This window comes from Xenopus laevis, chromosome 4L (assembly GCF_017654675.1).
Source record: "Xenopus laevis strain J_2021 chromosome 4L, Xenopus_laevis_v10.1, whole genome shotgun sequence".
NCBI classification, from domain to species: domain Eukaryota; kingdom Metazoa; phylum Chordata; class Amphibia; order Anura; family Pipidae; genus Xenopus; species Xenopus laevis.
In genome coordinates, this window is record NC_054377.1 from 118,953,250 (window position 1) to 119,025,338 (window position 72,089).

A 72,089-nucleotide genomic window follows, 5' to 3' on the forward strand; every position below is an offset into this window, starting at 1 on the left:
TGCCTTTCATTGTAGTTGTACACAGGTTTGTTCTTGATATCTATTTTACATTTAACCATAACAATATTTCCACCCACCATTTGCGTTCTATTTCAAGAACATTTATTACAAAACATCCTTTAATTTAAATTAAACTGTTACGCAAAATGCAATAACTGCTGCATTCCCAAGTTCTGGTTTCACCAAGAGTTACTTCTTTGTCTTCTTTATTAGTATTTTTCAGACTTTTCATGTTTGAGACCCTGTTTATCATGCAACATGTGTTCAGGGCCCATTATGTTACATAGAAAACACTGTTTTATCTGTCATCCTTCTGCAGTTCAGAATATGTCTAGAACATTTAAAAGGCACTAACCCCCATTCTTACCCTAAATGCCATTCACACTATACTCCTTTAAACACAAGAAGGTTAAGAATACAAAGAATTGTTGCTTTAATGGTGACTGCTATGGATTTATGGGGAATCCAAATGTTGTTAATAAGCCAGGGCAATTATTGATAATCAATCCTAAACCTCCCTATAACAGGCCATCGGGCTCAACCCTCCAGCCACTGTTTTGGGTCCCCTAATGGCTCAGACCCACAGTTTGGGAACCGCCGTTCTTCATCATTAAAGGGGCGTTATACCTCCTTTTTCAATATTAGTTTAATAAATACAGTAGAGTGTATAAACTTTTTACCTATTTTTTAAATTAGGAGATATGTATGGCCTATGTTATTTCTTGAACCAAACAGCAAAATCTGAAATTGACACAGTCTCACTTTGGTTTGCACAAGCACAATAAAAAGAAATCAGCGGTCTGTATAAACAAAGCACCCCCTTCCCCTACCTATAGCCTGTAAGGCTTTCAGGTAACTAGAAGCTCACTATTCAGAAGGCTTAGTAGAGTGCTAGGGGGAACTGTTTGTGTCAGGTGCCCTTTAAGGCATAGTGTTCCACACTATAGAAAGACACCTTGTCCAGAAAACCCCAGGTCTTATGCATTCCAGATTCCATACCTAAATAGAATTCTAAAATGTATATGTGTTTGTAAGTGATGTCGGGCTGGCCCAAAACCCTCTGCTCAGGTGTGTTTGTGTCGACCTCCACACATCCTTAATGGGCAGGTGTGAAATGTACTTCACCATGAGCCCACTAGTGGTTTGTGGGCTGGCCCGACACTCTCTGGAACCTTGGTCGGGTGAGTTCGAGCCAACATCCACACAACTGCTGCGGACCATAGGTGGAACTTTTCCTTGCCCCATCCTGCCGCCTCCAGCTTTTGCCCTTTAAAGATGTGTGCCCACCCACATAGGCACGGGCCTATATATAGGGACACTCACCGGGTTTGGGTCAGGTGCGAGTAGCAAATGGGTGGGTAAGGGTCAGGTGGGGGTCAACATTTTGTAGACCTGCACATCACTAGTGCCCACCCCACCCGCGACCTTAGAATACTCTGCCTCCATTTCGAAGTATTTTATAGACTGATGCCTGTGTGCCCTGCCCCCTTCCGTGGCATCAAAGAGGGGCTGGTTGGGGTGCGGGTCTATAAATATGAAGGCACGCTAGGTTAGGGTCGGTGTGGTAAGTGAATGAATGGGTTAAGGTTCACGTGTAGGTTGACTTTTTGACAACACGCACATCACTAGTTTGAATGTTAGAATCATCAAATATTAGATGCACATGCCTATGTAACAATATGGCGGTCTTCTCTTGGAAACCTTTACTATCAGTAGCTGTAAACCCTTTTCATCCCTTGAGATTGGCACCATAGTTGTGTTGTAGTTCTGCCTCATTAAATTGTGTTTTTATTTTTATAGCTAGTTTTCTAAATAAAGTCTACATAAAACAATAAATGTTACCTTCGTTTACTTGTTCATTCTAATATGTGAATAAACTGTGTATGTGGCAGATAAATGTATTACTTTCTATCCTGGTGCGAAAAAGGGTTAAACCACACAGGCGGCGGCAAGGTCGGTTTTATTGGCAAGCTGAACCAAGCGAAGCCTAGGGGGTAATAACCGTATATTCTCAGTTTCAGTGTGCTACATTCCTTCTCTACCACTCCCTTGTTTGGCGTCCTTGTATGTGTCAGTAGCCTAGGCCTTTACCGGGCAACTGATTTAACCACCTACTACGCTATGGATCCAACACACAAGCTATTGTTTGCAAAATCAGTCACAACAGATGTTGCTAAAACAAACTTAGAAAATCGTTGAAGCAAGTATGTGACATATATACAGTATTTACATAAATACACAGAAACCAGCAAAACACGTTAAACACCTTTTCCCCAACAGTCACAGATATCAGTTTTACCCCTCGGGAACCTTTCCATTGTAACTCTTTCTGAACTCCTCCTCACTAATATTAAGGAATGGAATGGTGTTTCAAAGCGCTGTGCAATTCTATAAATCTGTATATCTCTAAAAATGATATTGTAAAATTCCGTAGGAAACATTTATGTGATAATCTGTAGTCTGTGTTTAGCGGGGTTGTTCCCAAACTGTGGGTCTGGCCCTTTGGGGAAGGGGGGAAGACTTGCAGCACTGGCAAATGGGCTTAGCCTGAAGACGTCAAGGTGGGAATTGAGGTAGAAAACCTATTGGCTGACCTAAAAGCCCAGCTTGAAGTTTAGTTTAGGGTAAGATTTAGGGTGTTTATGAATTTGCCATCCCAGATATTCTTGGAATTACACCAATATTTTCCTATATCTGTGCCTATTTCATTAGCTAAAGCTTGGGTTGCCAGTTATTCGCTTAGCCTGGGGGTCCCCAAACTTTTTTACCCATGAGTAGGGTTGCCACTTACCCAGTATTGATCCGGCAGCCTGTTTTTTTGAACGGCTACCCTGGTCAAAACTGCCTGCCGATTTTTCAACTTAAGAAAACCGGGCAGGATTTTCTATGATTGATCCTGCCCATTTTTTATAGCCCCGTCCCTGAAGTCACGGCCCCACCATGTCACTGCCCTGCCCTCTGCACGGATTCCACTCGGTGAAAAGGTGGAAACCCTACCCGTGAGCAACATTCAGATGTAAAAAGACTCGGGGAGCAACGTGGGATTCAAATATGTTCCTAGGTGGCACAAAATAAGCACTGTGACTGGCCATTTGTTAGCCCCTATGTGGACTGGCAGCCTACAGGTGACTCTGTTTGGCAGTATACCTGGGTTCTTCTGCAATCAAAACTTGGCTCCAAGTCAGGAATTCAAAAATAAGCACCTGCTTCGAGGCCACTGGTCGCTCACCAATGGGGAGTTGGTGAGTGGCATGTTGCTCATGAGCCACTGGTTGGGGATTAATGTTTGACACCATTGTTAGCAATAGGGAACAAGGTTAAAAATATTGGAAGGACAGTATTTTTTTTTTTTTAAAAATGGCAACTCTGGGCAAGGTGGACCCTAACCAAAAGGTATGCCTACAAGAGGGTTTGAACAAAAATAATATAACAAGCACTGGTTCAGTGGCGTAACTACATCACAACAGACACTGCAGTCATGGAGGGTCGGGATCAAGGGGTCTGCCATATAGTAGTAGTCCCAAATCCTCAGTCCCTCTCCTACATTAAATTTCACTGCCCGTCACAAACTAGCAGCAGCAGGCAGACACGAGCAGGCCAGGGAGAGGAGGTGTAGAGGTTACTTTCTGCAAGCACTGTGTGTACCATTTTATTGCAGGAGAAGCCCAGCACTTTGAAATTATGCGCCTCTACTGGAGTGTAAAGGCTTGGGACGGGCCCCAGTTTCCTCACTGGCTAAAGTTATGTTGTCCTTGAGAGAAAAAAGCAACAATTCATAAAATATAGTAATATAAACACACATTTTGACTTTATATTAGCAGATGTGTGGCTCAGGAGAAAATGGGAACCTTAGATTCCAAGAAAACTTTGATAAATTTTTATATATTGGATAGTATTTTCTTCTGCTTCTTTTCTGTTTGAGCAAGCTAACTACTTTCTGTACTTTGGCTTGCAGCCAGTGCATGAGCTGTAACTTATGAGGAAGAGATGACTCATGCATATGAAATTCCGGTTATCTCTACACCCACACCCATTGCATACAAGAAAAGAGGAACAGCTGTAGGGAGATACTGTAATGCTCACCCCCACCCCTGCTTATTTTACTCGCAGTATTTCTGTTCTGGAGAAGGGCTACCAAGTGACAATTTGTAGTTCCGTTTTTCCATTTGCCCAGTGTATATAGTAACAATCCTCCAAACCTAATAACACAAGAGGGCCTCAATATTATGTACAGCATTGCCCTGCCCCTTGTGGTACTCAGTAATGATATTCTATAAGCAAACTTGTGGCTGACGTAGATTATCCACCTATCATTTTATCACTTTGTGGCAAGATAAAAATCAGAAAGCATTGTGGATCAGGCCTATCTTGCATTGGCATTACAATTTATTCTAAAGTGTCTAAATACGTTCTCTCACTCCCATCTCTGCAAACCAGTTCTGTAAGGACTTCCCCAAAGTTGGTAACACGAAGTAAAAAGCACTGAAAGGGGGTGGCTGAAATAGACTATTCCGATAATAAGAGGGGGTTTCCAGATCCTTCTAGCCATACAGTGTACAACAACAAAACAGTTGTACCATTTGCTCAAACACACCAGTGATTGTTACACTCTTTAACTGAAGACTGATCTTAGAAGTTAATAGTTTCGAGAATATTTAGAACATCCAATGAGTTTTCATTTTGTAAGCCTGTGCTTTTGTACTCTTGGTTACATAGAAATGATCCAGGGCATGTGTTAGTTATAAGACTTTTTGTGGTAGACCCAACTATAGTGAGGATACCCCTTATTCTAAAACAAATACCGGTCTTTGAATCAACTCTTCTTCCCTATTAATAACATTGGCATCAAAGCATTATTGTTTACTGGTCAGGCTGCTAAACTGTCGACCAGAAGGCTACAAGGCCAGAAGGCCATGTCAAATGAGCTCTTTAATCTGCCAACGTTATCTACACTGGGGAGAAAATTCTGATTCTCTTCCTTCCTTCCCAGCATCACTGTGCACTGGCAGCAGGGTCGGACTGGGCTGGTGGGACACCCAGACTCGCTTCCCGTCTGACACCTTGTGTGCTGCCCCCTGACTCCCCCCAGCTCCAATTGCCGCTGTGGGAAAAGGAAACAAGGTACCGTCAGGAAGGGGAAAAAGAGGGATCGGGGAGACCGGGGGTGTGTGTGGGGCCCCCCAGTCTGATACTGACTGGCAGACAAAGCATTGGCCTGAATTTTGGCGTGAAAATGCATACTTTTGTGCTTGGGTGCTGAAATCTGCCTCATCTGTGCACTGGCAGAGAAAACACCTTGGGATATATGTATCAAAAAGTGAAGTTAGAGATCGCCACAGTCCTCTAGCGTGAAATTCCACCACTCTCCATTCATTTCTATGGGATTTTGAAAGGCGTATTTATCAAAGGATGAACTTTCACTTTCACCAATAGATAAATATTCTTTTAAAAAAATCCCAAAGAAATGGAGAATGGTGGAATTTCACTCTGTGAAACTTCACTTTTTGATAAATATACCCCCTTGTGTGACATGGCCCTAAGGGAGTACAGCTTTGCAGTGACCTTTTGTTTAACCCTTGCATTCCTTACTCTTGTTCTTATAAAAGCTACCAAAAGCCACTATTAACGTTATCTCCCACGGGTACACTGCCATTCACTTGATCTGCTAAATGTAATGTACAATGTATTATCACAAACAGCTCAATGTTATACTGGCCTGACAAAATGACACTAGCTGCCAGTTAGTGATAGGGAAAACTTTTTACCACAACTGTGTACACTGCTGGACTGGTTGTAATGATTTACAGAATAAAAACTTTTTGGAAATGTATTGATGCCCCAGTGCTTCCCCCTTTTAACTGCTGCTTTTTGCTAGTGATAATGTGACCCTGCAAATGTTCCCCAAACCATAATATTGAAAGTAACAGTCAGTTTCATGGGCAAAACCCTTTAATGTGACATAAACTGTGTTGCAGACTGCCATCACATACTTTATAAAAGGATTCATCCACAGTAAAAAAACAAACTATCTGGCTCATGTTTCAGTGTTACAGAGACTGTTTTTACACATAATGTGTGGATTCTGCATGGCTCCACCAGATGCACATTAGACTTCTATACACATAACATTGGGGAGGCTCTAAAACAAGCAGGAAAAGACAAATATGGCAGCAAGAGCACATGCTCCTACTTCCCATCATCTATTCTCCTCACATTCCAGCGCCTCCCCCATCCGCCCCAAAAGCTTTGCGTGCACAGCGCGTGATTCCGCTTTCACCCTATAGGAAGGGGCGTAGATACCGGGCGCTGCCTTCGTCAACCAATCAACGACAGCTGTCCACGCGCTGGCTTCGTGCTGTGAAAGCGTCAAGGGCAAAGCTCACCAGTTCGCGCCAGCCTGTGGTCTGGGGTGTAATAATGTGGGTATGAGTCGGGACGTGGGTTTTGTTGCCATAACAATAGGGAGGGACTATACCAGTAACTCGCGTGTCAATGCTTGAATAATACCAGCGCGCCTTTTTTATTCAATTAATAATGTGTCTAAAACCGACGCCGCTAAGGATAAAGTGGTTTCGGGTGTTTTATTTCTTAGTGCTTCGATGAGACGTTTCTAAAAATGAGATGTACCCCTATGTGTATAAATGTGTTGGTAGTTACCTCTTGGTTCTTACAAAGAATGCGGTAAAGCAGAGATTGTGAATAAAAGGTATTATACGTAAAACATAGATACGACGTCATTCATACAGGGATTATTGGAAAAGGCCTTTCATTGGCAATATTGTCTCCCTTCGTGACACTGACACGTTGTTCTGTTGCCCCCGGCCCATGGTATGTAGAAATTCGTACAACGATAATACAATATATGATAATATAGCGAATGGACAACTAGTGCGTGTCATGAATTCTCCCGCACACATTTATATCGCGAAGAGTCTCATTCGGACGGAGCCCAATTAACCCATAAATAAACGTAATGTTATTGTTTGACAGTATAGTCCCTCGAGCGGAGGCATACACAGGCATCAAAAGCGATGAAGGGCTTCGACGCGGACGGATACACGGGGGGCGGAACCACGATTCTATATAAAGGGGCGGTAAATCGCGCGCCACGTCAGTCTGCAGCTTGGGATGAAGGAAGGAACGTAACGTGTGGTCCGAATATAACTAGCGGCTTTTATTTTATTTTAACACGTACTAAAGGTTTGCGAACGCAAGGATTTCTTCACTCCGGCGCCGCAATAACAAGCGGACAGCCATGGCGCTATAGCGGCAGCAGAGGCCTGCGGCTCCCCTCAACACCGGCCAGCGCGAGGCAGCAGCACCCAGCGGCGCTCGCAACACCAGGCTCAGCCATGGCGTAAGTATCTCTATAAGTCTCATGTCGTGATTTACTTAGTGTGTCTCCTGAGATTGCTCTGGCGGCCTGCTTGGAATGCTGGGATATTTATGGTATTCTGTAAAACGGGGCAGGGATGCCTGTGCCAATGTACTGGCTGTGACTCTTCTTATGTGGCTCTTGTCCTTGGCAGGCTCCTGTTTGGCGCCCCCTTGTGTTAACAATGTTTAGTTCATGTTCAATCAGCCTCATCATGTAGCCTCTGCAGTGACAACCTTATATTGGGCCCCACAGCAAGTTCATTTGGGTTACATCCCCCTAAAGCCTATATGTTATATTTTTATGAACCTGTACATTTCTCTTTATTTAGATCCACACAGGGTCCTCTGGATCCCTAAAGCCACAGGCTATGTTTCTCAAACACCCTCTAAGCCAGTTAATATAATTGCAGCAGCAGGCTATGGTCAGCTGCTTTGTAATCTGGGGTGGTGGTTATAGGGTTAAACAGATTTGACCTTTATATACGAGGAACTGCAATGTCAATGTCGGCAGTGGATGGATCAACTTGTTAAATGGGAAATCCTCAAATGTCAACAGCCGGTTTAATTCCTTTCAGAAATTGTTCTGTCTCCTGTTATGGCTTGGGAATTGTTAATGGGGCTGCTATGAAATACGACTCTCCCCAGGCAGATAGACTTGCTCTCTTGACAGCTGTTTTCCTTTGTATGCTCAAGGGAAAATCATCTCCCTTTATTACAATGCACCAGATGGGATTTAAACAGGAATATTTTCTGTATTGCCAGTTAGAGTAACCCCATCTGAGGAAGGTGATTTATTTTGTTCAGGGCATGGTTCGGATGGCTTAGTAGCATCTGCTTAGAGGCGGATAATGCTAAAATGGCATCCTTACCAGGGTGGAGAACAAACCAGATGGTTAACTTGTGAAATGGCTGCTGAGCAGCTTTGTGAATCACTGGGTGTGGGAGGGGCTGAAGGGAAGGTGTCCATATTTGGTCATGAGGAAAGAGCAGGCTTTCTTTCTAAAAGATCATAACCGTACTCAAGTGGAGGAGCACTACACACAACACAACAAGCATACTTTCTTTATAATGTTCATAATGCTTTATAATTTTTTTATCATGCAGGCTTCTCAAGGCATCCCACAGCAGCACTGCTGTTTACGAGAAAGAAAGCTCAGAATCATCATCACCAGTCAAATTTGTAACCCTACAGGAAGATGAGTTTGTTAAGCGAAGAGATGCTGTTGGGGGACTTTCTGTCCCCCTTCAACCAGCCGTTTTTGGCGGCTGAAAAAAGTTTGGGTCTCTTGGAGGATGATGTTGAGGTGCCCGGGTACCTCCTATCGCAAGGGTTCTCCAGTGACAAGGCTAAGGATGGCGTCTCTGACTTGCTGCCTTATGTTGAATCCTTAGGCAGTTTTCATGGTAAGTAAATTGCCTTTAAAATAGTTCAGCGTCCCCACTGTAGATTATAAGTCATGAATGTTTTGAGGCACACCTCATTTTCAGCTACGTCTGGAATAGATTTATTAAAATATTTGTTCAGTGGTTCATGTGCATATTAAGTGTAAAAATTGGCTGTTGGCTGGTCAGAAGTTAGATCATTTGTTGCTTTGTATTCTTAGTCTTCTTTTTTTTCTTTTAATAGGGGACGCCTTCTCCGGCATGGATTGGATGGTGGAAAAGATGGATCTGAAAGAATTTGATTTAGACTCCCTGTTTGGGTTGGAAGATCTGGAATCCACTCTCTCACCAGATGAGCTAACATCCACATTGGAAGACTCGTGTGATTTCCTGGAGGACCCACCTCATACAGCAGTGATTGGTCACTTTGTGCCATCACCAGAACCTGTCTCTCTTCCAGAGTCCCCACTGGATGCTGATCAGGTTGCCCCAGTTAGCCCAGACTTATCAGAGTCTCTCTCCTCAAGCCCAGACCATTCCTTTATCTTGGATTTAGGTAGTGAGGTAGATGTTGCAGAGGACGAGAAAAAGTCCTCTGCAACATATACTCTTAAAATGCTTAAGTGTGAGAAGGAAGATTCCTCTGATAATGATAGTGGAATCAGCATGAGCCCCTCTTACTTGGAATCCCCTCAGCAGAGTCCATCTGTTGCAGAGTGCTATAGTAGTCCTCAATCCTCCCTAGCATCCCCAGTCTCCGAGAGACCCAAACCTTATGATCTTCCCTGTAAGGATAGAGATGTGATGGCAAAGGTGAAAGTAGCTGGAGGGCAGCCCAGAGTAGACAAGAAAAAAAAGAAAATGGAGCAGAACAAAACAGCAGCCACTCGCTACAGACAGAAGAAAAGAGCAGAGCAAGAGGCAATATCTGGAGAGTGCCGAGAACTAGAGGGAAAAAATGATTCCCTTAAAGAAAAGGTAGATTCATTAACAAAAGAGATCCAGTATTTGAAAGATCTAATAGCAGAAGTTCGACAGGCCAAAAGCAAACGAGGAAAAAGTTCTTGAATAGGGAACAAAGCTGGAGCGTGTGTATGTTGTATATAGTTCACTTAACGAATGTTGTGGAATGTGTCTACTTAATAAATTATTTTCTAGTTATTTTTTTGTCATTTGTCTTTATTCATGTAAATTCATTGGGGAGTTTTCTGTGTTTAAAAGAATAGTTCAGCGTGAAAATAAAAAACTGGGTAAATAGGCTGAGCAAAATAAAATGTTTCTAATATAGTTAGGCAAAAATGTAATATATAAAGTCTGGAGTGACTGGATGTCTAACATAATAGCCAGAACACTACTTCCTGCTTTTTAAGTTCTTTAACTCTTGAGTTAGTCAGCGACTTGAAGGGGGGCCACATGGGACATAACTTAGGTGAGTTTGCAATTGATCCTCACCATTCAGCTCAGATTCAAAAGCAACAGCTATGATGCATGTGCCCCCCCCTTAAGTCTCTAGTTACTGCCTGGTAACCAGTCAGTGGAAACCAAGCGTTGAAAAGCAGGAAGTAGTGTTCTGGCTATTATGTTACACATCTAGTCACTCCAGCCTTTATTATACATTACATTTTTGGCTAACTAACGATTAGAAACATTTTTTATTTTGCATAGCCTATCTATTTACACAGTTTTCATTTTTACACTGAATGATTCCTTTAATTGAGCATAGCCAAACCTCGATTTTAACCCTCCACCAAATGCAGCTCTGGTGCCTGCATGAAAAGATTATAGTGCTGGTGCCATAGATGCTTCTGGTTTTTGATGTATGCTGTGTTGTTTCAAGGCATGTGCAGCATAGATCAGATCTTACCACCAGCTTGCAAAGGGTTAAATTGCCAGCCAGTTTAATGCTATGTTGCAATGCCGACGATATCAAGAACATTATCCATTTATACTGAACTGCAGTTTGAGTAGCAATCAATATAGGCAAAGGAAATCATTCTGTATGCATGTATGATATATAGAAGCACTCGGTGAACGCCACCTTCTCACACAAACCAAATACCTGTGTACAAGTATATAACCCCCAAAAAAGTTAAAACGCACTGCACTTGACAGGTCAAGTTCAAAAAGATTTACTACTTTTGGGCTGCAAACTTTTGTGGAATAAAACTTGAACTTGATCGGAGTCTAGTGCTGGTTATTTATGTAATTACTTTCTACAACCAAACATTAATCCAACTGCAGTATTTCTTTGTCCTAACCAAAAGCATTGAGTTCATACCTTCCTGATTGTACTAAACACAATCCCTGCATGTAGCTGCCAAGTCCAATGCCTAAATTGGCAAAAAGCTTGATTAAATGACTGGTATGTTGTAACTCAGCTGATGTAGTTTAGAAGATTTTCATATGGTCTATAGATTGGAAGGTTTGCTTGTATTGTTGAGGGTCTTTAACAAATGGGAAATGATCAGTGTTCTCAAGCTGGTGACATCTACTAACTTCTACTTCAGACCTAGTCAATAGCTTGGTATGGGGCCAAAACAATGGCCTGTGCCAGATGTCTGTCTGGGGTTCAACATGGAGTGCAAAAAGTGCAGACACACGTTAAGGAAGTCTGAGCGCACCTGCTCTGACTGTGAGCCGGCAGACCCCTACATTGTCACCCCAGGGTCCCACTACATCAGAGATCAATTTTCTTCTCAGAGAGAATGCACAACACCATAGCAATGCCAACTCGCCAGTGATCCCCAGCCATCCACATCCCAGTTTCCCCTGCAATTTGGGGATATTTTACAATGGATACAGTCCACTTTCCAAACTGCTCCTCAGTATGCACCTACTAATAGAAAACGCAGGGCACAAGAGACACTTTCAGACTCCTCAGAGCCTGAGGATCTTTTTCCAGGGGAGGAGGCTGGCCCAGCAAGCATATCTGAACTACAGACATCAGACAATCATGATTCAGAATCGGACAATGATTCTGACACAGCAGGCAAATGCATTTGCCAGGCCAGAGATTGCGGACAAGCTTCTAAAAGCAATGATGGAGACCCTAGGAATTAAAGACGAGTCAGTAGCAATTTCTAAGGTGGACAACGTACTAGGAGTCCACCAGAAAAAGACCAGATCTTTTCCAATATTCAAGGCTATTTGTCTAACTATTGAGGCTGAATGGTCACAACCAAGACTGCCGTTCGACTGTAAACAAGCGCTTTTATAATACTTATCCAGTTCCAGAAGAGCAACGCAAAGTATGGGATAAACCCCCAAGGGTGGATTCAGTAGTTGCACGCCTGTCTAAGCAAACTACCCTTCCTACTGAAGAGGCAGCTTTTAAAGACTCGGATAAAAAACTAGAGTCTGCTCTAAAAAGTGCATATACACAATCCACAGCAATTCTGTGCCCAATGGCAGCAGGCCTAGCGGGCACAGCAAAACATTGGGCTCAGGAACTGGTGTATCAACCACCTACATCAGCACATCAATTGACTGCAGAAGTAGAGAAGCTATATACTACCGTTGCTTTCTTAGCAGACTCAGCCTTAGAGATTGTACGTCTAGCAGCAAGATCCACTGCTAGTACTGCAGTCGCCAGAAGGGCTCTGTGGTTACGTCACTGATCTGGCGACACAGCATCCAAGAGCAAACTACTTAATCTCAAATACTCAGGAGATTCCCTGTTTGGACCAGAATTAAAGCAGATAATTACAGATGTTACAGGAGGCAAGAGCACCTTCCTCCCGATGGGAAAGAAAGGACGACTGGAACACGCACATAGGTTCTCCAACAAGAGACCGTGGCAAAGCCAGAATAAGAATTATCGTTCCTTTCGATCTTCCTCATTCAGAAATTCCAACTCAGACCAGGGCTCACGGAAGGCCAGACTGCAATGGCAGCATCCAGCTAGGCAATCTAGAAAGCCAGCTCCCCAAAAGCCCTTGTCCTCATGACAACATTCCACAAGACCCAAAATCTCGAGTAGGAGGACAACTCAGCCACTTTCTCACCTGCTGGGAGACACTTGTCACAGACCAATGGGTCCTCCAAATCATCCAGACTTTCTACAAAATCCCCTTCTCATATCTTCCGCCAAATTGATTTTTTTCCGTCAGTGGTCCCTCCACGAAAATGGGAGGCACTAGACCAGGCAATATCCTACGGGCGGGGGTCATTACCCCAGTTCCAGACTCACAAAAATTCAGAGGCTTTTACTCAAACCTCTTTCTAGTGCCAAAGAAAGAGGGTTCGTTCAGACCAGTCCTCAATTTAAAGAAATTAAACAAACTTGTTTACAACTACAAGTTCAAAATGGAATCAGTACGATCCACCATAGCCTTCATGGAAGCGAACAATTATATGGTCTCAATCGAACTACAAGACGCTTACTTGCATGTGCCAATCCATCCAAACTTGCAACCATTCTTGCGGTTTGAAGTAAAAGATCAACATTTTCAATTCACAGCCCTACCTTTCGGCCTCTGCACAGCACCGAGGGTATTAACAAAGGTCCTAGCACCTATAATTGCATACCTGCATCGTGGAGGAATTCATATTCTGCCTTACCTAGACGATCTGCTCCTCAAAGCTCAGTCAGAAGCACAGACGGCAGCAGATACAAAGGTTTGCATACAGGTATTAGAGCAGCATGGCTGGCTAATAAACCAGAGCAAAAGTCATCTCATACCAACACAGCGAATTCAGTTCCTAGGGCTGCTATAGGATAGGACCACTAATCCATCTGATAGAATAGTTGTGATACTAGGGTGAGATATTTGTTGCAAGGGTCAGTTCCAGCACATAGGGTGTATAATATTGCTGCAGATTATATGGTAATGGACTCTTAAAATATCTGTTAAAAACCTTGGGTTTGGAAATTAGGGAAGATTGTAACATACTTACCATAATCTTCCTTTCCTATACGAACTCCATGTCAGTACTTACTGGGTTAGCCCCCCCCATGCTCCCATCAGAAGGACCCTCCCCAAGTCTTTAAAGACCGGCCACACCCACCTACCGGTGTCTTTGTAACAAGCTTCTAAAATCACTTGAAAAAGGGCGGGCCGTACTGACATGGAGTTCGTACAGGAAAGGAAGATTACGGTAAGTATGTTACAATCTTCCCTATTCCCTTTACGAACTCCATGTCAGTACTTACTGGGATGTAGCAAGCTAGTATTTTCCCAGTGGGAGGGTAAATAGGCTCTTAAGAATCTGTAGCTATAAATGGCAAGACTTTGAAGAGCCCAATCATGCAACTTCTATTAGTGAATGTTAAGATTCCCGGTGAAAACTCCAGAATAAGTTACAGGGATAAGAATAGTCTTATATCATAGACTCTATACCCCAGAGAAAGCGAAGTTAGCCCAGCGTCAGTGTGAGGAAAAGGTGAATTCCATAATAGCTTGACTCTTCCAGAAGAAAAAGAGAGAGGGATGAAGACCTCCCTTCACCTGGCAAACTCATCAGTTTATAATACTTACTCTCCTACTCACCAGAAAGCATCCATCACATGTATGCTTAGTTTCAGTGCAGATTTGTAAGGCACCTGTAAAAAACACTTGGTAGGAGTTAGAATCCCAAACCCTGTTTAGAATATAAACAAAAGTGCCGGGCATAAAATGCACAATGAGGTATACTTGAGGCATGTACTATAATGCCTAAATATCTGATTGGCTAGCAATTATATCTGCTCTAACAGGAAAGCAAACACAGAGAACAGGGACAAGGGAACCTGAAACTTATCTGGGGTGAGAATTACTTACTCCGTGTATGATCCTTACAATGGAAACACTGGTACCAACCTCCTGATCTAGAAGATAATGCCAGTTGGAGACAAGGCAATTACCTAAAGAATAAAACCCTGGTTGGATGGCAGAGCATAGCCTTGTGAGACATAGAACTGGTAACCCCTAGAGGATTTTGGAATCAGAATAAAATAACCCAAGCAATACTATGATAGCCACAAGAGTCACAGAGGCAGGCTGTAGAGTAACCTGGAGAGATGCTCAGCGTCTCATGAGACCAATCAGATTTCCTCCTTCCAGTAAAGGAACATATGTACATGGAGGAAATTCAACCATCCTATATTATACGAACTTCTTCAATGTTCTGCATTATTAAAATGGCAGGGGTTAGCCCTGCGGCCATATATCTTTTGTGTCAGTGTGTTCCTCACATTAACTATATTCGAGGTTGCTGAATCCTCTTACATTGAGTACCAGGCTGCCCACCATTGGGCATGCAAAGGATGTGCATAGGCATCAATTGCTCAAGTATTTAGGACTGGACTGATCATAAGGATGTTTGAGTAGAATCAGAAGGCTTAAAATCCACCAGACTAGACCTACTGTGTTAGATGAATGAATGAACCTCCTGGTCAGATGACCGAGACCTGCCTGGTCAGATACTAGGTCCAGTAAACTAGACCTAATGGGATAGGTGAACCAGACCTACAAGGAAAGGTGAACCATCCTACCGAGAAAGGTGAACCATCCTACCGGGAAAGGTGAACCATCCTACTGGGAAAAGGTGAACCATGCAGAAGTGCACACACCTCAAGAAATGCAAGACTGAGATAATCTTTAAGACTGTCTTTAAGACGTTATGTTGTGAGGCAATAAAATGGGTAGAACCCATAGGTATGTAACCGTGAGGATGCAGATTCCATACTGGTGGTTCAGGAGGACACAGATATAAGGAGAGGGAAGAATCAACACTCACTAGATGCTTCCATCATTTGCAGTCTAAATCAGTACCCATATGGTATGCAGAACAGCTAGCCTCAAAACATGGATACTCCATTTTTTTTTTAACTAGGAGACTGGACAAACAAATGGACTTGACAACTGTCTCTAAGTCTGTCTTCTAGACACAGAGCAGAAACCTGGCTTTTGGGCCACAGAGATGTTCTGCTTTGCTGGTAGTATGACTAAAACCGCAACAGCAATGTTCAGCCTGTACCCATCATATTTTATACCATGGCAATCTAACTGCCAGGAGAGCTTACATAGGTAAGATTTAATAACAATTAAACTTAGTTATGCAACCCTAGTGACTGAACAAAGGTCATCTCCGAGGGGTGTGATGTGTGTGTTATGACAGTAGGTTTATTAGTAGTATGTGCCAATGCATAATTCTGTGTGGCAGTCACCACCTACGGCCCATAGGAAGACTAAGGAGCTATCCAGCTAAGGGCACAATCGCGTCTGGACTTCCAAGAGAACAGAATATGAACATGTTCCTTACCTGTAGCTCCTAATGCCAGGCTGTAAGTAGGTCTCTAATGCCACATATTGCAGGACACCAGGTTCATTGTTAACAGGCCTCACAAGTTTACTGATAGCACTACTTACCAGAGGCTGCTGGACAGAGGTTCCAGTCTGCAGAGTTAGAGAGTGGGCGGGGCCATCTCCACTTGCTATAGCTGGCAGTTGCACAGGTATCACCTGATTATACTCAGCTGGTGTCTGCACATACAGAGGAATCCCATAATTGTGCTCAATGGGGGGACCCAAAAACCCCTGTCCCTAGGACGCTTTATGGGCAGGTCTATGCTTTCCCAAGGTTAAAAGAAAACCATTTTTGCTTCCGATGAGAGCAAAATGAGAAGGAAAAAAAGATGCCGGTAGGTGGGTGTGGCCGGTCTTTAAAGACTTGGGGAGGGTCCTTCTGATGGGAGCATGGGGGAGGGGCTAACCCAGTAAGTACTGACATGGAGTTTGTAAATGGGAAATATATGATGCTTTGCATGCACGTGAATACATGGGCTGCTTTGATAATTTTGCCAGGGCTGCTTTTTCCTCCCAGTCCGACCCTAAGTTCAGTTGAAAAATTAAAATATACAGACATTGATCACCGGCACTCAATCGTTCCTACACAAGAGGACAGTGTCTGCATGGGACTGTCTTCAACTACTAGGCTACATGGTGGCAGCATTGGAGGCCATACTGTATGCCAGATTCCACATGAGGGACCTGCAATGCAACTTTCTCCAACATTGGAACAAGAACCATCAGGACCTATAACAGGTGATTCCAATATCAGGAATAACCAGGACAGGTCTAAGTTGGTGGACAGTCTGTAAAATCTGGCGTCAGGCCGAAGCTGGGCTCAGCCAGCAAGTTTGGGTGGGGTGCAGTACACTTACCCTTCAGAGTATATGGACACAACAAGAATCGCAGCTACCAATAAACATTTTAGAACTGAGGGCAATTGTTCTAGCATTGCATGGCTGGTCAGACCAGCTCAGATCACAACCAGTCCGGGTGCAATCAGACAATGCAACAGCGGTTGCTTATGTCAACAAGCAGGTAGGGACACGGAGCAGCCTAGCGATGCAGGAGGCAGCAAAAGTGTTGATGTGGGCAGAAAAGACAGTCCCAGTCATCTCTGCAATATTCATCCCGGGGGTCCTGAACTGGAAAGCGGATTTCCTCCGCAGACAGACTATAGACCAGGGAGAATGGGCATTGCATGACGAAGTATTCGCACAGTTGATGGAAAGGTGGGGAGAGGCAGACATAGACATGCTAGCATCCAGACCGAATTTCAAACTTTCATGCTATTGCTCCAGGACCATGGACCCAGGAGCAGCATTTACGGATGCACTAGTAATTCCATGGAACTTCAGCAAGGTTTATGCCTTCCCTCCACTAGCGATTCTTCCCAGAATAATTGCCAAAATAAAACAGGAACAGACCACAACCATTCTCATTGCACCAGATTGGCCAAACAGACTGTGGTACTCAGACCTGGTCAATATGTCAGTAGCCAGACCATGGCGACTACCTCTACAGCCGGATCTCCTAACACAGGGTCCAGCAACATACTTCAACTTAGACATGCTCAGTTTAACGGCCTGGCTCTTAAGACCCAGTTCTGGGCACAGAAAGGATTCACACCAGCGACCATAAAGATAATGCTTCAGGCCAGAAAGCCCTCTACAACAAAAGCTTACCACAAGGTATGGAGTACTTTCCTTAGATGGTGCTCAGTCGCTCAGTTAATTTGGACTGACTTTACCACACAAGTAATCACAGAATTTCTCACTGACGGATTTACTAAGGGTCTGGCACTCAACACACTAAGGTTACAAATTTCGGCCTTGTCTGCGTTATCCCACGTCAGATGGGCAGAGGATTCTACCATTCAGAGATTTCTCCAGGGAGTCTTACATGCTAGACCCCCACTAAATGACCCTACTCCATCTTGGGACCTACCTTTAGTACTTTCAGTGCTACAGAGACCCTCGTTCGAACCTATTGCTTCATGTGAGCTTAAGTGTTATTTCTGAAGGTAGCATTCCTTATTGCAATAACATCCACAAAAAGAGTGTCAGAAATGGCAGCATTATCTTGCAAAGAACCATGGTTAATTCTCCATCAAGATAAAGTGGTTCTCAGAACAGTACCAGGTTTCCTGCCAAAGGTAGTTTCAGACTTCCAAATTAATCAAGAACTGATTTTACCATCATTTTGTCCTAACCCAGCTAATGAAAAGGAGTCAGAGCTGCACAAGTTGGATGTCGTGAGAGCAATTAAAACTTATTTACACAGAACTGCAACCTTTCGGAAATCCGACTCTCTGTTAATTTCTTATTCCACAGCAGGGGTTTCGGAGTTTCCAAACGTACCATTGCCAGATGGCTAGCAGAAACAATCAACAAGGCCTATGAACTCAAACAGCAACCAAAACCGTTCCAAGTCAAGGCACGCTCTACTAGGTCACAGTACTTCTTGGGCTCGTCAGAATTTGGCTACATCTGAGCAGATTTGCAAGGCAGCCACTTGGGCGTCTCCAAATACTTTCATCAACTTTTATAACCTGCATATTTTTGCTTCAAGTTCGGCAGCTTTTGGCCGCAAAGTTTTACAAGCAGCAGTGGCACAGTAAAGATATGAGACTCGTAGACAAACTTTCTGAGTTTTACAGTTAATAATGACACAGTGAATGTTTTTCATCGTTTTATTGATACATAGTTAATAATGATACAATAGATGTTTTCATGGTTTTATTCATGCAACATAAATGATGATTCAGTAAATGTTTTCATTATTTAGTAATACAAGTTCAACATATCACAACGCATAAGTTTGGTGTTTAATGTTTCCATCATATAAGATTGTGGTTACACTGAACTTTTGTCTTGCCCGTCCTAATTATTATGGGACAGCTTTGGGACGTCCCCACACGTTTGCACTGACAGGAGGGCCGACTAGAGAAAGGAAATTTTGTACTTACCGTAAAATCCTTTTCTAGTAAGCCCGAACTGTCAGTGCAATAAGTCCCGCCCAGGCTGATTTTAGTATGGGTATGTGGACAATCCATTATACTATCTTTACTTCCTAACCATCTTTGATCTTTTTCTTTCTGGCATATTCCACCTCATTGAGCTTTATAAATGAACTGGTGATGGGAGGTGGTTCCAGACTAGATATACTAGGGGAGGGGTCAAGAGTTTTATTCTTCTGTCCTGCCTCCAGAGGTGAAGATAGACATAACCCACACGTTTGCACTGACAGTTTGGGCCTACTAGAAAAGGATTTTACGGTAAATACAAAATCTTCCTATATAATACCTCAACTGGTACAAGTATGTTCAATAATGCAAGAAGCGTGGCAGTTGTAATGGGAGAGCTGTAGATAATGGCACTACAGGATGAAAATAAGATGACATTGCATTGCTTAAACATGTCTCAGTCACACACCCGGACAGTAAATACTGTATAGAAGACAATACTGAAGGCCTTTTCACAGACTAAAGGTGGCCATACACGGATTGATCCGCTCATTTGGCGATGTCGCCAAATGAGCGGATCTCTCCCCGATATGCCCACCTTGAGGTGGGCAATATCAGGCTGATCCTATCGTGGGCCCTAGGGCCCAACAATCGGATCCTAATGAATAGTAATGGGCGGTCAGATCGAAGGACTGCATCAACGAATAGATGCGGCCGCGATCCGAAGGGATTTTTCGTCCCATCCGATCGAGATCTGGCCAACTTTCAGCCAGATCTCGATCGGTGAAGCCCGTCGGGGGGCCCCATACACGGGCCAATAAGCTGACGACACGGTCTGTCGGCAGCTTTTATCGGCCCGTGTATGGCCACCCTAAACTGATGGGAAAGCTAATTGTTAATGGTATGCTATAGACCCCTTCATGTAAGTGGACAAGGACCAGCTCCTGTTGCAAGTAGAAAAGGCTGCTAATTTGGGGCAAGTCATAATAATGTATTTTTTAAATACCCGGTAGGGTTGCCACTTTTTCTTGAAAAAATACTGGGCTTCCTATATTTTTGCCTTTTTTCCTTATTAATGACATTGGCATCAAGCTTAATTTTTACCAGCCAGGCCGGTAAAATTATGGCAGGCGGCAACCACAATATACAGATATTAACTGGAGCAATAGCACATTTACATGAAAGCAAGTTTATTCACTCTGAGAAAGATATGTGCTCATAACCATAGAAGTGTCCAACTACAGGCATGGTATCCATTATTCAGAAAGCTCTGAATAATGGTAAGGCCACCCACTATAGACTCAGTTTTAATAAAATTTGGATGGTCAATATTTCTAAAGCTTTTTTTGGTCATGTATATTTAACAACGTTACTTCTGGGGATAGAACTAATTATCCTGACTGAGATTTGATAACAAAGAAAAGGCTGAGGCCCAAAAGGTTAGAATATTAGAGCTGGACCACCATATACAGTATGTAACATATCTCCCGGATCTTTGTTACATCTCCAGCAAATGTTTGTGGTTCCAGGATAGACTTTTGATATGCTTGAGGGGGTTAGATAACAATTGTATAGTATTTTGTAAAGGTTCTCTTTGTGAGTTATGCATTTATGCATTTATTTTTGTGTTCTGATGACTGCTTGTTTTCATTCACTCATGGAAATTTTTATATTTAATCTATTTTCCCATTGCTGGGATTTTCTGCTGCTCTTTGGGTCTCGTTAGAAGATTATAAATCTTTGCCAGGCCTTTTTTGTTTTCCGAGCCATGATTTATTCTTTTTTCAGAGTCAGATAGCTGCTTTATTTTAGATTGGGGAAGAGTAGTTAAATTGTTCCTTATTTGGAAGTATTTATAAAAGTACATTTTCTCCAGTTATAACTCTTCTTTTAGACAAGTAAATTAGTAAATAGTAGTTGGTTAGTAGCATGTTCAAAGTATCGAAAATACAACCTACCCACCCAACAACAACCCTGACCATTACAGAGACCGTTGCTTTTTTCCATAAAAGAAAGCTACTGTAGCTAATGGAAAAAAATGCTTGGTTCCAGCAGCCACAAGAGACGGTTTGCACCTTTCAGAATATGGTTACACAGTGTCTCCCCCAGTGACTTACAGTTTCCTTTAACATATGAAAATGCATGTTCACTTTATTAACCCATTTATTGTACAGCGCTGTGGCATATATTTTATAAACACATGTTAATATTTATAATGTCTGTAGCCACTAGCACACCATATCACTGTTGGCTGCACTACAGGCTAAATATAAGAATACACTGTAGGCACAGCAGCACTACAGAGTTCAAGTCCCCATGGATGAGACTCGGTACTGGAGAGTGCATGTGTGTATTTCTGCGCAGCTGGGCCACTCTCATTGACTGAAGCACTAATTAGCCACCTGCTCTCAGCGCAGACATTCTGTGCATCTGCTCAGGAGGCATCCTTGAGGAATTGTGCCCGGTTCTAGAGGATTGATTTCATTTTCAGCGTCACAGTGTGTTAGGCAGCTTGCAATAAACTCATTTTAAAGGGACAGTATCATCACAAAATGCTGTATGTGGCTGAAATAACAATGTGGCACCAATGTAGAGTAGTTTCAGAGAATAAGCTTTACTAAGATATAGAAGATGTTGTTTGACTTTGTATTTAGTATAGGGGAGTGTAGTTACGTGGTTATATCTCCGACAAACAAGCAGTTCTGTCATGCTTTATGGCTAATGGTCTTTAATCCCAGAATTTCAAGTCCCTAGGGCAGTGATCTGCAGCCACTGGCTTGTGAGTAACATGTTGCACACCAACCCCTTGAATGTTGCTCCCATTGACCTCAAAGCAAATGCTTGATTTTTAATTCCTGGTTTGAAGGCAAGTTTTGCTTGCATAAAAACTAGGTGTACTGCCAAACAGAGCCTCCTGTAGGCTGCCAGTCCACATAGGGCAGGAGTGCCCATACTTTACTAATGCAGGGTCTACTTTTTGTGATGTTGTCCCATTATGATCTACATCCATAAAAGCATTGTTACCATTTTGTTACATGGAAAATATTACTTAAATATATTGATTTATGAAATAATTTATATTGCTATGTTTGACAAAACTATTTCTCATGTAACCTTAGCATAAAAATAACTGAATGAAAAGCATGAAACAGGAGGGTGATTTAGACAAGTTTTTTGTTGACAGTGTCTTGAGATCTACTGATCACCAGCTAAAGGTCTACTGGTAGATCACAATCTACCTTTTGGGCACCCCTGACATAGGGGCTACCAATAGCAAATAACAGCACCTATTTTGCAAACTCCTGAGGAACTTTTTTCATACTTGCATTGCTCTCCAACTCTTTTCACATTTGGATGTGGCTCATGGGTAAAATAATTTGGGGAGACCCTGCCCTAGATGTATACTACTTATAAGAATAAATAAAGAGTTTACTTTTGCCTAAAATATTCAGTAAGATAAAGTAGTCCTTGAAAAAACGGTTTCACTTTATATCTCAAAAGTTATTGTAATTTTTTTATGCTTGAGGGGAGGAATTATTTTTTAATACTTCTGGCATAGGGCTACAGGCATTTTAGATATACTATATGTGTCACAGTCACAAGGGCTCATTTACATTTGTGCAATGTCAGAATGTCAGAATGTTGTTATAGCCACAATGCAGCATTTCCCCTACACACTTTCAGTGTAATTTTTGGAGCGAGCTGGTGATGCAAATTGTGACACACTTCCATTTCAACACATATCAGACGCAATTGTACTAAAAATCATTGCTGCTGGAATGTGATTTCTACAGTGGGCATAAAAATGACCTGGTTCTTTATGTGCAAGTACACTGTGTCATTAGACAGGAGCGCTGGGCCAATGGGGCAGGTTTAGAAACTCGCCTCATGGGGGCAGCACCCCAATGGTTGCCAGGGGCAGCAAAAATGCTGCTCCTGGTAACTTTGAGAGACCAATTTCTGGTTTTCAGACCGGAAATTCAGCTCTTCTAGCACAGAGAGCGCAATTTTCTGCACTAGCAACCTGGATGCCCCAGACCTCCTCCGGTGTAAAAAAAGGTGAGCACGGAGCCGCAATTCACTTCAGGCAGCAAAGGGGCTAGAATCGGCCCTGTCATTAGACGCAGGCCACTGACGGGATCCTGGAGCTATGATCACTGTACGGAATATATATGCCCAGAATGCTGGTGCACCAAAACATGCAAGAGATATGAGATAAGAGATATAAGAGCTTAGCTGACTATGCGGAATAAACACATTGACATCTGATAAGACAGGAACTAAAAATCCGTATTATAATAAATGAATCATTTTTTTAACAAGATTACGACCATGGGGTAAAGGCGGCGATACCAATCAATCAGCTCACAGACTGACAGACGCAGAGGGCCACATACAGTATGTCTGTCTGTTCATGCAAAGAGTATGAATACATGATACATGAATAAATAGGATTAGTTGGCCACCATAAACTTACCAATTACCATATGAAATGTTATTTTTGTACAGTATTATTGCTACTTGGCAAAGCTTGGTAAGGCTGACACTAACTCTGCAGAAGGGATCGCCTATATAATTAGCTTGCTTGCACTAAATGCCTTAGGAACCATAAGCAGAATTTCTCAAAGCTGTCAACATAGCAGCCATGCCGAGGGACTGTGTGTGTGGCTTAAAGGGGGGTCTTCCTGTGACATCTCAGAGCATTCGGTGACCCGATAGAACCAGGGAAATTTCATAAACTTGGGGGGGGTTGACTTGAAAATTTCAGAACAGTTGACACCTCTGATTACTGCTTAATAAGCACAAAATTCCCAGAAACCATCATGTTTTTTTTAGCAATATGCAGCTTTGTTTTGCAGAAGTGCTTAGGGTTGCCACCTGGTCAGTATTTTACTGGCTTGTCCGACAAAAATGATGGTTGATCCCAATGCTATTAATAGGGAAATAAGATAAATATATAGGAAGGCCGGTATTTTTTTCTGGAAAAGGTGGCAGCCTACAGTATGTCCCATTGACTAATTTCAGTGCTAAATAGAATCTGTTTTAGTAAACCATGCTCAAGTTGTGGCACCAGTTTAAACTTGAGCCAGAAAGGACATTGGTGTGTGTTTTATTAAGTGCAAGTCAATTTGAGTGTGTATGTACAACACACAAACAGAACCAGGGTGGGACTGGCCTATCAAATTACTGTAAATTCCCCAGTGGGCCCTCCCCCCCCTTCTGGAACACAGAGCATTAACTCCTTTACTACTTTTTCCAGGTGTTGCTTGTGTTTCTATTATTATTCTGCTCTATTCATGGTCTTAGCCCAAAAATAAAAAATGTGCTGAGTGCTTCAGAAAGAATTGTTCACTATAAGGTGCCTGGGGAAGTCAAATTATAAAGGATAGGAAAATAAGGTAATAAGGTGGCCGCATATGTGCAGATTGAAGCAGAAGGCTTGCCCACTTTACAGACAGCATCTGCCCTTGTATAGGGGCTACTGATGGGCCTCACCAACTGTAAAGTAACCAGAAAATTGGCCAGATATTAGCAGGTTTGACAATCCCGTAGACCAGTGCTATCCTACTTCTGTGGTACCAAGGGCAGGAATTTTTCTGGCCTACATGGTGGTGGGCCGATAATGGAAGCCAGTGTTGACCACCCCCCCTTTGACCGGCTCCGGCGCTGCTTTTTAAGTGCGGAGTTGGAAAGTGGGTGCAGAGTCTGTGCTACTGCCTCAGGCGGCAACAAAAGCAAAATCGCCACTGGGCAGAGTATGGCACACAAAGGCAGATTAGGGCAGGCAGAGTATGGCACACACAGAAAGCATAGGGCAGGCAGAGTATGGCTCACACAGAAAGCATAGGGCAGGCAGAGTATGGCACACACAGGAAGCATGGGGCAGGCAGAATACAGAGAGAGACAGGAAAACCTATTGGGACCACTCTAAAATGAACAGTTCATACTCTGTACTCAATGCTGGTACCCCTCCAGTAGTTTGCGTGAGATGTGAACAGATGAACAATGTGGACACTTTGTGTCTGGGTCTGAGGTGTGAACAGTACAGGGCTTTAGAGGTGTGAACAGGTGTGAACAATGCAGGGGGGATTACAGTTGTGGACCTTCTATCTGAATTTGAGGTGTAAACAATGTAGGGTCAGTTAATCTCAGTATTGATACCTTTTAAATTTTACACATGGTAAACAGTTACAGCAGGCAGACTTTCATGTGGGGGGCCATGGGCCAGATGCAGCCTGCGGGCCACCAGTTGGATAAGGAGAGCATTGGTATGTTGATATAGTCCGCATTTGACAGATCTCCACAAGACTGAATGTATAATCTGATTAGTCCCATAATGTGGGTGGCCAAATCAGGACCATGTCAGGCTTTAGTGTTAATCACCATAGATAAGCAGGAGAATCCATGGAGGCAGCAAATTATACAGGGCTGACTGTAAATGGTGACATTATACAGGGTGACTGTAAATGGGTGACATGAGCTAATGCATTAGGTAGGAGTTTTATAGAAGTTGGCCAATTTAGTGTACACTATGGTATCTATTTAAAAAAAAGTTTGCTTTTAGGTGCTAAAGTTTTTCTTTATATGAAGAGCTTTTTTCAGCATGAAACCGTGTGATCAACTGCATTACTCTGTGCTCGCACACAGCTTGCACTAGCAGTAATGCAACAGTTAAAACACTGGAAAATACAGCTGTCTACTAGTGATGTTTGGCTCAACAAAAAGTCTCTGATGTCACAGAAGGGACAGGGCACACAGGCAGGAGCCCATATAAAGCACTGAAGAGGAGCATTGTAAGGTTACAGTCAGCATAATGGCACTAGACATAAGTTACATGTACTGTATATAGCCATGGGTCTTTCTGCACAACATTTACAGGCTTTGCACTTGAGCTGTGTTCATACATGAGCCTTCAAGAGTTCCAGCCCCATCAAGTTACCAGCCTATCCAAGTTTGCTGAGTCGAACCCCCATAAAATGATGGCTAACCTCAATTGTGCCAATTACAATTTATCACAATTCTGAAATATGCAATTTGTGCCCTGCCCAGGGGGCAACGATGTGGGGGCACTGGGCAGGTGAATGTTCAAGGGTATTTTGCCTACTCCTAGTTTGGAATCACTCCCCTCTTGCCTCCCTCCTCTGTCACTCTTCCCTTCCTACCTTTCTCCCCTCTGACACTTGCTGCTACCTCCCTCCCCTTCGTTACCCTCCCCCTCTGTTATGGCGCATGCGCACGTGGTGGGGAGTCCCTAGAGAATTGAGAAGTGGAACTTTCAATTGAAGCAGTGTAGGTGGTTCTTCACAGTGAGGTTGTAGAATGCACTGCCGGGTGATTTGTTAATGCCTTTAAATGGGGCTTGGATGATTTCTTGAACAAGCATAATATCATAGGCCTGTGCTGTCCAACTTCTGCAGTACCGAGGGCCAAAATTCTTTTGGTCTACATGGTGGAGGGCTGATAATGGAAGCCTGTGTTAGCCACTCCCTGTTTTAGACCACACCCACTTTAAACCACATCCATATTACCACAAGACCATGTCCACATTAATAGCACACCAAAAAGCCAAATGGTTGGTGCTCACTGCAGGGATATCACCAGGGCCGGGCCAAGCCGACTGGGCACCCTAGGCAACCCAGTCGGCTTACCCCACCCCCTGCGTGCATGTACTATAACATAGGTGCAAGAAGGGGAAGCGAAGGGGCAGTGGAGGGAGGGACGGACGGACAGGGGAGGGAGGGACACAGGAGTGATGGACAGGGGAGGAAAGGAAGAACGGACAGGGAAGGGTGGGACAGAGGAGCGAGGGAGGGGGTAGGCAATACTTGCAGAGGGAAGCAAATCCCACAGAATTGCACCCTAGGCAGGTGCCTCTTCTGCCTACCCCTAGTTCCGGCTCTGGATATCACTCATATGTAAAAAAAAAGTCAAGTCATACCCTTGAATCCATATGCCTCCTCCTCCCCTGTTGATAACACAGCACCCCCAGCACATTATTAAACACCTTTGTGGCCCCTAACAATAATTTTCAAATGCTAACAAACCCCCAGAACTAATACTAGGCTTATGTTTCACAGGCAGAGCATGGCACACACTGGGAGCATAGGGAAGGCAGAACATATCAGGAGACAGGGAAACCTATCAGGACCAATCTAATATGTACAATATACAATGACACAGTGCTGGTGCCCTATTACCATTTTGTATAAAGTGTGAACAATGTGGGTAGTTTCAGTCTAGGTCCCAGGTGTGAACAGTACAGGGTTTTAGGGGTCAGAACAATAGAGGTGTCACAAGTGTGAACAATGCAGGGGGGATTACATGTGTTAACAATACAGGGGATTACAGTCTGAATTTGAGGTTGAAACAATGCAGGGGCCAGTTAATCTCTGTAGTGATACCTTTTATATTTTACACACGGTAAGCAGACATAGCAGGCAGAGTTTCATGTGGGGGGGCCACACAAGGGGGTCGCAGGCAACCAGTTGGAAAGCCATACCATAGGCTATTGTGATATTAAACTTCACCATTAGTATAGCTATGGGTATATACAATTTATGGGGCACATTTACCAAACTCGAGTGAAGGATTCAAAGTAAAAAAACTTTGAATTTCAAAGTAATTTTGGGTACTTCGACCATCGAATAGGCTACTACGACCTTCGACTACGACTTCGATTCGAAGTAAAAATCGTTCGACTATTCGACCATTCGATAATTGAAGTACTGTCTCTTTAAAAAAAACTTTTTAGTTTTAGTAGTTTAAACCTACCAATGGGGACCTTTACTTTGTTAAGGTTTTTTTGATCAAAGGAAAATCCTTCGATCAATGGATTAAAATCCTTTGAATCGATTTTTGCTTTGATAGTTTGATCGTAGGATTTGCGGTACATTTTACTTTGAGGGTCGAATTCGAGGGTTTATTAACCCTCGATATTCGACCCTTAGTAAATGTGCCCCCAAATATCAGTGTACAGATAGTTCAGTATGTGTATATATGAGCACTGGGGTTCAATAAGAGGGGTTAAACTTTACAGATTTTGGGCTTTTTTTCCCCAATCTAAATTAATTGTCACTATATTGCCTTTTTCAAGTTAACACCTATGCCCATGCACAGAAAAACAGTTATGCAGTTTTATACAAAAGCAAGTATGGCATTAATATGGCAATGCTTGGAGTATATGTTAATGCCATTGTTAACAAACCTTAATAAATATGCCTCTCATGTGCCTACATGAACCAGACAGCTTTAAAACAGGCTGGATAATATATTGTAATGGGAGTACATGGATCAGTTTCCTATTGCTCACATCTGAGCCCATAGAATAACAGAGATGCCCTTCTAAACAGCTGCTCTCTCATATGGAACAAAGGTCTGTGACGCTGACATTAAATGAGCACAGTGGATAAATACACATACACTATTTCATGTTTGCTGGCTAACTAAATCTGGCATTTAACAAGAACACACCTTAACAGGCTTTAATCTCTACGATTTTCCAAATGTCACAGTCAACTCATACATTGACGTCACAATCTGCTGTATTGAAACTGTTTTTCCATCTGTCATTAAACAGAAGATAGAGACGCTGGCTGTAAGCCATTAGATGGAGGAAACCGCCTCATTGGAACAAATGGACTTACTTGCTGTGTGATAAATAGGAAAAATAAAAGTAACAGTGGGGTTTTCTGGGGGACAGTATAACGTCCAGCACCTGGTTTTAGCGCAGAATTGTCTTGGTGCAAGGCAGTAGTGTTTATTGATACAACACACTAATAGAACCCTGAAAATACAGAAATGCAGGCAAAAAGTCATTTTAGGGTTTCCTCAAATCATTATTTGATACATCTATCCATGTCTGTACTTGAAAAAGCGATCTCTCCAGCGTTCAAATGGGGGTCACTGACCCCATCTAAAAAACAATTGCTTTGTAAAGCTACAAATATATTGTTGATACTTTTTAATATTCATATTTCTATTCATATTCTTATTCAATACGAATTCAATATTAATTCTCTTATTCAAATCAGTCCATTGCTGAATTGCAATCTGGAGAGCTGGTGAATAAAAAGCTAAATAAGGGCCTCTCTACCTCATACTAAGGTGGTTATTTGTCAAAGGTTGAATTTTTAGAGTTTTTATACCTCGAATGAACTCTCAACTCGAATGGTTTCTAATTTTAGAAAAAACTGTAATGGAAAAAAACTCGAATCGGCGGGTTCGGGTTTAATGATTTTGGCGAGATAAACTTAAATCGCTCAAATTGAGTTTTTGGCAAAACCCTCTGAAAAAAACTATGGCTATTAACATTTTCAAATGGTTTAAGGGACCCCTGCTATTGATTTCAACATGACCTTGATAGGTTTTAGATGGTGTATTTTCGGATAAGAGCTTTCCACGGTTGGGGTAAAACATTTTCGAACAATTTGAGTTTTTTTTTTTAAAAAAAAAACCAAGAAATTGATTTTTGACCAAAAAAATAACCTTGAAAACGTGAATTTTATAGAAAACACAACTCGATCCTTAATAAATCTGCCCCTAAAAGTTAGCTCAAAAGTGAACAGTTTGTGTAAGATTTAGATTGTAACCTCTATGGGGCCCAGATTCATTTTTTTTGTGTTTCAAAGTTACTCTCCAGTGATTTAAAACAGATCCCATTGCACTTTTCTCCCACAATGAACCAAAGAATCTAACGAATGCAGGAAATTCCACTGGTGCCAGCAATTGTTTTATGCAGGAAAAGATTTTTTTACTAGTTTTTATAGCTTGTTCTAACAGCAACTCTTCTTGCTTAACCCTTTCTTCCACACTGGGCTCTTGTAACAGCTCAATGGTCATATTGGAACTTAAATTGATTAATAATTGCAGTATAGAATGGTTTGCTACAAAAAAACTAAGTAGTGGAACTCATAGACAGACCCAGGAAACATTTAGGGGGTTATTTACTAAAATCCAATTTTATCTCATTGTTTCAATTTTAAAAGCTTGACCAAACCCCCATCCCTGATTTTGCCTTATTTATCATTAAAATAATTAGAATAAATCGAATCAGGAAAAAACACGATAAAATCGAGTGAAAACCGAAACTGTAAGATTTTTTTTGGATTTATCTCCCGAAACACTAGTTTTTTCAGGTTTTTGACCTACAACCGTGAATTTTGCCAATTATTGGGCTAAACCCAGTGATACCTTCAAATTGGGATAGTGACATCTATGAGTTATACATGACCTCGACAGGTCTGAGATGACAGATTTTCGGATTTGGGCTTTTTGTAGCTTGGGGGTATAATAAATCTCAAAAATGTTTTTGTTTGTTTTTCCACAAAAAATTATAGTTTTTGCCCCACCGCAAAAATTTGAGGTATAGTAAATAACCCCTTAATTTTACAGTGACAAGAATATTGTACAGGGTACAAACTATTAGGGGCATATTTATCAAGGGTCAAATTTCGAATGGAAAAAACTTTGAAAATTCGAATTCAAAAAGACCAACCAAAATTAAGTTGAAGTTTTTTTTGATTGATTAGGTCCGTTTTACAGGTCTGTATTCGGCTGAATTTGAATCATACGAATCGAAGGAATAGCTCATTCGATCGAATTAGATTCAAAGTTTTTCCCAAAAAAACTTTGATCTTTCAAAGTCCATCAATTGACTCCAGATAGGTTCTAGTTGGTCCCACACAGGCTAAAACAGCAATTTGTCAAGTTTTAGATGGCGTATAGTCGAAGTCGAATTTTTAAAGACAGTACATGATACATTTTGATATTAGAATTTTCCAATTTTTTTCAAATTCAAATCGAACTTGGACTATTCCCTAGTCGAAGTACACAAAAAATAGCTCAAAATTCGAATTTTTTTCATTCGAAAATTCACCTCGACCTTTGATAAATTTGCCCCTTAAGGTGGCCATACACGGGCCGATAAAAGCTGCCGACAGACCGTGTCAGCAGCTTATTGGCCCGTGTATGGGCCCCCTCCGAGGGGCTTCACCGAAAGTCAACCAGATCTCGATCGTACAAAAAATCCAGTCGGATCGCGGCCGAATCTATTCATTGATGCGGTCCCGCGATCCGACCGCCCATTACTATTCGTTAGGATCCGATCGTTGGGCCCTAGGGCCCACGATCGGATCAGCCCGATATTGCCCACCTCAAGGTGGGCATTTTAGGGAGAGATCCGCTCGTTTGGCGACATTGCCAAACGAGCGGATCTCTCCGTGTATGGCCACCATTAGTGTGTCTTCATACGTAAACAATAATCAAAATGATAGTTGAACAGATAACACAGTCAATACCTGATGGGACATGGGGTGTTTTGATTGCTGCGATTTCTATCAAAGGGGTTTAAAACACCCCATGTGCCTAAATGGGTGGCCAGTGTCCTTTGTTTTTTGTGTGAAAAAAATTGTCAGTGTCTTCTAAAAGATGTATTGTATTTATCACATCCTCTCACAAGTCCCTCTTTTCCCCAGAGAGAATAGAAAACCAACAAAACTCCTCCACTCTCTGTAGTTTTATTGTTCCATTTTGTTTAGTTATAGGTCTCTTCCCAGCTCATGAATATCCTTCCTATACACTGGTGCCCAAAACTGCACTACATACTTATGCTTAGGTGTTACCAGTAAACTGCAAATATGCAAACTATGCTTTCATCCCACAAGCCAAAGGGCTTTTTCTTTTACAAGAGTAATTTATTAGTTTAGCAGATACTGCCTAGAGTCTGTTTTACAAAATATGCACCAAATCCTTCCCAGTTAGGGAGGCCAACAACACAATTCCATTTAGGGGTTTTATATAAGGTTTGAGTTGTGTTTTCCAATTAAATTCGAGTTTTCAAGGTGATTTTTTTTGTCTAAACTCACATTTTCGGGTAAAAAGAAAAACCTCAGCGTTTTCAAGATTTACTATACCCCAACCCTGGAAATAGCTCAAATCCGAAAATAAACATTTTGAGGTCATGTAGGATTTAATGGCAGAGGTCCCTTGAAACATTTGAAGATGGTTTTGCCTTATAAACTTTTTTTAGCCGAAAACTCAATCAATTTGAGTTTTTGGGTTTCGCAACTTGTACTCGCTGAATCAAGTTTTTTCCATTCGAGTTTTTTCTTAAATAAGAAACCATTCAAGTTGTGAGTTCATTCGAGGTAAAAAAAAAAACACTACATTCAACCTTTTTTTTTTTGCAAGATTTTCTTTATTGAAATTTTACAACCATAGCAATTAGGAAAGAGAGTTAAGAAAAGGGGGGGGGGTAGAGATAGAAAATAGGGAAGGAAGAGGAAAGAAGAAGATAGTAAAGAGAAGGGGGGGGGGATGGGCTCCCCTATACAGAACATCAAGCAAAGTGCATATCAGTACCATCCTAGGCATAGGCACGGATAGTGGAATAATGTCACGTTGCCCTCCAGCCCCCCACGGGGATAAGCAACTAGGTATCCATGTCGCTTTCAAGCCAGCCACCCCATATCTTCCCAAACTTGTCTGGGCAGCCTCTGATTAAGTAAGTCAGTTTTTGGCTAGGGAGGATATCATTTATAAGCTTTTTCCAGAAGCCTATTGTCGGGGGTGCAGTTGCTTTCCAGGTCATCAGAATGGCTTTCTTGGCAAAGTGTAGCAGTTGCAGCAGACTCATCCGTTCATAAGAGGTCAGCGATAGTCCTTCCGTAATACCCAACAAACAGAGCTCAGGGGAGCGAACATTAGGAAGTCCAAGCTTACGTGCACCATAGGCCAAAACCTCTGCCCAAAACCTCTGAATATGAGGACAGTCCCAAAACACATGCATATAATTTCCCTGATCAATATTACATTTGGGGCATACATCTGGAAGTCCAGGGTAGATCCGGGCAAGTCTGTGAGGTGTCAGGTAAATACGGTTAAGAAACTTAGTGTGAATGTACCTATCTCTGATGGAAATATTTACCTCGGGTATTTGGCTGAGAATATCTTTCCATGAGCCTTCATCCAATTGGGGGAAGTCAGGCTGCCATTTCTGGCAAAAGTGCTGCAGTGGGTCAAAGGCATCTTGGAGAAGAAGGGTATAAAACCAACTAAGCGGTTTCTGGAGGCCAGGGCGTCTCAGATATCTTTCAAGCAAGGACTCTGTCACCTCTGGAGCCCTGTCGGGGAACTGAGTCAGGAGTGCATGGCGTAGTCTGAGGAAACTAAAGAGCATACGGTTCGGCAAGCCAAAATCCTCCTGCAGTAAGGGAAACTGCTTAAACTCCCCAGGCCTAACAATATCCTCAAGGACTTTGATCCCAGCCGCTGCCCAGGCGGCCGCATCAGGTAGCAATCTGAGTTGAGGGAGAGCATTATTGCCCCATAAGGGGGACCACCTGATCCACTTGTTCTGTTTCCCATATGGGGACACCACTGCCCTCTGGAATACTGTGCACACCGTTTTCATACAAGGCGTAAGGGAATATATGGAGGAGAGACCTCTATGCAGCTGATTGGCCAACGCTTCAAATGAGGAAATTACTCCTGCCTCGAGGACCACCGCCTGATTATTTGGGTTAGGGTTCAGCCACCACCAGGCATAGACTAACTGACTGGCATAAAAATAGAGAAGAAGGTTTGGGAGCGCCAGACCGCGTCTAGCAACTGGGGCCTGAAGGGTCTGCCACTTGATCCTTGGTCGTTGTCCTGCCCATATAAAGCCCCGCATTATACCATCTACCGTTGCAAACCACCTTTTGGGGGGTATAATAGGTGCATTATGAAACGCATAGAAAAACTTGGGTAAGAAAATCATTTTTAGTAGATTAATACGCCCCGGGAGAGAGAGTGGCAGAGCCGCCCAGTTCCGCACCTTAAGTTTAAGGGTTCTGACAATTGGAGTCAGATTAAATTCAAGATATAGTGACAAATCCCTATGAATTTCTATGCCCAGATATCTGAAACGAGTCACCCACTGCAGGAGTGGACCATGTCTGGGGTCTTTTTGGGTTTCCGGGTCAATAGGGAACACAAGGGATTTCCCCCAATTCACCCTGAGGCCTGAAAACTCTCCAAAATGCCCTATCTCCCGTAAGAGCTCAGACAGGGAGTCCCTCGGGTCTGCCAGGTATACCAGCATGTCATCAGCATACAGGGAAATTTTTTCCTCCCAACTCCGCATTTGTAGTCCTTTAATTTGAGTGTTGCCCCTAATTTTGATGGCTAGCGGTTCAATCGCTAGGGCGAAAAGAAGGGGAGATAGTGGGCAGCCCTGTCGGGTACCCCTCGCCAGCTGCAGTTCCTGTGACAGACCCGAGTTTACCCGTAATCTGGCCATAGGGGAATCATAAAGAGCCTTCACCCATGTAATAAAATTCTCCCCAAGGGCAAAACGGGATAGAATTTGCCACAAATAGGGCCACTCAACAGTGTCGAAGGCCTTCTCAGTATCCAGGGACACTTCCACTCTCTCGCCCGGGTTCTGGTGACTGGCAGCAAGGTTGGTGTAGAGACGCCTAAGATTAATGTCAGTGCCCTTAGTGGGCATGAACCCCGTTTGGTCTGGATGTATCAAATTTTCTATTACAGATTTAAGCCTATTCGCTAGTACTTTAGCCAGTATTTTCACATCCGAATTTAGGAGGGAAATTGGCCTGTACGACCCACAGTTCTCCGGGGGTTTGCCTTCCTTCAGAATCAGTGTGATAGTGGCTAATTTAGCTGTATGCGGTAGTGGGGCACCAATAGTGATAGTGTTGTATAGGATAGTCAGTTGGGGTGCAATGATGTCCCCATGGGCCTTGTACCACTCAATGGGGAGACCATCCGGGCCAGGCGTCTTTCCGTTGGGAAAGGCAGAAATAGCCTCAGTCACCTCATCAAGAGTGATGGGCCGACTCAGGAAGTCCGTGCTCTCCCGGGGAAGTTTGGGAATTGGAATGCCATCCAGGTACTCAGCCAGCGATTCTTGGGAGCGGGTAAATTTAGAACTGTACAAGCTAGAATAAAAGGAGCGAAATTCACTTAAGATCTGGTCAGGATCCTGAAGCTCACACCCCTCTGCTGTGATGATTCTGGGGATTGCCGTTAGCTCTACATTCAACCTTTGATAAATAACCCTCTAGCATTCATGTTATTTTTGCCCAAATGCATAATCTTGCATCTATCAATGTTAAAGTGCATTTGCCAGTTTGCTGTCCAGCCCTCCAATTTATGGAAATCAGTCTCCAAGTGGAAACATCCTGCATGGAGTCTATCATTCTGCACAAATTAGCACTGGTATGGGATGCGTTATCCGGAAACTCTTTATCCAGTAAGTTCATTATTACAGGAAAGCATATTTTATTGAAATAATTACATTTTTAAAAAAATGATTTCCTTCTCCTCTGTAATAGTACAATAGAGCCTTGCACTTGATCCTAATTACTATACAGGCAGTCCACGGGTTACGTACGAGATAGGGTCTGTAGGTCAACTTGTATGCAAGTTGAAACATATACATTTAATTATTAAATGCAACTTAGACAGATGTCTGTGGGGCCCAAGACAGACTTAATAAAGTATTCCTCTACTAACATTGATCTGCAAAATGAAAATGTTCATGGCTCTGCATATTAAGGCATTTCTCTGTCCAGTAAAGTGCATATTGTCCATATAATCAAATATACAGATGTCAAGATGCTTTGGGGCAATTTACTAAAGGGCGAAGTGACGAATGCTGGCGAAAATTCGCCAGCGTGACGTCATTTCAGTACTTCGCCAATTTACTAACGGGCGCAGGCGTAACTTCGCTAGCGAAAGAGACTGACGCTGTCGCTCATTCGCACTCAATCGTCAGGCCAATTTTCGCTCCATCGAAGGGACATAAATGCAAATTCACTAAGATGCACCAGACTTGCCTTCACCACCTCAGACCAGGGGAAGTGCAATAGAGTAGATAGGACTCAAAATTTAGTAGTTACATTTTTCTAAGTCCCAAAAAATGCTGGCGTCTTTTTCTTTTTTCAGGGTGATAGGCTGCAAAAGAGCATAATTCTTTTTTGGAATACCCGGCTTCCCCCCTACATTTTCTACCATATGGCACATAAACTATACACTGGGCTCATGTGTAGGGCAATATAACAACTATTTTCTTTATTAAGCTTCCCTGGGCTTGTGTAGTGTAATGTATTTACTGCAACATATCCGTCCATTGTACTTTAAAGTATGCAAATTAGCCAACGCTAGCGCAACTTCGCTCTGCTTGCTGAATTAACGTCAGCGCAACTTTGCCAGCGTTCGGCGCCCTGGACACTTCACATGTTAGTGAATTAGTGTTATCTGCGAGAATTGTTGTGCTGCCTGCAAAGCCGTCGCTGGCAAAATTTCGCCGCTTAGTATATTTGCCCCATATTGGAAATGAGTGATTTATTCAATGTAATTTTCAGAAAGAATGTAGACTTAAAGCAGAGGGGGATGGACATGTCACGGACTCTACTGAGCAAATGTTCCACACATGCGCCTCCGGTTGTGTTTTCCAAAGAGCTGTGTGTTCAGCTCAGCCACCTGCAGTTTAACAGCATTACATTGTGCCACACAGACCTGCTCAAAGGACTATTTTAGGAATTTGTTTCAAGGGCGTTTTAAATGTGCTTGGAAAAAACCACTAGAGCAAATAAACGGGACTTTGGTTGTCGGTTTCCTTTCCTTTAACACAAACATTTCACTATGAACCTGAAACAGAGATCTGTTCTATCAGTGCCATTAACATTTCTATTCCATTCTAAATGCTGAAACAGGTATGGGACCTGTTATCCAGAATGCTCGGGACCTGGGGTTTTCCATATAACGGATCTTTTTGTAATTTAGATCTTCATACCTTAAGTCTACTAAAATAAGACTTAAACCCAGTAGGATTGTTTCACATCCAATAAGAGACGGACTATCCTTAATTTGGAGCTTTCTGGATAACAGATCCCATACCTCTGCCCACTATCACTTATTAGGTCTCTACTTGCAAATACCTTATACAGGTATGGGATCTGTTATCTGGAAACCCGCTATCCAAAAAGTTCCAAATTACGGAAAGCTTTTTCCCATAGAATCTATTATAATCAAAATCTTTAAAAGTGATTTCCTTTTTCATTGTAATAATAAATAATTATTGTAATAATAAAACAGTACCTTGTACTTGATCCAAACTAAGATATAATTATTCCTTATTGGAAGCAAAACCAGCCTATTGGGTTCATTTAATGTTCACATGATTTTCTAGTAGACTATGGGGCAAATTTACTTAGGGTCGAATATCGAGGGTTAATTAACCCTCGATATTCGACTGCCGAATTGAAATCCTTCGACTTTGAATATCGAAGTCGAAGGATTCAGCGCAATTCGTTTGATCAAATGATCGAAGGAATGATTAAATCCTTCGAATCGAACGATTTTAATCCATCGATCGAAGGAAAATGGTTAGGAAGCCTATGGGGACCTTCCCCATAGGCTAACATTGGCCTCGGTAGGTTTTAGGTGGCGAACTAGGGGGTCAAAGTTTTTTTTAAAGAGACAGTACTTCGACTATTGAATGGTCGAATAGTCGAACGATTTTTAGTTAGAATCGAAAGGTCGAAGTAGCCCATTCGATGGTCGAAGTAGCCAAAAAAACCATTCGAAATTCGAACAATTTTTCCTCTATTCCTTCACTCGAACTAAATAAATGGGCCCCTTCATGTAATACTGACAATAAAAAACTGCTTTTTAAAATATGAATGTACATTAAAAGATTTTCTAGTGTCCGTATCTCTAAGATATGAAGATCCAAATTACAGAAAGATCCGTCACAAGCATTCTGGATAACAGGTCCCATACCAGTAATAAGATCCTACCTTCTGATGTTTCCCAGTGAATAATCAGTGTTACAAAATGTTTTTCATTTTAATATTCAAACAATGGACACGCGTAAATCACTGCCTGACTGCGGTTATTCAGGACTCTCTAGTTTGCAATTTCAGAAGTCTGGTTTCTGAGCTGCCATGTACCAATAATTATTTATAAACAGGTATGGGACCTGTTATCCAGAATGCTCAGGACCTAGGGTATTCCAGATAACGGATCTTTCAGTAAATTGGATCTTCATACCTTGAGTCTCATAGAAAATCATTTAAACATTAATTCAATATGCTAGTTTTGTTTCCAACAAGGATTAATTATATCTTAGTTTGGATGAGAAGGTACAGTTTTATTTTTACAGAGAAAAAGGGAAGTCATTTTTAAAAATGTGGATTATTTGGATCAAAGGGAGTCTATGGGACAAGGCCAGAGCTTTCTGGATAACGGATCCCATACCTGTACAGAATCTAAAAATTAAATGGTCTGCAGTATATTCTAATGCAGTGGTTATCAGACTTTTTTGGTTCCACCCCCCTTTGGAGGATATTTTTTTCAGGGCCCCCTTTAACACAAAATAAGGGATTACACATATAGGAAAGTATTGGTTTGTGCTATATCCCCAAGAAAATCCAAATGTATCTCATATTTTAAATTAAAAACTACAACCAAAAACTCGAGTTCTTGCCCCAAAAAGCCTTTACTTTACTGAATGTCAGGCCATTCAAAAACATTTGGCAATGTGGCCTAAAAAGATACAGTAAAAACACACAGTCGCCCCTCCATTAAAGTTTTTCATGACATCTAAACATTTAGCTGAATCAGTGTTATCTGGCCATCTAAATGCTTGGTTAAGCTGCATAATACAGATGACAGAATTACAGAGAATACACAACGTGCGCTGCCAGCTAATATATTATCAAATGTTCTGAACTTAATCCTTGGATCTATAACCAGAATTTACTGATGTTTTCAAGCAAGGATTTAAAAAAAATAATAATAAAAAAAAAAAATTATATATATATATATATATATATATTTTGCTCTGGGTTGTTTAACACTAGCTTGACACTGCAAAGAGCACCCAAGGGTACTGCCTGCACGCAGTGTGATATTGGAACTTATTTACATTTCTCCTCCTGAAACACAGCCGTGTAGCAAATACAATAAGCCGAAAAGCCTTAGTGATCATCAGTTCACACCAGAGGAGGATGCCTGGGCAGACTTTTTATACTATAGAGATTATTCAGAAAACTCAGGAATTAACAAGAGTTTTCATGGACCCATTAATGGGACACACCTAGGCTTTGACTGGGAGATCCTTAAACCCAGGATTATTTGTTTAGCACAACCACAAAAAAGAATCTTATTATTAATGAGTAATTTGGAATATGCTTGCTAGAATTGGTTGGTCTCCCAAGCGACCTAAAAATATTAAAGCAATGGCAATGCAGCTTTATATAAAAGTAACCAATCATGCCACCATGTGGTCAGCCATTGTAACTGCACAGCTCACATAGAATGAAGAGTTTGTGTGTGATTAGCATTATTATTCCATACGGAATCCCATGCCTTTTAGTCTGTCCAGATGCTAACATGGCCCATAATAGTAGAGACATCATATCAAGTCCAAACAGACACACTGCTCTAGTATTTTATGAATTGTGTTTTTATTTTTATTATTTACAGTTATGTAAGTAGTTCATTAGGGTTTTACTAGATATTACATAAAATGCTGAACCCTTATTCATTAGTCATACAATGCCCTTTGTTGTAACTTTCCAAACCCTACTGTTTGTCTTTTTTGCAGCTTTTTGCAGACAGAAGGACAGGAATATATGAAGTTGGAAAATCCACGTTTGAAGAAAAATATAGTTCACATGCTAGCAGCTGAATTGTGACAGCAAAGTTTAACCATTTCGAAAGACCTTATCTTCTCCCAAAGTATTCCATCTCAAAGCGCTTGAAGTCAGCATCTGAGAACACAGACTTCTCCTTTATCACCTTTTCCTGCTTGATTCGGTTGTCCTTTGCTTTGCGCCCTCTGTTCTGTTTCAAGATCTGTGTCAGTGTGATAAAAAAAAAAAGTTCAATTTAGGTCAGCAAATAAAAGCAAGGTCACTTGTTTTAAGAGTCAGCAAAAACACTAAACCAATTGGCTCAATAAACTGCCCAGCAATTTATCTTCTATAAATAATCCCACAAAATAATTGATAAACAAGGACTTTCTAATATCCTAAAAACATACATTGTCATGAGGTTAGTAGAAATAGAATGTTTCTTCCTACTAAACTAGGAGCAAAATAATAGTTTAGGCAAGTATTTCAAAATTGCAGTTTATACACATTTATAACTCCCAGTCCAAGCATCCAAACCTGAAGGGATTCATAGTGGGCGCCTGTGAGCTGGAAATGCATTTAAGGATCCACTTATTTGGCGAGGTCTCTAAATGAGTGGATCTTTCCCAGATATCAGGTTGGACTGATTGTTTGGCCCTAGAACCAAATTATAGGATCACAATGATGGGGATTGTCACCCCAATGAGATTTTTAAGCCTGTCTAATCGATATCTGGGTGGGTGATTTTTGTGCAGAGAACGGACAGGTAGACCTGTCAGAGTGTCCCATACACGAGCAGAAAAGCTGCCAAATCTTCAGATAAAATCTGCCAGTGTATGGCCACCTCAAAACTCAATTCTTAGCTTGAACTGATATCTTAAATTCACTGCCAAAACGGTCAACCCATATTTCTAGAGAAAAACAGGGACACAACCCCCCTTAAATATTTTCACTAGGACTATGTCTCTCCTTTGCAGATTACACAGTGCTGAGTTCTTGGCTGAGAATAAATGGCATGAAATTAAATTGGTATTACATATACCCAAAAGATCCCTAAGAGCAGTTAAGCTTGAAATAAACTTTCAATATGGTGGACCTTGATATTCAATCTGCAACTTTAAAAAAAAAAAATGTTTTGTGATTTTTTAATTATTTCAACTCTCAGATCTGCAGGTCTTCAGTTTGTTGTTAAATAGGGATTCGGCCCTTTTAAGCAGGATTCGGAATCAGCCGAATCCATGTGACTGGTCGAACTTTTCAATTGCCTACATTGCTACAAAGCAGTTTGTTTATATGCACAGTGCAGGGCAACATTAACTAAAAGTAATTTAACACTTATTTTTTACCAATATTGTCCCTATAAAATGTTGGAAGCTGTATTTGCTTGTTCTTAAGGGAGAAATGAGAGAGAATGAGGGAGAGGGACACAAAAGAAAAATGCTCTTATGAAAATTAACTCACTTTGTCAACAACTTCTTTGCTTGCCACAGAGCGGGACTCAAGCATGTACTTGAGGTTTTCCTGCAAATGATCTTTTGCACTCTGTTTCTTAAACTCCTCTGGAAGACAATACAACAGCTGAATTATTGCAGCATAAACTGGGTTTCTGGAGATCATTTAATACTATAATATCTATAGCAGACAAACATGTAAAACGAAATGTCTTTATACCTCATTTCTGGCTAAAGGATAACTTAACCCTTTAGGTTCAACTAATCACAGATTCTGCAGCCATTCTAGTGAGGGGAGCAGAAGGGAGTCTGGCGAAGACACTTGAGTCAGTGAACTTACCTGTATTATAATGAACCACCAAGGTCCAATCCTATATTTGCTTATAATAAAAAAAAGATGACGTTCCTAGAACATTTCATTCTGCCCTTATGTAAAAGGAATGGCAAGACAACATCTAAAATATACAAGACTTATTTTCCCCCCGAAAGTACATAAAGAATATTTCTGAAACCAAAGTCACTAAATACAATGGAGGATCTCTTTTATGAGAATAGAATGGTAGTCAAGACAGTATACAATACAAAAGAAGTTCTCATTTGATCACTTTTTTTTTTTTTAATAAGAACTCAATCTATTATTTGTGTAGGATTATGCTAAATCCAAACAATTTCTGCAAAATTTTAATTCACTTGAATCCTTAGTGTTTCTGAGAATCCATAGTATAATGTAATTTCAAACCTATGGACAACTGAAGGCGACATGTTTATATTTTTGTCCTGTGTATTTGGTCCAATATTTTGTGGATATTTAGCTAATCCCAGCAATTATGGAATCGGTCCAGGCCAAATTTGCATAAATATATCAATTTATTCTCTGAATGCCAATTCACAGACAGAGCTTCTAATGTAAACAAGGACATCCTTTGAGATGAGAAGAAGGGAGAGTTCTTCAGAGACCTAGGCCATATACTGATTGCAGCTACCATCACATTTGATACTTCCTACTGATATAAATCAAATAGTGTTTTTTCTTGCAAATGGGACAGTCTGATAAAAATAAAAAAAAGTCCAGTTTTGGGCAACTCTCCGCCATAAAGGTTGACCTGGGGTTCTTCACAGGGAAGCAATCAGAGACATACAGTGGGTGTTTTGTCCTCCATTACAAATAGCATAAATAAACACACTCTATTGGTCATTGCCCTCAAAGAGTGGGAAACAGTGGAAATGATAAAGTAGTGGGACACACAGAGTTGTATTGGCAACAATTAACTTCAATAAGAGTATGGATCTCTTATCAAGTGAGGAAGTACACAGTTATGGTCATTAATGCATCAGTACAGTGGTAGCCCAACAACTTTGCTAGTAGGATTTGATCCCTTAAGATGGAAACAGAATGCTGCTTTGAGTTGGAATGTTTGCTTTTCTCTGGAATATCTAAAATTTGTTTGTGGGTGAAATATTAACCCTTTAAGTGCCACAGAACGTAGAATCTACGTTCTGTGGAAAAGTATCTTGAAATGCCACAGAACGTAGATTCTACGTTCTGCAGCATAAGCGTGCGGGGAGCTCAGGAGCGGCTTTAAATGCTGCTCGCTCCTTCCCCGCTCGCTCACAACCCCCTAGGCAACGAGCGGAGCGGGTGGGAAAGGGGCTCCTGAGGCGCGATCGTCCAGGGGCCCCACAAACGCAACAGACGCACGTGGCTGCGCGCTGCTGCTGCTGCCTGCACTTCCGGGTCCCTCCAGCGACGCCCACGCATCGGATCAACGGATCTGGCGACTCCCTCCTGCTTCTCCACTCCTCCTGCCATCATGGACACAGATCTGCAGCTACACACCCCAGGTTAGTGTAACACACACACAAAATACACTTACACACACTTTATACACTAATACATGCTTAGATTTACACTTACACACACTCACATATATTTTTTGGGGGATCAGGGGGGTCACACACACTTGGGGGGGTACATACACTTGCACACACAAACACATGCACATAACATGCAATTTACCAATTGTACACATGTGCACACACATACACTGTTGTGTAGCTTTTTTTTTTTTTTTTTCATATTGCATTGTTGTGTTTTTGGCTCAAAAAAATGTTTTATTGCATTTGCGAATAGCGTATTCGCTAACCGTACTGTGCAATACCTTTTGTATGTTATTTCGGTGATTATTTGGAAATTTTAGGGATTTTGGTGCATTGTTAGCCATTTTATTGCATTTTCAGCGCTGCATAACTGTTGCTTGCTTTATTCTGTCCGTAAAACCTATTTTGCCAAGCTATAATATTCAAACTGTAATTCTGATGTCTGATTACACTAGTCTGAAAAAAAAAAGCATAGATTTTTGTGGTTTTATTGGATTTTAGTAATTTTATTTGAATTTCACACTTTCTGTATTATTTTGTTATGTCTTGTAAATTTTATCTACTATATATCCAATTGGGCGTCTCTGTGCGCCACATAGTTTGGTAAATCTGTGAATATTGGGCATGAAAGTGTTCAGTAGACACCTGTCGTTCATATTTAGGATGGTTTATGCGGATACTTTACGAAATGTGGGACATATAATGGGGTAAAATTCAAGCTTCGTGACGATTTTCAGAAATTTGATAAAAACCGTTACGTTCAGCAGTACTTTGCAGTTTGGCAGTTTGCAGTAGAAACACATATTTACCCATATTGGATTCGTCAGAATGTGTACTTTCTGAAAATATATGGTTTTCTGGGGTCTCTGTACTGTTAGGGGGGTCTAATGTCGCATAATACACACACCAGGTGCTTATATTGCAGCAGCCAGCACGTCAGCTGTGAAAATGTATATACACTATTGTCATTTGGGGGTCTCTGTACGCCACATAGTTTGGTATATCTATACATATTGGGCATCAAAGTGTTCAGTAGACCCCTGGCGTTCATATTTCGGATGTTTTATGCTGATACACTACGAAATGTGGGGCATATAATGGGGTAAAATTCAAGCTTCGTGACGATTTTCAGAAATTTGATAAAAACCGTTATGTTCAGCATTGCTTTGCAGTTTGGCAGTTTGCATTAGAAACACTTATTTACCCATATTGGATTCGTCAGAGAATATGTACTTTATAAAAATATATGGTTTTCTGGGGTCTCTGTACTGTTAGGGGGGTCTAATGTCGCATAATACACACACCAGGTGCTCATATTGCAGCAGCCAGCGCGTCAGCCGTGAAAATGTATATACACTATTGTCATTTGGGGGTCTCTGTGCGCCACATAGTTTGGTATATCTATACATATTGGGCATCAAAGTGTTCAGTAGACCCCTGGCGTTCATATTTAGGATGTTTTATGCTGATACGTTACGAAATGTGGGGCATATAATGGGGTAAAATTCAAGCTTTGTGACGATTTTCAGAAATTTGATAAAAACCGCTACTTTCAGCATTGCTTTGCAGTTTGGCAGTTTGCAGTAGGAACACATATTTACCCATATTGGATTCGTCAGAATGTGTACTTTCTGAAAATATATGGTTTTCTTGGGTCTCTGTACTGTTAGGGGGGTCTAATGTCGCATAATACACACACCGGGTGGTTATATTGCAGCAGCCAGCGCGTCAGCCGTGAAAATGTATATACACTATTGTCATTTGGGGGTCTCTGTGCGCCACAAAGTTTGGTATATCTATGCATATTGGGCATCAAAGTGTTCAGTAGACCCCTGGCGTTCATATTTAGGATGTTTTATGCTGATACGTTACGAAATGTGGGGCATATAATGGGGTAAAATTCAAGCTTTGTGACGATTTTCAGAAATTTGATAAAAACCATTACTTTCAGCATTGCTTTGCAGTTTGGCAGTTTGCAGTAGGAACACATATTTACCCATATTGGATTCGTCAGAATGTGTACTTTCTGAAAATATATGGTTTTCTGGGGTCTCTGTACTGTTAGGGGGGGGGGTCTAATGTTGTATATTACACACACCAGGTGCTTATATTGCAGCAGCCAGCGCGTCAGCCGTGAAAATGTATATACACTATTGTCATTTGGGGGTCTCTGTGCGCCACATAGTTTGGTATATCTATGCATATTGGGCATCAAAGTGTTCAGTAGACCCCTGGCGTTCATATTCAGGATGTTTTATGCTGATAAGTTACGAAATGTGGGGCATATAATGGGGTAAAATTCAAGCTTTGTGACGATTTTCAGAAATTTGATAAAAACCGTTATGTTCAGCATTGCTTTGCAGTTTGGCAGTTTGCAGTAGAAACACTTATTTACCCATATTGGATTCGTCAGAATGTGTACTTTCTGAAAATATATGGTTTTCTGGGGTCTCTGTACTGTTAGGTGGTCTAATGTCGCATGATACACACACCGGGTGGTTATATTGCAGCAGCCAGCGCGTCAGCCGTGAAAATGTCTATACATATTGTCATTTGGGGGTCTCTGTGCGCCACATAGTTTGGTATATCTATGCACATTGGGCATCAAACTGTTTAGTAGACCCATATGTTTATATTTAGGATGCTTTATGCTGGTAATGATACATGGACAATACGATGCTGGAAAGTTGAAGCTTTGAGGCAATTTCCAGATATTTCACCAAAACCGCCAAATTTGGCAAAGCTTTGCGACTCAGTAGTTTGGAGCAGAAAGGCATGGGTACCCATTTTAGATTCTGTAGAATGTGTACTTTCCAAAAATATATGGGGTTGGGGGGTAAAGATATATTTCTGTGTTTTTACCCCACAAAAATGCAGTCATGTGTTGATTTTTCATTAGCTGAAGTTACCCACGGGACTGTTTGTATGCGCTAACTTCATTTTGGGGCCTCTAAATGCCAGATACTTTGGTAAACCTATGAACAATGGCCACCAAACTGTTCGGAGGAACCCTGGCAATCATATTTAGGGTGCTTTTTCTTGGTGCATAACGATACATGGGTGATATGGTGCTGAGAAGTTGAAGCTTTGAGGCAATTTTCAGATATTTCACCAAAACCGACAATTGTGGGAAAGCCTTGCGACTCAGTAGTTTGGAGCAGAAAGGCATGGGTACCCATTTTAGATTCTGTAGAATGTGTACTTTCCAAAAATATATGGGTTTTGGGGGGTAAACATATATTTCTGTGTTTTTACCCCACAAAAATGCAGTCAATGTGTTGATTTTTCATTAGCTGAAGTTACCCACGGGACTGTTTGTATGCGCTAACTTCATTTTGGGGCCTCTAAATGCCAGATACTTTGGTAAACTTATGAACAATGGCCACCAAAATGTTCAGAGGAACCCTGGCAATCATATTTAGGGTGCTTTTTCTTAGCACGTAATGACAAATGGGTGATATGGTGCTGGGAAGTTGAAGCTTTGAGGCAATTTTCAGATATTTCACCAAAACCGACAACTTTGGGAAAGCCTTGCGACTCAGTAGTTTGGAGCAATAAGGCATGGGTACCCATTTTAGATTCTGTAGAATGTGTCCTTTCCAAAAACGTATGGGTTTGGGGGGTAACCATATATTTCTGTGTTTTTACCCCACAAAAATGCAGTCAATGTGTTGATCTTTCATTAGCTGAAGTTACCCACAGGACTATTTGTATGCACTAACTTCATTTTGGGGCCTCTAAATGCCAGATACTTTGGTAAACCTATAAACAATGGCCACCAAACTGTTCGGAGGAACGCTGGCAATCATATTTAGGGTCCTTTTTTTTGGTGTGTAACGATACATGGGCGATATGGTGCTGGGAAGTTGAAGCTTTGAGGCAATTTTCAGATATTTCACCAAAACCGACAATTGTGGGAAAGCCTTGCGACTCAGTAGTTTGGAGCAGAAAGGCATGGGTACCCATTTTAGATTCGGTAGAATGTGTACTTTCCAAAAATATATGGGTTTTGGGGGGTAAACATATATTTCTGTGTTTTTACCCCACAAAAATGCAGTCAATGTGTTGATCTTTCATTAGCTGAAGTTACCCACGGGACTGTTTGTATGCGCTAACTTCATTTTGGGGCCTCTAAATGCCAGATACTTTGGTAAACTTATGAACAATGACCACCAAAATGTTCAGAGGAACCCTGGCAATCATATTTAGGGTGCTTTTTCTTAGTATGTAATGATACATGGGCGATATGGTGCTGGGAAGTTGAAGGTTTGAGGCAATTTTCAGATATTTCACCAAAACCGACAATTCTGGGAAAGCCTTGCGACTCAGTAGTTTGGAGCAGAAAGGCATGGGTACCCATTTTAGATTCAGTAGAATGTGTACTTTCCAAAAATATATGGGTTTGGGGGGTAAACATATATTTTTGTGTTTTTACCCCACAAAAAATGCAGTCAATGTGTTGATTTCTCAGTAGCTGAAGTAAAGTCCTGAACAATTTGGATGTGCTAACTTCATATTGGTGTCTCTAAATGCCAGATACTTTGGTAAACCTATGCATAATGGGTATCAAACTGTTCAGTGGACCCCTGGCAATCATATTTCAGGTGCTTTTTCTTGGTACCTAATATAGTTTGGGATATGCGGAGCAGCAAAATAAAACCTTTGAAATGATTTTTCAGAATTTTGAATTTTTTGTTGAAAAACCGCTATATTCAGACAAGGTTTTATGTTTGGTAGTTGGGAGTAGAGAGACATAGTTACCCATTTTGTAATCGGCAGAATGTGTACTTTTCAAAAATGTATGGTTTTCTGGGGTAAACCTACAGTTTCAGGATTTTTTGCCTTAGAATCTAAAGCATGCCGTTTTCTGCCTTAGTGCTTTCAAAATTCGGTAATATACTGCCGGGAGTTTTTGCTGTACAGAAATCCTAAATCTCCCTAAAACTATACATATCTGGTATTGGCACGTTCGAGAGACATAAGGCTTTCCAAATCAGTTGGATTTTCATCCGTAAAATGAAATATTTTTCTGGTATAAATTGATATACGATGAAAAATGGTAATTTTTCATTTTTTTTGGTATTTAGCACTATAAATTTTTTTGCACAGGTGGAAATACATGAAAACTCAGGCAGATTTAGAAAGCTCAGTTTCTACCGAAAAAAACAATGTATAGTTTTCCTAGGTAAACTATAGGTTTCCCCTCAGAAAATGCCCCTAAAGTGAGAGAGCACAAAATGTTTCAAAAACGGCTGTCATTTCGCGTAACCAAAATGTGAAATTCTGCTGGCACTTAAAGGGTTAAAAAGCCTAATGTCGTAAAACGTGTCTATGCATTTGGCCTGCGAGGCTCCCACTGAGCGACTTGAATGAACAGTAGAACTTAATGGTTATAGTTTTTCTCTCAGCTTTAACTACTATTTACTATGGGTTATCGTTCCAACAACCTTTAGATCATATTAATGATTACAAAACAAAGAAAAGTTGTAAAATACAGCACTGCGATTACATATAATGCTCACCTACAGCCGACCTGATCACTCTGCCTTTGGCAGTTGCTTTCTGGTCTTGCCGCTGTCCTTGCTGCTTCAGCCTCCGCAGCTGTTTTTTCATGCCAGTTTTGCCACTGGTAAGGCAGTGCTTGGGGTCACTGCCTGCTTTTCTTTTCTTGGACTTAGTCTCAATATCTGTACAGGTTAAAGGGAAAGTGTAAAGGTCAAACACAGCTTTGCACTTTTTATTACAGTAAATAATACTGATTTACTGCTGGTATAAGTTGTGCAGTATACTTATCAATCAAGTGATATGAAGCTTGGACCATAACATATATTGGGAGTACAACTCCAAACATTGTTTTATTTTTAGCCTTAAATATGTGTTGTTGAAGGTTGGGAGATGTAATTGCCAATATCCGTGGACCCAAGGTTAAGAAACAGGCGCAACTTGAAAACTTTTCAATTTAAATAACTAAAATGAGAGGTGCTTAATGGGTTTAAAATATCAATATTGCATTTTGAAGTTAAATTCCTATTAGTACTAATCTTTCTTGTGTTTACTATCTTTGCCTTCAAGACTTATCTCTTGTATCAAAATGACCACAGTGGATGTGAATTGAAAAGTTAAAGCACAAAAATTATATACCGTGGAGAGGATATACTCACAGTTCACCCCAGTCCGTGGGTGCATGTACATAGAAAAACAGCAATAGTTGGGAGTTCATCCAAAAAGGGTAGTTAAAAATACAAAAGTGTTTATTGGGACATTATGAATAAAAGCCCAACGCGTTTCATGCCTGTTGGGGGCACTTACTCATAGGCACATCCCTGCACATTGCTTATATAGGGGTTGTGACCAATCAAAGCAACACATATCTCAGCCAATCACAGAAAGTGAAAGAAAATTGCCAATATTAGATGCCAATTTACACACATTGGCTTGAAATTTACTCATAAAACAAATCAAAAATGACATCAAAAATAATGAAAAATAAAAAAATCCTGATGACGGCTTGAGTTTGTAAGCTGAAACATTGAAATAAATCTACCATCTTTTTTTCACTTATCAAGACCTATGTGTGCGGAAGTTTTTTTGCTTTATAGATATGAATCTGAGTGCACCTATCTAGTTATATCTCTCTCTCTACATACATATACTGTGAAAGGCTTTAGCACACACTTCAAAAGTTACATACCTGGGTGCAGTTCAGAAATCAAATATCCAAAGGCAGAAAAAGCTGAAGCACACCAGGATTTTCTTCAAAAAGATAAAGCTTTTATTACATCAACGTTTCGACCTTGATAAAGGCTCCATGCGAGGGCCGAAACGTTGATGTAATAAAAGCTTTATCTTTTTGAAGAGTGTGTGTGAGTGTGTGAGTGAGTGTGTCTTTGACGTAGTTGGCCAGCTAATATATTGCAATATATGGACAAACAATCCCTGTTTTCTTTAAAGGGTAAGGCATTTTTCAGTAGCAGTATGCACAAAATGTCTTTGTCTTAAATATATTGATAATGGGTTGACTGCTGAGGACTCTTGTAATTGTCTATATGTATTTTGTGGTCACAGCCACAGCCTCGCTGCACCCCCGCCTAATGGTTTTTAAAAACTAGTGGTGAGCACAACTTTCCCTTGTTTGTTATAGTTATACAGGAGCAGTGACCAGCTCCATGTTGTAGCTCCCAACCCTCCCAGCTACAGTCAGGTGATCCCACTGGTGTCTAATAAAAGGGCAGCCAAGTTTGGGAGTTTTACTTTGAAAGCAGCAAGTAAGTTGCAGGTAAAACGTATTCGTCCCTTTTATAAAATGTATAATGAAACTATAGAATTCTTAATGAATCAGATGAAAATTGAGCATAGGACTGGCCAGATATGGGATGCACAAAAGGTCTCTGTCTTAAATATATTGATAATGGGTTGAGTGCTGAGGACTCTTGTAATTGTGTGTGTGTGTGTGTGTATATATATATATATAATACACAAAAGCCATGAATATCTTGTAAATTATATCCTTATAAAAGGTGAGTTTTGATGTCATCAGTTATAAACGGTGAGTTCTGATGTCATTTCTGTCACATGACTCCCTAAAACTTGTGTATTATAATAAATAAAGTACCCCCAGTTGCAAAATATGAGGATATTAGAAGTTACCTCGGAGTTCCATGACCCGTATAAAAACACTCGGCCTTGTGTTTTTATATGGTCATGAAACTCCTTGGTAACTTATAATATCCTTATATTTTACAAGAGGGGGTACTTTATTCACTATATATATATATATATATATATATATATATATATATATATATATATATATATATATATACATATATATACATATATACGTGTGGTTTTTTTGGTAGATACCAGTGTGTGAAGCCTGTGTGTAAAATGGTATCTAAATTGAAAATTTGCTTTCACTTTTTGTGATTGGCTGAGACATGTGTTGCTTTGACTGGCACAACCCCTATATAAGCAATGTACAGGGGCGTGCCCATTAGCCTATGAGTAAGTGCCCTAACAGGCATGAAACGCGTTAGGCTTTTATTCATAATGTCCCAATAAATGCGTTTGTATTTTTAACTACCCTTGGTTGACTTTTTGGAGAAACTCCCAACTACTGCTGTTTCATCCCCCATCTCTCACAGCCCCTGTAGCCGATCAATTCCCTATAGTACATATATGAGCAGAAGCTCTAATGAAGATGCAGTTTATAATCACACACTCTAATGATGACCACAATGAGCAAATTGATATTTGCTGCTGTCAATGTATTAGCTATTGAAATCCCTTTGTGTTCTCTGCAGTCACTCATGGTTGTCACTAGTGAAACAACATAGAAGTCAGCTCTTCATCATCCTGTGCAGATACACAAGCTACATTCAATAGAGATCACTCTCACACACATATATATGGGGTGCGTGTTGGAAAGGTGCTGCTGTACATCCTTTTTATCCCACTTCCGGTTTGTGTGTGTACATGAAAACATCCCCCACACACAGAGTAAACCCTAACAAAAACCAAAAGATACTAAGCAGTTCAACAATCCATACCGCTCCGCTCCTCCTTAAGCAAATCCAAGCCTTTCCTAAGCAGCGACGCAGACATCACAACTCCCGTCTAAAAGTGACTTCACACGTGCTTAGAATTATCAACTTCCGGCGGAGTCGGTACACGACTTCCGGTGTTTTAGCCTACAACTTCCTTAGATAATCAATGTTTCTTAGTTACCGCTTTTGAACTCATTTCCTCTTGCGTAGGGGGAATAGGGAGGGGCTTATGTCCGCGTTGTCTTTCCTTAGAAAAGTTGCGTCGAGTCTTTCTTTGTTCACTTGGTGGTTCAGCCTTTTTTGTTGTTGTTCCGAAAATATGTAGAAATGGGAATTAGTATTAAATTTCACCGTTAAATTGAAGTTAGTATTTGGCTCAGGCAGGAGCACTACTCTCTCACTTGGACTCAGAAAGTTATAGCAATCATTCATGTTTTTTATTCCTCACTTGTCTGTGACTAATCTCTTGGATGAGGGATTTTAGTGCAGTTTGAGATCATATATATTGTGAGCACTATTGCCAATCTTACTGGGAATAGTAAAAATGCTTTATTGCCCGTATGTGATGTGTGAAATGTCTCAAAATAGACATTTAAAGGACCAGTAACATCAAAAAAAAATTTAAAAAAAAAATTCGTTAGAAAACAACGAAAAAAAACACCAAGACAAATTAAAATTTCAAAATTGCAAAGCCTTTATTAAGAAATAATTTACTGAAACTCCACTTCCTGTCCTCTTCTGAAACGGCGATATGGCGACCATCCATAGTGCGGTGCTGGATTTGTCCTCCCTGGCTAGCTCCCATAGGCTACTGACAGCAGGAAGACAGTGCTGGAAAGCAGACGGCTGGATGAAGAGCTGAAGTGCCCGGTGTGTTCCCGGAACATCCTTGTGCAGAGCAGCGCGCCTCTGGGGAGATCTTGCAGGGACTCAGCCTCCTACTAACCCAGCCCTGCAGCAGCAGGCGATTCTTAGCGAGAGTGCCCCAGGCGGTGGCAGGGCACACAGACATCGCAGACATCACAGATTGTCTCTTCATCCCCTCTGGGACGCATCTATCAGCACAGGAGCGTTACATCGCAGGAGCGTTACAAGCGGTGTGCGGCTTTTTTTTGATGTTACTGGTCCTTTAAGGTACACAGAGGCCCAAACAGCCTTCACTGTCTGATAAATAGAGACTGTCTATGAATTTTTACAGCAACCCAGCGTTGCCAGGTCTAATTTTCAAAATCAGCTACAAAAAAAACAGCCCAAAACTAACCAAGAGTCACTTCAAAAATAGCACATTATGTGCAGTGGAAAAAAATATAAAAAAATAAATATATATAGGAAAATACGCCTTTTTTAAATTTTCACTGATTTGTAAATTGTAAATGGGACAGATTCGCTCCCGTCACTAGGGGGGTAACTACAGAGGGGGCCCCAGGAGGTATAGGGACCCCAGGAAGTGCTAATTCATATACAATTTCAATAAATATTGGTAAAACAAGTCAACCTCTAGACCTTTTGTTGTCCACGTGATTTTTGCCCCAAAAATTGTCTGAAATTGAAAAAAGTCGCCAGAAAACGTGAGAAAGCTTAAGAGGGACGGGAGACTGGGGTACAGAGCCCAAAATCTGGTAACTCCTAACTTCTACACAAGTCGGTCCCATTGCATGATGGGTATTGTAGTCTTACATTAAACTTAGCAGTCGGCAAATTGTTAAACAAAAACTACTTTACCCAACATGCATTGGGAGACAGGCTTGGCACATTAGGGCAACAAAAAACTTTGGCTGGTTTCCAGTACAAACGAGTCAAAGGCCCAAAAAGTAACCCAAATCCACACCTTGGCTAGTTGGTACTTTCAAAACCTGTCTGGCCTTTAAATTAGTAGCCCGATTTGGCTGGAAACCCGCCAACCTGGCAACCCTGCAGCAGCCCCTCTGGCATTAGCAAGGATCTATAGATTTCCAGTCTGGGGCCTGGGGAACACTAATGTGCAAGTGCCTCTCGTAGTTAGGAAAATACCTGGCAAATAAAACCCACAAATAAAGATGGATTTTGGCTGGTAGAGACATAGGGCATGGACACTGTTTTTTAAAAGACCAACAGCTGCGCAAATAAGCTAAACCTCGCGCACAAAAAGCCAGAATCCGCAAATCCACCATCTCAGACCTGTTGAGGTCATGTATAAGTCAATGGGAGATGTTCCTATCCCAATTTGAAGATATTGTGGTTTGCGCTGGGTTTAGACTGATAATACAATAAATTCAGGGTTTTTGGGCAAAAACTAGAAAAAATTGAGTGATTGGGGGAAAAAGTCCGAAAAAATCTTTTGATTCGGATTTTTGCTCTATTTTAGCATTTTTTTTCCCGATCCGATTTATTCAAGTATTTTTATATTTTTATTAATAAATAAGGCAAAATCAGGCGTGGGAGTTTGCTCCAGCTCTTTTTTTTTTTAATTATGAAATAAATATGGATTTTAGTAAATAAAACCCTAAAGGGCACATTTATTAAGGTTCGAATGGTAAATTCTAATTTTCGGTTGGTAACATTCGTTTGAATTTTAGACCTTCAAGTTTTTTCTTGAATAAGATACCATTCCAGTTTCAAGGTCATTCAAATTCATTTAAGGTAAAAAAAAACCTCTATCCCTTGACCGTTGATAAATATGCCCCCAAGAGTAGACCACTTTAAAAAAACAAGTTGCATATATGCCTTCTATAGTTTATGCCTTCTATTATAATCTATGCCTTCTATTACTGAAAGAATTCAACTCCCCAGATGCTAATTTGTGGCTGTGCCTTTAGGAGTAGCTTGGAGTACTTCTTGAACAAACATAATATCCAAGAATATTGGTAAAGGTATATGCAGTTTATAAAATATATATAGATATGTCAGTTTAAACTTCTGCTCACATTCCATTCAACTTTGATATTACAGTTGTTTATTGCAGGACAGCAGGATAAATTTGTGTGATCCTCCATAGAATAATAATTTCTGGGTTTACTTTGGCCACCTGTGCTCCATCCTTGCTTCTGGGATAGGCTTTTTTTAAAGGGGAGGCAAATTTACAAGTGGGACATCACATCAGTTGTTTTAGCAGTTTCCAGGCCCCAGAGAGAACAATGTTGCTGATATCAGGCATGAACCTGGATCCTGGTGTGATTCCTTGCCTCTGGAGTCAGGTAAATGCTTGATTCTTATTTAGGGTTGCCACCTTTTATAATTTTTTTTACCGGCTGCTGGGGGCGGGGCCTCAAAAGGGGCAGACGTGATGTCAAAAGGGGCGTGGCCATGCGACGGAGACCGGCGGACGCTAGAAGAGGCAACAAAAAAAAGGTAAGTTGCAGGGGATTGGGGGCAGGCCGAGGGCTCCTTTTGATCGTATTACAAATTTACCGGCAGCTACATTGCCGGTAAATTTGTAATACCGGCCTTGGCAGGTATTTTACCGGCTAGGCAACCCTATTCTTATTACATTGTCTAAAATGCACTCATAAATGCTAGACACTGCTAAATACATTAAGTCAAACCCATAGACCTCACTCAAGATTTTGGAGACTGACAGAATAGGTGATTTATTATCCTACAATTTATTAGCAAGACAGCACCAGCTCATTGTGTTTTGGTGCTTTAAGCTAAAAACATTTTAAGTTCATGGCAATGATTGAAAATAAAGGGAGTATCGAGTCAGAATGAAGCTCAGTTGTGCAACATGAGGGGGCAAATTTACTTATGGTCGAATATCGAGCGTTAATTAACCCTGGATATTCGACTGTCGAATATCGAAGTCGAAGGATTTACCGCAATTTGTTCGACCTTCCCCATAGGCTAACATTGACTTTGGTAGGTTTTAGGTGGCAAACTAGGGGGTCAAAGTTTTTTTTTAAAGAGACAATACTTCGACTATCGAATGGTCGAACGATTTTTAGTTTGAATCGTTCAAGTAAATGGGCCCGAGGTGTAATACTGACACCAACAAATCAAGAGTAGATTATGTGCATCATTTCTTGGAGAAGATCACTAAAGGTCAGATGTGACGATACAACTTCCTCTTATTAAAATGTATAATCTTCAGAAAAATAATTAGCTTACTGTATGCTAGAGCATCAAACACCAAATTCATCAATCCGAAGAGATAGATCAGATGATTGATAGATAGATAGATAGATAGATAGATAGATTATAATATAGAAAGAAGACTTTCTCACCATATTACAGGCTGAAATGTCATGACTACTATTATTCACAACAATTCAGGTTTATGGAGAGGTCTATAGTTTTATGTCAGGAATCACATAATTTAGCTGAAATGAATAATGTTGTAGATGCCATTGGCTATATAAGCAATTTTGATACTTTCAGCCTATAAATAAATTTATACACTCTTCTATTTATGACATATTACATACTGTACTGTATTTCTAAAGATAGTTCTCTAAATCTAAATTTACTCTAAATAACTGATGTCCTACAGGATATCTACAGTATGACAAATATCCTGGCAAAACTGCCAAATTCCCCCTCCCTTTTTGCTGCATATATTCAGTGCCATTGTAAAACATTTAAAAATACATTTATACAGTGAACAAAGCTATGTATACAGAGAGGCTCTATAAAATTAATGTTAGGAAGCAGACAAAGAGGGGTTATACCTGAAGTAATAAGCCTAGATTAAAAGAGTAATATATACCCAAAGGAAATGCCAAACACATTCAGAATGACAATGTGGTGTATGATAACATTATTTACTAAAATCCAAATTTATCTCATATTTTATTAAAAAAAGCCACAACCAAACTCCCATGCTTGATTTGAACATATTTATTAATATATATATATATATATAATAAGTAACCCGAATTATTTGGATTGTGGAAAAACTCAATATCGATTTTTTTGTCCTAAAAGCCAGATAGTCGGATTGGCGGGCTAAACCCAGCACAGACCACAATAACTTCAAGTTGAGATAGGTTCCTCCCCCATTGACTTATACAGGACCTTGACAGGTCTGAGATGGCGGATTTTGAAATTCAGGCTTTTTGCAGCATCGGTATAATAAATCTAAAAAACTTACATTGTTTTTCCAACAAAAATTTTAGTTTTTGCCACAAAAAGCCAGACCAGATAAGTTCGAGGTTTAGTAAATAACCCCCTCAACATATGGTTTTAAATATATAGATCTGTGCGGAGTCATTGTCAGCCCTTAATATATGAATATTATAAATATATATAGAAGAATGGCAGAAGACACAAAGGAAGAGACAGTGACTCCCAGTGTTACACAAAGCAAGCATTTGCCTGTGTTTTATTCACAGCAGGGGTTTCCACAAATATGCACTTTTCAATTTCCACAATAAAAAAATATAATTTTACATGTAAACTTCATGGTTATAGAGTTCAGGAGCAAAATATAACCTTATTAAATCTACTCTTGCATCTTACAATACAGGTATGGGACCTGGGGTTTTCTGGATAACAGATCTTTCCGTAATTTGGATTTTCATACCTTAAGTCTACTAGAAAATCATGTAAATATTAAATACACCCAATAGGCTGGTTTTTGCTTTCAATAAGGAATAAGATTAATTATATCTTAGTTGGGATCAAGTACAAGGTACTGTTTTATTATTACAAAGAAAAAGGAAATCATTTTTAAAAATTTGGATTATTTCATTATAATGGAGTCTATGGAAGACAACCTTTCCGTAATTCTGAGCTTTCTGGATAACGGATCCCATACCTGTAGTAGATTACATTCTAACAACATAAAGGGGGTTATTTACTTAAACTCAATTATTTCTGGTCAGGCTTTTTAGGGCAAAAACTCACATTTTTTGTGGAAAAAAAACCTACATTTTTTTGAGATTTATTATATTCGGATGCTGCAAAGTGGCTGAATCGGAAAATCTGCCATTTCAAACCTGTTGAGGTCATGTATAAGTCAATGACAGCTCCGTTTTTGGGCAATAACCAGTAAAAATCGGGAGAAAAGCCAGAAAAAAATCGTTTAATTTGGGTTTTTGCTCAATGTTATTGTTTTATTTTCCCAATCCAAATTATCCAAGGTATTTTAATGATAAATAAGGCAAAATTGTGGATGGGAGTTTGGTCGAGTTTAATAAAAAATTTGATAAATTCGGATTTTAGTAAATAACTGCCAAAATGTTAAGAAAGAAACTTAATTCACCCAAGATAGTAATAGCTGTGCAGATAATTGTATTATTACAACATGAAATTAGAACTAAGGCCAGTTTTGCCTGTAGTGTGGAGTGGTTATTTGTCAGTTATACAAGCTCAGGTATCCAGCACCAGGATCACTCATACTTATATTTAGTGATGGGCGAATTCGTGGCGAATTTGCGCGATTCGCCGCTAGCGAATAAATTCGCGAAACTCCTGCAAAGTTCGCGGAAAAAATTCGCCGGCGTCACATTTTTTTTCCGAAAAACCGGACGCCGCCGTCAAAAACGAGACGCCGGCGCCGTTTCGCGAATTCCTTTCCGTAATTCTGAGCTTTCTGGATAACGGATCCCATACCTGTAGTAGATTACATTCTAACAACATAAAGGGGGTTATTTACTTAAACTCAATTATTTCTGGTCAGGCTTTTTAGGGCAAAAACTCACATTTTTTGTGGAAAAAAAACCTACATTTTTTTGAGATTTATTATATTCGGATGCTGCAAAGTGGCTGAATCGGAAAATCTGCCATTTCAAACCTGTTGAGGTCATGTATAAGTCAATGACAGCTCCGTTTTTGGGCAATAACCAGAAAAAATCAGGAGAAAAGCCAGAAAAAAATCGTACAATTTGGGTTTTTGCTCAATGTTATTGTTTTATTTTCCCAATCCAAATTATCCAAGGTATTTTAATGATAAATAAGGCAAAATTGTGGATGGGAGTTTGGTCGAGTTTAATAAAAAATTAGATAAATTCGGATTTTAATAAATAACTGCCAAAGTGTTAAGAAATAAACTTAATTCCCCCAAGATAGTAATAGCTGTGCAGATAATTGTATTATTACAACAAGAAATTAGAACTAAGGCCAGTGAGAGTTATGCAGGCTCAGGTATCCAGCACCAGGACCACTCATACTTATATTATTAATAATAATTATAATAATACCTACATACAAAATAAATATATATTTATATTGGATAAGGGCCCTTTAATGACTCAGTAAATATTTATTTTGTATGTAGGTGTGAGTTACACTGGAGCACGATCTAGTGGTCACATTAACAATTGCACGACCAGTCATAGAGAAACTGTTTAGTCTTGCAAGGTTGATCATTTCAGGTTAACCCTTAGACTAAATCTGGTTAAGAGATTGAAACTCACACGTAAATTGACTATAGTCTACGGATGTAGGGTGGGCATATTATAGCTGTCTAGAATTAAAAAAAGCATTTGGTAATAGCAACTACAGCAATACAAGAGAATGGGTGAAATATAGGAAGGAATGATAATTAGCAGATTACACAAGTAAAAAGGTTTGCCATTTTAGCTAAAGATGATTTGAAAAGGAAAATTTTGCAGCAGCATGTTTATCGCTGCAGTTTCGACAAAAATGGCCACTTTTGTGCAAATCTGAATTGGAATTTCAATGGAGCATAAACATTTAGTGGTCAATAGTTTAGTATTATTAGGTGAATAAATAGGGCATTATTTCTCTGTGTTAGGGTGCTGCATATATAGTGAAAATTTAGTGAAAAGCTGGACCTAACTAGAGTATTATGGGATATAAATAAATATATTTATGTTACTTTCAAAGGTTCAAATGTTCTCAAGGACAAGGAACCAGAGAGAGCTTATGGGATCCATTATCTGGAAACCTGTTATCCAGAAAGCTACAACGTTTTAAAATTGATTTCCTTTTCCTTTGTAATAATAAAACAGTACCTTGTACTTGATCCAAACTAAGATATAATTAATCTTTATTGGAAGCAAAACCAGCCCCATGGGTTTATTTAATGTTTACATGATTTTCTAGTAGACTTAAGGTATGAAGATCCAAATTATCGAAAGATCTGTTATCTGGAAAACCCCAGATCCGAATATCCCCATTCTGAATAACAGGTCCCATATGTCAGGGGGCCTATCTGCTCCCAGCCAGGAGTAGTCAGGACCAAGGAGGAAGCTTTAGGGTTAAAAGTCCAAGATCGCAGTACAGGAGGGTTCAGGCAAAGACGAAATCCAAATTCAGGCAAAAGTTCAAAGGCAGGCAGAATGAATGCAGAATCCAGGTCCAGGCAAAGGTCAAAGTCCAATAATCAATAAATCAGGAATAATAGCACCCAGGAACGCTAAACAAGCAAGTCCTATACTTGGGCATCGAACCGGCGTCCTGGGCATCCTTTTATGATGGGCGTCCTTTTATGACGTCATCATGGCGACCATGAGCGCCGCCATCTTGGATTCGCCGCCGAAGAGGACGGACGCGCCGACCGGCACTCGTGACACCAAACCTGTATTCATTTGTGGCTTAGAAAAGTACTAGTGTACTGGACTGACCTTGCTGTTGGTTGCAAACTTTGCTGTAGGATAGCCTTCACCTCATGAAAAATGTTGGGTAATTTGGAGGTGGCAGATAGCAGATTTGAGAAGGTTTTAAATAGTGAGGAGGTTGGCAGGTAGTACAACTAAACAAGGTCATAGTGGAGACATGTTCATGTGCACGGAGAAAGTTACATAGAACAGATTATAGGAGAATGCATAGCTGTAATGCAGCAATAATTAAAAAAATCCATTGTACTTAAAGGAGAACTTAAGCCTAACTAAATAAGTAGGCTAGACATTTTTTACATTATATTTTGGGCTTCTATACCAGTCCAAGGCAACCACAAAGAAGATCTGTGTCTCCAAAGACGCCCCAGTAGCTCCCCATTTTCCTTTCTGCTGATTCACTGCACATGCTCTGTGCTGCTGTCACTTACTGAGCTTAGGGACCCACTCACAATATACTGTTTATACAGAATAGAAATGTCACAATATATAGCTAATTAGTACATAATACAGATAATTACAATGTTAGCTCAGAAACCAGTGCAATTAGCATCAGAATTTAAGCATCAGCTTATATTACAGTCAAACCTCATTTTCTGATTGTAAATTTGCAACAACCCCTAAGTTTAGCTTCTCAACAGCTTCTCAGAGCCCACTGAGCATGTGAGTGTCACAGACACTTTCCAAGATGGTGACCCCATGTGACAAGTTTGTAGTCCTGGATCATTGCTGCTATTGAGATGATGAAACTTTAGGCTGGTACAATCAGTTCAGTATATAAAATATGGCATTTATAAACATATTTATTTATAGGGTTTAGTTCTCCTTTAACAAAAGTACTTAAGGCAACAAGAATATCAAATGTATTATACACATGCTAGAATAGTAAATAGGATGACCACTAAAATGATACATAGGCTTTGCATTAAAGAGCTAAGGCTGGATGAGTATCCTGAGAGGATGGTATGTACAGGAGTTAGGGGACTTATGATCAAGGTAACAAGGATTTTTATGTAAAGTGTTTTATACACACAACATATAGCGCAATATAGGAGATTTTGTAACATGTGCAGACCTGGCCTCAGTTGAATTTTTTTCCCTTAGTGTTCATGATGTGAAGCACTGGCAAAATGTGAAAGTCTCAGGGAATTCCAAAGACAGGCCGAAGTTCAAGAGAAATCTTGCATGGATTTGCACTTTGTACTGGAAAAAGTTTCCAGTACAGTAGGTACCATAAACACTTTAAGACACAATCTTAATTTGGGAGAAGAAAGAAGAATGCATAAATATTCCAGCATAATGGTATTTAGGTTACATAGTTACATAGTTACATAGTTAAATTGGGTTGAAAAAAGACAAAGTCCATCAAGTTCAACCCCTCCAAATGAAAACCCAGCATCCATACACACACCCCTCCCTACTTTTAATTAAAATTCTATATACCCATACCTATATTAACTATAGAGTTTAGTATCACAATAGCCTTTGATATTATGTCTGTCCAAAAAATCATCCAAGCCATTCTTAAAGGCATTAACTGAATCAGCCATCACAAACTAACCAATTTAGTTGCACTTAGTCTCTGCACTCTCTCCAGCTCATTTATATCCCTCTTAAGGACTGGAGTCCAAAACTGAACTGCATACTCCAGATGAGGCCTTACCAGGGACCTATAAAGAGGCATAATTATGTTTTCATCCCTTGAGTTAATGCCCTTTTTTATGCAAGACAGAACTTTATTTGCTTTAGTAGCCACAGAATGACACTGCCCAGAATTAGACAACGTGTTATCTATAAAGACCCCTAGATCCTTTTCATTTAAGGAAACTCCCAACACACTGCCATTTAGTGTATAACTTGCATTTATATTATTTTTGCCAAAGTGCATAACCTTGCATTTATCAACATTGAACCTCATTTTCCAGTTTGCTGCCCAGTTTTCCAGTTTAGACAGATCACTTTGCAAAGTGGCAGCATCCTGCATGGAACGTATAGTAGGTTAGTTTAAGGATGGTCTTTAGTATAAATTCAAGGGTTAAATGTGATAGAAGACAATTTTAAAATAATAAATTCCGCTGTCCTAATGATTATGTAAAAAGGTAATTATTAGGCCTTATTCACAGAGGGTCAAGAGGGGACAGCACCACTTCTTATGGAGCACCACTGTGTCCATTAACAAAGATATATTCTTATTTTCATAAATAATAAAATAATGATTTCCACCTAATGCCAAGTACATGTAGTTTAGGGGAAAAAGTTTAAAAGGGTGATACCTCACCAAAAAACAATTCCCCACCACCACCAACATGACGTTACCTGAATAACTCCCCTGGGGAAGAATCACAAGATATAAGTCAAAGCAGATGATTTTACAACAACCAGAATGTAGGGTAAATCCAGGATAGCTGTGGCCAAATAAGGAGCCATGAATATAACATAACATTATTATTGCTTTCATCAGTTGACTTTATTCTCTTTAGATGTAGCGTGGAAAAGGTGGATGTGAGGGAACGAATTCAATTAAAATTAATAAGCAACACAGTTACCTACAGAGCAGTATAGGGAGACACAAGAATCGTAACTCTACAAGCCACTGGATGGTGCTCTAGCTTTAGCACTGGAAAGAAGGTTTGCAAGAAGGCTTTTCCAAAAATAAGTGAAAGCTACAATAAGTGTTAACAGTCATTCCATAACCCACTGCTTGTGCGGGTGCTGTGAATATCACTAATTTGATGGCCCAGAAAGGGAAGCTACTCAATAACCCAAATGAAGTCTCAATTAATCAAATCAGAAAATAATTTATAGAAACTGGATTTTTTTGCTTTTTCGTTTTCCTCTGACTGTTGGTTTTAAAGACTGATACTGATGAAACCATTTTTATAATTAGTGTTTTATAAAGAGATTTCTAAGCAGAAAGAACTGGAGGGTACAGTTATTAATGTAATGTTTAGAAAGTCTTCTCGTGCATTCTAGCTGTGGGGAAGGTATTAAATCTGCCTTTTGATACCTTACCCAAGTGACTATGAAAAAAATTAAGTTCTGTTTTGCTATAGCAATTCTTGCAAAGCTACCTACCCACTTCCTAATGCATTGAATTATTGGATCAAGCACTAGTCAGAATCAGGGATAACGCTGCCTAGAAAGAAACAAAATTTCCTTCGTCCCCATCAACTGTGTTGTAATCAGAGTTGTATTAACAAAATAACTTTCAGGAATTCAACACATAAATCAATATTCATGCAGTTTGTATCTAAATGACCAAATTGTATGAAAACAATGACATGTTTGGCAAGTTGCAGCCTAGCATTCTAGCCTGCTTCAAGCCCCATTTGTTTTCTAATATTGCCAAACTAGCTCTTTGCAATCACACTGCCGGGTTTCTTGAATCTAGTGTTACGTATTGCTTATGTGGATTCATCTTCAGCTCACATAGGGCTGGATTTATGGCACTAGTAAACAATGCACGCTATGAGGATGGAAATGTCTTTTTAAGATAGATGTGGCAGTGCCTTTCACATAATATAAGTCATAGGTTAGAGTATCTATACTCCTGTGCACCTAGGCTGTGTGTATGAGTAAATAGAATGGTCTGACATGCTGATTAATGAGGAGAGTTTTTGCAGGCCTAATATTGATTGGGACAATAAAGAAAACTGGTGGAATGACTTCGGTTTGGTTAGTTTTTAAAAAAAATCATCATCACCGCGTATTGGATTTCACTGGAAAGGGAAAAATAACATTCAGGTCGAATGATTAGCTATTGACAGGTCTTGAAGGACTACCAGTTTGGTAGCTGGACTCCATGAAGTACACTCAAGTTGCTGAGGTGAAAGCATCTTAGTGCACAAGTTGATGTAGCTCATTATTGGTGTTTGTGCTTTCGGAACTCAACTCTCCAGGGCTGCTAGGGTGGAATTCTACTTCTACGTTTCTGAAGCACATCTGATTGTGTTTTCCACTCGGAAATTGAAAAACCAAAGCTATTTTTGTTGCTGCTACGATTCACTTGTTTTTTTCTAGGCTTCACTCTCTCACCCCCGCTTAATTTATTGTTTTCTTTTACACTCTCCTTTTGTTGCTCTTTCACTCTTGTCGGGTGGCTGCCTGCTCTTTTGTTTATTCCTACTTTTACACAATGGAAATATTCTGCCCTATTCTTCTTTAAGTGTGTGATTAGAGCATTGTGTTTATAGAAACCACAAAGAGCTTGTTGTTCAGTGATAATAAAATAATGTTTTCTGTCCAGACATATAACCATTATTATTTCTTCTTTCACTTCAGTATCTCAAGACTGAAGTCTGAGTACATTAGGACAACAATACATAGTGCTGTATACAGTGTTCATTCTACAAAAGAATGTAACTGTATACAATTGTTTATAATGAGCAGCAAGCTACTTCCAACAAATAGAGACTTGTGTTTTATAATGTTTACCAGTTGAAAGACTTCTCAATGCATGGTTTCCATATGTATCAAGGGTCTTCAACCTGTGGCACTCTGTGCTGAGCTGTAACAGCCAGCAAGTCTAGCTACTATGGGATTCTGTAGATTAGATTAGGCTTAATTTGTTTCATTACTGATCAGCCCCCAAAGTGGATAGCAAGGTTACAGATATATGAAAACATTTCTGATAGACATTTAACCACAGTACTAAAATATCTAGGGGAGCCAACAAGTTTTCACCTTAAAACTCACCCCAGCTGATCTAAATTCTAAGATGAGTAAAGGCAATCATTTTGGCATTGTTTATAAATCTTATCATAACTGAAATGTATGCGGCATCTAACTGCAACTAACTGATCCAGACCCTCCTAGTGAAGGGAGGGACAGTCTCAGAGTTTGGGAACCACTTAGAATAAGTACAGCTTGAACATATTTTTGCCTTATAATATGGCATATATAAACAAAGCCTGAGCTCCTGTAATGCAGTGTTTCCTAAATCCAGTCTGTAAAGAGCACCTTACAGGACAGCTACATTCCCATTTTACCACCCTATGGACCACCCCCTGGAATCCTATGATTCACTGTGCACAAAAAACAAGCCAAGGGCACACATTTACATTAGTATAGTATAGTTTGTTAGTATTGGTATAGTTTTCCTTCAAGGTAATTTAAGCTCTACCAGGGCACTGCTTTTTTTTTTTGCCTCATACTCATTCTAAATTTAATTACTTGAATTGTAAGCATGAAGCCTACTTTTTATGCTTTTGGCTATCTTTGGAATTCTCTTCCATGATTACCAGTCTGTCACTTGGGTGGTCAAACCCACCCAAACTCTTTAAAGAATACTATTTGATGTACCCTGTATTTTACATACCTTAGATATCCATCACAATTATTTTCAACAACCTAATTGCAGTGGCACAGGAGGAGATATGTTGCCCGTGATTTTTTAGATGCTGCTGCGGGGGACGTCCCAAGAATGGCTCTCCATTGCCAGTAACTGAAATCTCTGGTGCTACACCAACTTATGGCTACATCGCCCCAAGTTGCCTCCAGAGATAAGTTGGGCATAATTCCAGTGATTTCAAATACTGGCAATGGAGAGGCATTTTCGGGAGATTTGTCAACCACAGCTGCGTCTTAAAAATCACGGGCGACAAATCTTTTCATGTGCCACAGCCCTTATGTGGCAGTTGTTGCCCATTCAGATTGTAAACGTTTACAGGCAGGACCCTTTAATTCTACTCTGCATTCAGTAACCTTTGTTTGTTAATTTACCCCTGTTTGAATATAGTACTATTGTAATGCATTAAATAATTTGCTGGTGGTATAAAAAAATTGTTACCAATGAAGACGATGATCTTCACTGCATGACAGCAGGATAATCCAGTGAGTATCTTTTGAGGACTAGGGTTGAGAGCTAATACAAAAGTGAAAAGGTTTTCAGACTGTTTGAGCTGAAGCCTCAGTTGGGGGAGGGGGGTTAACGTTTGCCCTGGAGCACCTTTGTATTTTCAGATATATAACCATGTTTCTGAGACCATTGCCTTCTATTGTTAGGAGCAGATGTCATCTTAATTGACTTTCGGACTGACACCACCATGCACTAGTCTTGGGAATGAATGGTCTAACATGATGAACTGGTAAACAATTACATGAAAAATTAATAATGCTTTGGGATGGTACTTGGCATACAATTACAATGATAGGGTACCACTGTTGAGTGGGCAAGATGCTTAAAGCCTTGATTGGCAACCATTGAATTTGCATTTAATAACAGCTTCCTTCCCCATACCCCACACTTTGGTATTGAAGACCATGAGTAAAAGCACTATACAAGTGTCTACACTTTGAAATCAGTCAGGATTTGAGATTAATGCCTTGTTCTTGGAATATTGTTGATTTGCTGGCCCACAGGCCCAACAAGAGGATCGAATATATAGTTTAATTGACCAAGGTGAACAATAAAATAATAAAATAAAATGCTTCTTGAAGATGGTAGTATTTAAAGGACATGGGGACCATTGAAAGCATAAAGTCCTACCAAAATCCACACTCTTATAATTGTTATACCTTATTTTTATTTATTCTTAATTTTTTCTGTAGAGTAATACTGTATGTACATAGTTATATTGTGGATAATGTACCCCCTACTGTAATTTATAAGGCTATTATGTCACCGAGGAGTAATGTGAACATATAAAAGCACGAGGCCGAAGGCCGAGTGCTTTTATACAGGTTACATAACTCCGAGATGACTTCTAATATCTTTATAAATTTCAGTAGGGCGTACATTATGCATTATAATCTACATTTTGTGTGAAATGTTGGGAGGGGGGTCAGCGTCCAATTCTGGTCGCCGGTGTCCAAATCGGTTGCGCCGGCATCCAATTCGGGCGTGCCGGCGTTCAATTTGAACGCAGCGGCGTCAAATTCGGATGCACTGCGTCAAATACGGCGGCCGGGGACCTGTGTTATAAACGGCACGTTGTGACGTCAGAATGCACCGTTTATAAGGATATCATTTACAGTCTGAGAAATGACCAGACTGTAGTTATAACTTTCATAGTTATATAATTACATGGTTATAGCTTACATAGTTACATAGTTATAGCTTACAATCTAAAAGGGAAGGAAGTCAAGACAGTAATGGTATGTGCATAGTGAAAACAGAAAACCAACAGTTAGGTGCATAATTATTAACATTGGAGACAAACATCACTGGTGATGTTGCCCATAGCTCATCAGATCTTTGCTTTTGTTTTCTAACTTGTAGGTGACTGTTCAAATGTTATTGCTGATAATTTGCTATGGGCAGCATTACTGTGATGTTTGTCTCCAATGCTCATAAGAAGCCTGCCATTCTTCTTTCTCTTCGCTGATCGACTAACTCGTTTCAACATGGCCCTGATGTGACTTAAAAATGACCAGATGCAATTAAAAAAGCAATTTGCCCGCTCAACTTATTTTATCACAATGTACTTTATGCTTTGGACTACTCCATTTTTTGCAATTATAAAAATTTAAGTTATTAGCTATAAGGAGACAAGCTGCATTTCCACATACCCATGATGACTGTGCCATGAAGTATATGTATTCCATAAGGAACAATTATTGTTAGGTTTTTTTTAATCAAGAACTATAATTTTTTTGAAGTTCTTATATTCATTTAAAAATAGGCATACTGAGATGAACCAGTTATCTATGACTGACTTGCTATGTATCAGGAAAGGCTATTGAGCAATCTGTCTCAATATTCAAGTCAGCTATAGCTACATTGCTTTGATAAACTACCTTGTTGCAGTTCTGCAGGGGGCTGATATTCAGATTTTTACTGAATATGTATCCATTCCAGGTGGTACAACAAGGAAAATGCATTATTTTATTTGTAAGGCTTTATTAACAACAAGGCAGACAAAGCTCTGGCTTCTTCCAGAAATGGATCCAATTCTTTGTTATATTGAGTACAGGGTAAATGAGACTTGAAGAACCTAGAACATGGAACATGACTAGTTTGGGCCTTAATCAAATATATCTCAGTGTTTTAGAAATGATCAAATGCAGAAAATATTCATTCTTCTTTTGGCAGCCCAGTGTTGTGTGGTGGCATTATTTAATTCAACAAGAAGGCTGTTGCAGGCATGGATTGCATTGTGTAACAACAAGGCTGTTTCAGGCATGGATTGCATTGTATTTTTCCAAAAAATCTTCCTGCATGTTTCTCTTTCTTACATCTTACACTTCTCCATCAATATTTAGAATTCTAGGCTTCCTGAGAACAACTTGAAATTTAGCTATTGTTCCTCTGGCAGAATATGTACAGTAACTTGTCAGTCATTTGGCCATAGATATGAACAGCCTGGAGGTAACTTAAGAAAACTCACAACTTGTTACCTAAGCATTTGCACTGAATTGAAATATGCCTATTTCTAACAATGGGCACAGCTGTCTGAGCATATTTATATAAAGAGCAGAGTTTACTTGAATGTATGGCAACAAAACCGCCTGCAGCAACATGGTTAATGAAACGTGTACAGTCTGTCTATATTATCCAAATATAGCTATTTTAGAGGAATGAGCATTAGGTCTTGTATAAAGAACAGGATCAAATGTGTTCTGTGTTTAGGATTATTTTTTTACATGAATAATAGAAACTAACGAAATAAAGCCAACTTGGCCATACATTATCTTAAGGCACAATAATCGAATCATGCTGTCCAGCTATCAGTGCGGGCCATAATTATTGCACAATGATGATATTATCCAAAGAGGTCAACGGAGCTCTTGATCAGACAGATGGCAACAGAAGTCTCTTAAAGGGCCATATTATAATAAAAGGATGATGCCATCCAAATAGGTCAGTGGAATACATGAACAGTCTTATTCGGTCATAAAAACCTCCTGGAGGGCTAGACCTGGCCTTGGGTCTTCAGAGCGGTTCTGCCATGATCTTTAAAATAGAATCATGGTTACAATAATTAAACATAGTAAAACAATCAATGGCGAATGTAAAATGTGAGGTTTAATGTATTTTGTGGATAGTTAGGCAACTAGGTAGGAAGAACTATGGGGCATATTTATCAAAGGTCGAGTGATAGAGATTTTTTTACCTCAATGAACTCAATGAAACTTGAATGGTATTTTATTTAAGAAAAAACTTGAACGTCTAAAATGAATGTTACCGACCTCCAAAAATTGAATCCGAATCCGTTTTCTCCTAAAAAAAACTTGAATATCAGGAAGGCTATCCATCTTCAAAGGTACCCATCTTCAAATAGGTCAACGGACCTCTGCCATTGATTTCTACATGAACTCTGCAGGTTTTAAGTGGCGTACTATCGAATTCAAGTTGTGCCCAGGGTCGAGGTATGATAAATCTCGAAATTGAGCTTGGATGTTTCCCAACTCGAATTTGTGAGTTGTGACCACAAATCCATCTTGAAATTTCGAATTTACAATTCGAACCTTAATAAATCTCCCCCTATGTGTCTAGGTAAAAATATTGATAATAAAAATAAGAGTATATAAAACTAACAGCGGGTCATTGCATATGCATCAGCAAGCAATCTTCAGTCTAATATAATTGTCTTAATATCTAAGTACCTTCAATTTTTCTTCATGAATTTTTATGGTCCATTCCTTTTTGTCTTCTTACTCTTCTTTCCCCACCCTGTTACCTGGTTCAGTTACTGTCTCATCTGTAAAGACAATGATTTGTGGGGCTAGATTTCCCATGTTTTAATGCTTAGCTTTTGGCTCATTCCTCCTTTGATCCTATTACTTAAGACCAGGGGTCTCCAACCTTTTTAACATGTGAGCCACATTCAAATGTAAAAAGAGTTGGGGAGCAACACAAGCATAAAAAAGTATCTTGGGGTGCCAAATAAGGACTGTGTTTGGCAATTTGGTAGCCCCTATGTGGACTGGCAGCCTACAGGACGCTTTACTTGGCTCTATACTTAGTTTATATGCAATTAAAACTTGCTTCCAAGCCAGAAATTCTAAAATAAGCACCTGCTTTGAGGCCACTGAGAGCAACATCAAAGGGGTCGGAGAGCAACATGTTGCTCGCGAGCTACTGGTTGGGGATCACTGCTTAAGACATTGCCAAGCAACCAAATAAATTCCAAACTGGTTGAGCTGCAGAACAAAAGGCTAATTTGCAAAGATCACAAATGAATCAACGAAGACTGATTGCAAATTCTGTTTTAAATCCTTTATCTACATTATATTATACAGAAAATGTGCAGCTTCAACTTTATGGTGGTCTTCCCTTATAGAAAAAAAGATGACTAAACTAGAAGGAGAAGCTAGTCCAGCAATCCAAATAATATTTGGCTTGGATGATCTCATTTATGAGAACTGCCTGTCTGAACCCTTTTGCCTTGTATTAATATATATACCAGATCAATACAATATCCCCCTCCTGATCTTTTCATCAGTAGGGCATAAGGGCATTACTACAGACTGAAGGAAAGCTATTTAAAGGGGTTTTGTAAGGATAACAAACATGGGAAATGTCCTACCAGCTACATCAGTCAGACAAGATAGAATTTGTTTTATGTTAGACTAAAATGTACTTATTCTCCCTGTCTGCCTAGCAGCGTTTGAACCTTTCTTTTCTGAAAGGTCCACTGATGCCATAATCCTTATGGACAGTATAATAATGAAGAGAATGGGAATAAAAAATATGATATGTACTTGGGATTGGCCTATTTCAAATGGAATAAGAAATGTGTTAGAAGTTGCTATTCCAAATCTTTTACCTCAATCTCTTGGGAGAATATTTTTCCAAAAAAAGTTTTTTAAATGTATTGGTTCAAAGAAAGGATGCTTTACAGTTGCCTTCAAAAACAGCAGGCTGCTAATCCAAGATGAGATACTAAGGTATAGAAAGGATGCCCTCACTGGTCTTGATTAGAGGGTTTTCCTCCTGATTGGGCTCAGATAAATGTCAACAACAAGCAAAACATTCTTAACATTCTCATTCCTAATTTTCTCTTCCTCATGCAGTTTTCAGACCTTTACCTTTGATTGTACTTCTCTACCCCTTCTGTTTTGCCATTGTTTTTTCTCACACCCATTGTGTTATACCACCTCATTTGTTTCTCAGTTATTTGGCATTATCTGTCCCACTATCACTTCTCTATGGGTTACCATTCTTTAATTACTTTCTAGCATCTCTCCCTTCTTTTTTCAGATCAATTAAAAGCTATTCAGTGTGTCCAATTACCTTTGCTGCTAATTTTAATTTTGTAGAAGTGGGATAGAGGTTGCCTGGACACAGACCCTTGGACGTTCAACCATCTTATTATTATTGTGGGGTATTCAGACCAGTTTACTACTTTTGTTTTTTTCCTAAATGATATTGTCTTGTAGAATGCATGGTTTATTTGCAGCCCCAAATCAAGTCCACCCAAATAAAAATAAATGTAAGCCTGAATTAATTGTCTTAGAATGTTTTCTTCCTGTTTGTCTATAAGTTACCCACCCGCTTGTATTGTTAGCTCTATGGAACAAAGACCAAGTTCTTTTTGGTCATTTTCCAACCAGTCTGACCACCAAGTAGTCAAGGAAGAAGTTGTCAGGAGAAAGAAAAATGGGCTGCTCTGATGTTCTTCTGCTTATGAAAGATTTGGGAAAGGTTTCTATTTTTTTTCCTAACCAGAAGAACATCAGATCAGCCCTGTTTCTTTCTTCTGACTACTTTCTTCACTAGATGGTGGTCAGCCTGGATGGAAAATGACCAGCAGGTGGTGCTGTTGTAACAAAATGCATGCATGTTAACAGTACATGTATCCTTTAATATCTTGGAATAAAAAAATAAATAATTAATGAATGTAAATGTCAAAAATGCTTAGAATAGCCCCCTCATCAATTTTACATTAATTTATTTTAAAGGTTTACTTACCCTTAAAAGGAACAGTAACACCAAAACAAAATGAGTGTTTTAAAGTAATAAAAATATCATGTAGTGTTGCCCTGCATTGGTAAAACTGATGCGTTTGCTTCAGAAACACTTCTATAGTTCATAATAACAAGCTGCTGTGTAGCAATGGCAATCTTGGAATTAAAAAAAAAAAAATGAATGTACATTGCACTGTTGCTTAGAATAGCACCCACATCAATTTTATATTC

The 72,089-nt window shown here is 40.2% G+C and overlaps 2 protein-coding genes across 2 annotated transcripts; one reads left to right on the forward strand and one right to left on the reverse strand.

The window, feature by feature from the left end:
- The first annotated feature begins 7,126 nt into the window (after positions 1-7,126).
- On the forward strand, positions 7,127-9,921 carry atf4.L (activating transcription factor 4 L homeolog). Its single transcript, NM_001089743.1, is given in 3 exon segments — positions 7,127-7,357; positions 8,482-8,781; positions 9,005-9,921. Coding segments are annotated over 2 exon segments (1,011 nt in total). The 5' UTR covers positions 7,127-7,357; positions 8,482-8,594; the 3' UTR covers positions 9,829-9,921.
- A 29,532-nt stretch (positions 9,922-39,453) lies between these two features.
- rps19bp1.L (ribosomal protein S19 binding protein 1 L homeolog) lies at positions 39,454-51,674 on the reverse strand. The gene is made up of 4 exons (XM_018258840.2): positions 51,517-51,674; positions 48,490-48,654; positions 41,100-41,197; positions 39,454-39,861 (listed from the first exon to the last, which is right to left on the reverse strand). Exons 1-4 carry the CDS (start codon positions 51,569-51,571, stop codon positions 39,730-39,732), a joined length of 450 nt encoding a protein of 149 aa, XP_018114329.1. The 5' UTR covers positions 51,572-51,674; the 3' UTR covers positions 39,454-39,729.
- Between the last annotated feature and the right edge of the window lie 20,415 nt (positions 51,675-72,089).

Bases quoted from the DNA above. Each gene is read 5' to 3' on its own strand.
- rps19bp1.L (XM_018258840.2), bottom strand. From the start codon at position 51,571: ATGTCTGCGTCGCTGCTTAGGAAAGGCTTGGATTTGCTTAAGGAGGAG. The intron at 48,655-51,516 runs GTATGGATTGTT...TAACCTGTACAG, and splicing joins GCTTAAGGAGGAGCGGAGCG to ATATTGAGACTAAGTCCAAG. The intron at 41,198-48,489 runs GTGAGCATTATA...ATTGTCTTCCAG, and splicing joins AGTGATCAGGTCGGCTGTAG to AGGAGTTTAAGAAACAGAGT.